This window comes from Manacus vitellinus, unplaced genomic scaffold (assembly GCF_001715985.3).
Source record: "Manacus vitellinus isolate BGI_N305 unplaced genomic scaffold, ASM171598v3 scaffold_43_pilon, whole genome shotgun sequence".
NCBI classification, from domain to species: domain Eukaryota; kingdom Metazoa; phylum Chordata; class Aves; order Passeriformes; family Pipridae; genus Manacus; species Manacus vitellinus.
This window is the reverse complement of record NW_021940560.1, coordinates 262761-333976: the sequence shown is the minus strand read 5'-3', so window position 1 is coordinate 333976 and position 71216 is coordinate 262761. Positions and strand designations below refer to the sequence as shown.

The following is a 71216-nucleotide window of genomic DNA, read 5'->3' as shown; positions in this document are numbered from 1 at the left end:
TTAAGATTATAACTAATCAATTACAAATATTGCAGAAGTCTGTAGTGAAGACACTGAATCAATAGTTTATTAAGGAAGGCTTTTTTCTGTTGAAAGTTTGTAGCTTTGAGCATGCTGTACTTGGCACGGGCACAAGTTTTTCCATCTTTTGCCAAGAGGTTGTCAGTGAGGTTGGATCATCAGTTCTTTGGTATTCAGTGTGAAACCTGCAGTTCATATTGCCATTCCAGTAAATAGTTTCACTTTCATGAAGACTTAATTTGGGTAATGGGGTCTAAAGACTCATCCCACCCCCACATGGTGTTTGTTGGTGACAAGTCCAGCACAGCTTTGTGCCAGAGCTTTGTTCCGTGCCAGCTCTACCACCTTTTCCTTTCTTTGAATATTTTAATTTCTCATTCCTATTGAGGGCAAGGGGTAGTGGTGGTGGTGATCTTGGTTTTGAAAGAGTTTCCAGCTCGCTTCTCCAAGATGGGGCTGGCTCCCTGGCACTGCTCCTGGTCTTGGAGACAGGCCTGACCCCTGCAGCACAGGGATGGTGCTATGGTCCTCCTGCCATCCCTGGTGCTGGGTGTGTGGGCAGGGCACTCCTCCCAGCAGGAAGCCTGGGTTGTCCTGGCATTATCAGCCTGGGGTGGTTGTGCTCGGCCCCTGAGCTGTGTTGGGCTGTGGCTGCCCAGACTCAGTGAGCCCTGCTCGGGTCCCCCAGGGCCTGGGGACAGCAGCTCTGCAGGGCAGCGTGAGCTGGGAGGAAACGACAGCTCAGCTGGGAGGAAATGCTACCTTTTAAGGTGACCATAAATGACAAGTCAAGAGACTTCTGGCTTATTCCTGGGCATATCCTTTCTGTGGCTCAACAAGAGGTTGTTGACAGGCAGCTACAGCACTGGTATTAAAAACATGAAAATGGGACAAGGTAGTGCATGTGTGTGTGCTGTGCTGTAAGTGTGCTGCAGTCTGCATTAATAGCCTCACCAAGGGCTACTTTTAAAACATATGAAAAAAGGTTTTGTCAGTGTTCATCCGAAGGTGTGTTGAGAGTTATTTGGAGTTAATTGGCAGCTTTACTGTAGAGAAACAAGTTACAAACTGTATTTACCATTGAGTTTTTATTGTGCTTTTGTTTGACAAAAGAAGTGGGGTGTTACACACTTCCCGTAACAAGGTACATGTAAGGTAGATTTTTGAGCCTACTTTTACCCCTCCTTGCTGGGCATGTTCACATTTGCTCTGGCATTTGCAGCTTCACCTGTCGGGTCCTATGAGAACTGAAGTAATAGAGAATGTACTGGGTGAGCTTTGAAAGTTAAAAAGAGGTTGAACACTCCGTAGAACTCCCGTGCCTTTGCTGAAAAGCTCCATTTTAAATGGTTTGGATTTGAAGTGGTCTCTCACAAGTAGGCAAAAAATGCAACTGGGTGAATACACATCCTCTTCCTATCTGTAATTTGTCCTGCTGTCTGCGATGTTGAGAAGATAAGTAGCAGCTACCTTGGAGCACCTTGCTGAAATGGTTCATTTTCAGGTAGCATAAATGGTATGTGTGCCAAGTTTTTCAGTTCCTGTGATAGAGTAATTGGGGTGTTTGTGGATTCCTCCCTTTCCACAGGCCGGTTCAGAGCTTTGTCCTGCCCAAGGGCGCTCGGACGTTGCTTGGCTCGGTGTCCCTGCAGTGCTCTGCTGCTTCCTCTGCTGTGCTTTACAGCACTCACAAAGTTCAGTTCAATAGCAGCTATCTGAAATTGTATATATTTTTATGGAGCTTAAGTAAGACATTCTAAAAATGGAAAGATATGCCTCTAACTACAATTACTCGGTGAGCCTTACATGAAAGAGCGATCACAAGCAGTGGAAGTGCATTCTTTTCTGCTGGTGTCATCCAGGAGTGTATTTCCTGAGTTGGTGTATTGACGCTCTCCTGGGCTTGCAGACAGCAAGCAAGAGCAGGCTTTCTGGGTTTGAAAGTGGAAATCCCCTGAAACAGTAATTAATTGTTGTATTTTTTTATGACCTAAAAAATTGCGTAATATTCCAACTCCCTCCTATTACTGCGAGGCTTTGCTTTTGATCACTGTTTTTTAACTCTTGTTCTGAGCTTTGTGTTACAGCACAGTGAAAAGAACTGGTTAAGTTCGTAACTTTACTAGTGGTACAGTTGTTTATTTGCATATATCAATATTAATTGTTAGGTATATCTAAATCCTAACTGTGAGCATGTAATTTTTTTCTATTATCTGTAGTTGTGAAATGATCTGAAGAATAAAGTTAGTTTGAATTTGGAAGGGGAGAGGAACCATCCAGTATCCCATTTAGAGGAGACAGCAACACTTAAATAATTAATGTCATTGATATTGTCTGATACTGGCAAGAAGACAGCAGTAGCTCTTAAATGTTATCCTTGATTATTATTTTGTCTTTTCCTGTAGTGACTTCAATATTTCAGCTGTTATCATTTTTCCCCATAGTCTCTGCTTTATATCCAAACACAGGCAACTTCTGCATAAAATTTGCATTGTTTTGGTCGCTTTCTTCTGACTTTTCAATTGATTCAACTTGAAATTGGTTGCATAAAACTTCAGTGAAACAGACTGGGAAGACTGTGCATTTTCAGTGCAGTGGGAAATGGAAAATAAGCAGGAGGGATAAATGAGGTATCCTTTTTTATTTTTCCTCTCTTCCCTTTTCCCCAGGAAAGCACTTTGATTGCAGGCATCCCAGCATTGTATTTTCCTTAGGGCTGTTGTTTTGCTGGTTTTCTTCTGAACTGGGTTTGTACCTGATTTGGTGAAGGACTTGGTCCATGTGTCTCACAAGCCCACATGGTGTGGGCAAGGCTTCACGTTCAGGATGTGTTTCTCTAGTGCTCTTGTCATACAACAAAATTAGGTAGGATTGATACAGTCTACTTTTGCCAAACCCACACTCTCTCCTAATACTCGAAGTTCTAGTGCCTGTATTGGTTTTGGTGTGCTTAATTTCTCTGCTCAGGAATTAGCATGTCACTAGAATATGGGGCAGGGAATGAAAAAGTAGAAATAAGGATGATGTTGCTGTGACCAGTATTTGAGATTCCTTTGATTTGAGCTTTTAAAATACATTTGAGTCATATTTTCAGTCTTTCAGGAACCAAGGCAGCAAAGCTATCTGAATTGCATTTTGAACTGGTGAACTTTGATACAAAATGTTGCCACCTCATGAAAAAATTGCGTGCCCGTAGCAGATTTTACAGGAAGAGATATTTTCCACTGCAAGAAGAAAATCCCATCTTAGCACCTCATAGTGCTGCATAAAGATACAGCTCTGCTGCATGGCAGGAAGCCTGGAATGGTGCTCTGAGGGTTTCTCCTTGTGTTAACTGAGCATCAGTGAACAACCTGAACTGTTTGCCTTCATTCAGTATTTGTTTTGCTTCTTGACCATTTCCACACTTAATCTTCGTTCCTTCAATGAATAGTCTTCTATCCCTCTGAATTTTTTTGTTGCTGTATGCTGGATTGGATACATTTTGCACTGTGGGCATCTATTTTGGAGTGTGGTTACAATTATTGACATTATTTAATGTACCATTGACCTGAGTTTTTTCCCCTCTGGCACTTCTGCAAAAAGTCTCCCTGCCTAGCCAAACACTTTAACCTGAGCCTGCCTAACCTTATAGCTGTGTCTGTCACCCACCCTGCTATGGGGAGGCACATGGGTTACTTGGATGGGAACAGTTTGTGTGATTTTGTGTTTATCAACATTGGCTCATTCACCTGCTTTGTGGTTTTCCTCAAGTTACTCAGTTTTCTTTGATCTCCTCTAATCATCTTGTCACTTGTAAATTTTGGTGCTTCACAGCTCTTCATCTCTTTATAAAGTATTAGTAGAAATACTGAATTCTCTATACAGTAATGTGTAATCCTACTACTAGTACATTACATTTTTAAGGGTGAACAAAGTCAAATATACCTCAGAAAAATAATACCAATAATACCTCTTCTTTGGGAGATGGGAGAACTAATGGAAGTATTGGTAAATTTTGTCTTAAAAGCCAGATGCTTATTGTCTAATTCATATAGTCTGATCCTTCATGCAAGTTTTTTTAGTGCCTAGGTTGGAGAACAGAAGAGGAGAGAGCTCCATTTGCTTAAATTTAGAAGTTTGCAGGTAGAGTGTTATTGGCAGCAAACAGAGTTTTGCTGTGCAGTTCTGTTTCAGAGCAGAAGGAAGAATAAACTACAGCTTAGTGATTGATAAAACTTCATTTTAGTAAAACCTTTTACCAGCACATAGCCATGCTTATTGGAGAATAGTGGTATTCCTCAATCTATGGAAATCAAGTAATCTTTTCAGTAGGAACATCCATAGGCAGCACTGAAGAACTTGTAAATGTATCCTGAACAAAGGCAGGTGTTTCAGCATCTTCGGTTTCTAAATTTTGCAGGGACATAGTGGGGTTCTTGTCCCTGCCAATCCCAGGTAAGCTGCTCCTGGTTGCTGGCTCACTCCTGATCCAGCTCTGCCTGCAGAGATGGAGCCTGTGCTGTCAGTTCATGGCTGTCCTGAGGGAAACAACTGCTTGGGGCTGGGTTCTTTCTGAAGGCAGGATGCTCCAGACCACCTCAGTGATACCCCTCACACCACATCCCTCAGACACCGGCATTGGCCCAACAGGGACCTGTGGAAATCTGTAACTCTCCAGCTGTCTTTTAAAGTTGGGGTTGTAGCTGATAATTTTTATCATTGAGAAAATGGTTTGGGTTTTTTTTTTTCAAATGTACTATATGACAAAATTGAGAAGCATGCTTTTATAAATGTATATAGAATAGGTTGGGGTTGATAATGCTTCCCGTTGAGGCATGTCTGCCTGCAGTTGGTGTGCATTATCTCTAGCAATAACATACAGAGTCACACTTCAGCAATAATTTTGCAGGGCTAGGAGAAAATACAAGTGGAAATTGAATAGCAGGTGCAACCATTGCTGTGCTTGGTAGTGGTTATATCTGCACTTCCAGCTACTCTCCTCTGAGCTCCCGTTTGCCTGTTTTGGGAGTTCTGAGCTGTGAGGCTGAGCGGGTCCTGGTTTGGGCTGGGTGCAGGGCAGCAGTGCTGTCAGCACACCTGTGCTGCAGGTACTGACTGGCACAGTGTGCCAGTTACTGTGACATTCATTCTGAGTGACTTCATACCCTAAATTAATTGAGTCTGTTCCAGCACCAAACTGACAACTTGTCCTTCTGTGTGTGGTTGAATGAATAATCGATGAATATCCTTGTCACCTGACAGTCTGTTTGGAAAACCTGAAATCCTTCTGTGATGCTGCATGTCCCTCCTCCCCCTCATTCTGCAGTAGGATGAGACTGAACTTTATCCCTTGAGATCAATCTGCTGTCTTTGCTAGTCTGCAGAGCTGGCTTTGAGCGCTGTGCTCTGATGAGGCTGTCCTAGATGGCAGTGGATTTGGATACCTCGACACAACAGAGCAACATGGGCATGGGATGGCCCAGAGGAAAGGTTCAGATTTGAGGTCTTTTGTTTCTTTTAAGTCATGGAACCTTGTTGACTAAAACAACTGCAAACTCTATTTATTGCCATGTAGCTGCTGGTACTGCATCACTTGCGAAGCGTGAATGTGCTCCAGACATCCATCAGATGACAAAGAGGCTTCTTTTCAGGTGAGCTACAGACAGTGCCTTGGGCCTTGAAGGACCTGCCTGTAAATATGCCTTTATTCAAAATGGTTGTCTTGCTGTACCTGCCTGATACCTTCTGGTGAATAGTTGGTTCAAAAGCTATAAAAAATATTAGTCTCATGAGCATGTTACAACTGGATATTTGTGGATGTAGAATCTTGCCTGCTCACTGGAGTGAAGTTAAAGTATGTAGCCATCAGCCAAAAAAAAAAAAAACCAACAAATCAAAACAACAAAACTATCTTTTCCTAGGAGCTGTAGCAAAAATACCTTTATCTAAAAGCCAGGCTAATAACTTTTAGCATTTTTAAAAGGACATAGCACCAAGTGCCTTTTGAACCTGCATGTATTTAAATTTAAAAAAAAAAAAGTGGAAATAAATACATCCTGTAAAGAAAAAGGGATGAGGAAGAGACTAAATTTAGCAGTAAGTCAGTTAAACACATCTCCCACACTTTTCAGGTGGCAGATCAGGCAGGTATAGGTTTCTTTTTTCACAGTGGGAATTGGTCTGCACAATTGTGCAGGTGGGTTTTATCCTGTCATTACAGAGGGCAGTTTCTTCCATGTTTTCATCAGATAATATATTTACTTCCCTGGTTTCATTCTTCAGTTCTCATGCACAAAACCTGTGCACTACTAATGCCCATGAAGAAAAGGAATCTCTGAATACAGTGTTTAGCCTGTAGTGTGATGTTTGGAGTATCTTCACTTAATGCATCTGGAAATGTCAAACACCGTTTTTCACGTAAACCTTGGAGCCATCTTTCACAGAACCCATTTTTAGTTCCTTGCATCATCTTAGCAAGTGGGTAAGTTGTGATCTGCAGCCTCTCCCTCTGAACACTGTGCAGGCTGGCAGACAGAACGCAGAGCGTGTCTCTGTGCAGTCCCTTGGTTGCAGGGAGCTTGAGAACCCCTGCCTGGTTCGTGGGGGAGCAGCACTCCAGCCCTGCAGCAGGATGGAGCCAGTGGGAACTGCTCCTGCCTGCACTGACAGCTCTGGGAGGGAACTGGAAAAATCAGATAAATTTTAATTGTGTCTTCATGTAAAAACTGTAGAGATGTTGTATGTCTTGTTTTGGTTTTGACTTTCACATACCCTGTAAAGGATGAGAAGAGCAGAGTCTTTGACCAAGAGCTGAGATGTGCCTTGTTGCTCTCAGTGTAGATATACAAGAATAACTTGGTTGTGTAGTAAATACCATGTCAGTGTCCCAGCAAGATGATTAAAGCTCATTGGAGCTGTTTCCTTCTGTACTAATGAGTATTGCTCTGATGTCCTTGGTGATTTACTCTTGTTGCTTGAGTTAACGTTGTAGCTAGATAAGTATGAGGATTATCAGAGATGAGACGTTGCCCATTGTTTTTTTCATGTTACCCATATGAAATAGATCCAGTCCATCCTATCCTAACTGGCAGAGTTGGTAAGAATTGTGTTACCTCTTCAGCATGAGTTGAGCTGGGGACTGTTCTTACTTGCTGCAGGTCAGCAGTGGGAGGCTCAGAAACAGGGAGCACAAGTAAGGAGAAAATTTGGGAGAATAACCAAGGTAAGGAAGAGAGGAGGAATACAAAGGGCAGGGAGTAGGAAGTTGTGAAAAAGCACCACTTTTTCTCTCTGGCAGTGATCCTGGAAAGATCTGGCTTCTCTTTGGGCCTGCACGACAAGGAGAGGGATTACTTGGCACTGGCAAAGCTGTCTGGATATGTCTAAGAAAATAACAGGAGGAGCAGTGAAAGGTGGGGAGTAGAGACTAATGAGAATGAAAACTGAAAGGGTGGGTTACCACACTCAGTTTAGTGATTTCTCATATCTCTTCTCTCCTTCTCAGCTGTGTGTTCTTGTTCTTTCCTGCATTAGTGATCACATAGCTGCAAGGTCGGCAGGCTCAGAAAAGTCTGCCCCCACCTCGTCCCCAAAAGCACGGCTGTGTCGGATGAACTCACTGCTGCTGGCTTTGCAGCTGCTTGGCCAGTCGATCAGACACAAAAGAAGTGTTTCCCACTTTCTCTGCCCGCATGCTGGGAGCACCAGTGTGAAGGCTGGGACTGGAGCCAGGCAGTGGCTCTGCCCGTGGCAGTGCCGGTGCCAGGGAGTCTGCGGGCTGTGCCAGAGGAGAACAGCTGGGAGGCTTTAGGAGCCGGTGCTTGTGTGTGCTGGGTGTGGGCAGGGCAGGGACACTGTCACTGGAGGGGCAGCCGGCGGGCTGTTTAGGCAGGGTTTGCTCAAGCAAATCCCTCAGTTGCCCGAGGTGATGGTCCCGGCTGAACCCTCACTGGATGGAAAGCTGAGTCTTTGTGGTGCTTTGGTTTGCACTGCTGTGATTTACTGTGTGGTTTCATGAAACCATTTGAGTGAGCCTCCACGACAGAGAGGATGGAAAAGTCACTCTTTCCAAAATTGGTTTAGTGTTTTTCAGACTAGAGGCTTTAAATTAAACAGCTTTGTCTTCTTTGCACACTTGATGTGGGCAGGCCAGCTTGGAGCTAGGTGGTCGCTACTTTTGGCCTTTACTTCTAAATAGAGAATTTAAAAATTTAGAATAGATGTTAAAAATGTTCTGGGATGTATGCTACAAGATGAAGTATTTAACTATTTTTTCTGGAAAATAATTTAAATTATTGAAAGACATTTTTATCAGAGACTAGAATCCACAGAAAACAGTAACAAATTCTCACTGTCATCCTCGTCTGTTAATGTCCCCCAAAAGTTTCCAAGGCTCTCACATTATACTCTTGAGCTACACTGTAGAACCATTTATACCATTCACAAGTCTGTAGTTCTGCAACATTCACCAAAAGATCATTCCAAAACATTTAAATCTTCCAATTCTCATGTATTCTTTGCTATCAGAGAACCTAAGCCTGTAAACTTTGATGTTCAGTAGTTTTAAGATGTAGTGAGGTGTGATGAAATGCATTACACAGAGCAGTAAAATAAGTTTTCTGAGTTTTCGTTGTGGCTACAGAGATCTCGCATCTTCAGTGTGTGGGAACAGCTTGTGAATTAAAAGAACTGGAATACAGGGAAGCTTTAGGGTGTGTTTCTGATGGTACCTGTGTGTATTGCCTGATCTGTCAGTGCCCAAGGTTTGCAGAGAGCAGCCTGGGGCAGGACCTGGGACACTGCAGCAAAGGACTGTAGGGCATGAGGGTTTGGACAGACTGGGAACAATGTAGGAACAAAGTCTCCCCTTCTGGGTGACATCTGACTGCTTGGCTGTGACAGGAGAGGCAGGCAAAATAACTATGAACCTAATTTTTTGAGGGATGAAGTCTGATTGCTTGTTTTCCAATAATGCATCAGTTATCCATACCCGAAGGAGGGAGTAGCATAAGTCCAGGGGGTATCTTCAATGGGTAAATCCCAGTCTTGTGTAAGGAAGAAAGAGGTTTTCTTATTGACTTCTCTCAGCTTCTTATTCATACCTGATTTTAAGGCTCTCATGAAACCTGTACTTGCTATTTCCTGTTCCCGTAAGGTGAAGAGAACCTGACTTGACTTTGTGAGTAAGCAGTTCCTGGACAGAGGTGTGGTGGTGGGGACTGGGCCCTGAAGAGCATCTCCCCACTCCTGTCACCCGACTCAGGGCCTGACAGGAGGTCAGGGTGAATGAGCAGACTCATTTGTTAGCTCAAGTATGTGCCTAAGTGTTTGTAGGATCAGAGCCAACAGTTGTCTAATCTTGAAATCAAGATTAGAAAATGAGTAACTTTGCCAAGAAATGTGTTAATTGAAGGAACAGCAGTTAAAACAACTGCCTGTGTGGAAGGGTGTAGCTCTCTAATTACATCTCTTAACACTGAGATAGATGCACATTTAACACTGACACCTTCACTAATAATTAATTTGATTGTGTTTTATCTGGGTGTTGTTATTAGATACTCAATACTGGGTATATTTTCTGTTCAGATGAATTAGCACACCTTCTAGCCACTTCAGATGGATGTCTTCTGGACTAGTTTGTTACAGAAATTTCCTACAGGTAGGCTGAAAATTTATTCACAGTGTTGGGGTGAGAAGGAAGTGACAGAGGAAACCATGGAAAAGAAAAACTGAGATTGTCTCACTGCTGTGCTCATTATATAGTATTTTTGTAGGTTTTAGTTGATCCAGTTTTAAGCATTCATGTAGACAACATACTTTGGAAGTGATCACTTCTAAGGAAACAACACTGCATTTTTGTAGTGTATGGTACATTTTTGGGGTTGTGGCACATCACAGAAGCTTGAAAAAGTTAAGTGCTTTCTTTAAAGTAAGTAACAAAAAATTGTGCTATGCTTTCCCTCATGTCTTAATGAAAATGAAGAAGTCTCACTTGTTTGATAAATACTGCACTGATTTCAGTGTTATAAGACATAACTTATCTTTTGTAAACTGTAGTTGGACCTTTGGAAAGAACTGGAAATACAGAAGTATGGCCGTGATGGCATGTTGTACTGGCTTTGGCTTGAGGTGGAGTTTCCTTGCTTTGCTTTGCTTGTGCATGCAGCTTTTACTTTCTCTGTTACACTGTCTTTATCTCAACTTAGGAGTTTTTGCACTTTTACTCTTTAATTCTCTCCCCATCCTGTGGGAATGGGGAAGTGGGGCTGAGCGGCTCACCAGGTTAAACCACAACACTCCTAAATAGTTTTTAAATTGATTTACAGCTGCAAACATGCAGAACTCTGCATAATTGAGAATTCTGTGCTGCTTTATTTATTTTTTAAAAACTTGGCTTTATTGTCCTGTATTTTGTATTTCTCACCTGGAAATCCCAAGCCAAGCAGGCACTCCCCTGTTACGTGCAAGTGGAGACATGTTGGAATGTATGGACCAGCAAGCAGCCCTCTTCTGGGAGAAGCCCATGTGTAACTTGTGAGAGTTTTTGAGATTTGTCCTTTTGATTGCTTAGCAAATGTTTCTAAATGAAGGAAAAGCTTGACTGGGTAGTTTTATCACTTCACGATATGCTAGCAAATTTAACAGTTCATTTACAAACCTGAAACACTGAGTTGTAGTAATAAAAGAACTGTGGAAAGTGATATAAAAGATCAGGTATGACACAGGGAATTGAGACAAGTATTCTGTGCTTCTTTGGGTTATTACTGCTTGATGAAAGAGTTGGTTTTTAGAAGTAAAACCTTAAAGGAACAATTTTCGTTTTCTAAAACCGTGAAGTTGAGTCTTTGACTTTTCAAAATGCTATTATACAGCTATTAGAGTTGGTTTTTTATTCCACTTACTTGATTGCTATTTAATGGGTTCTGTAGAAGCAAGGTCCTTGAAGCTTCAGGGGTGCACCCGCTTGACGGGCAGCATGTGACAGACTCAGTGTGGCAGCCTTTGTATCTGCAAGCCTGAAACCAATAAAAATAGGGTTTCAAAAATAGCCAGATATGTCTGGTTATTCATTTGTGGCACCTTGGGAGCCAAGTAATGTTTAATGTCGCTTTCTTCTCAAGAGTGAGTTCTGTTCCAGTTGCAGGAGCTCCCCACGGCGTCCCTCGGCTGCGCACACCCACGGGCACGTGGAGCTGGGGCTGAGGGCGGCTGGATCAGGAATTCCCTGTGGGAGCCTCTGCGCTGAGGCGGGAGGGCCTTGCTGGGCCGTGGGGTGCCCGGCTGTGCTGGGAGAGGAAGGAACGTGCACCCTGGGCTGCAGGGGGTGGGCATGAGGAGGACAGTGTGCCTGGTCCTTACAGTGTCCCTGGTCCTTACAGTGTGCCTGGTCCTTACATCCCACATGTCTGTGGGATGGTGACGGGAGAGCCGTGTGTGTGGGATGGTGAAGTGAGGGGAGACCTGTGTCTGTGGAAAGGTGAGGTGAGGGGAGACCTGTGTCTGTGGGAAGGTGAAGTGAGGGGAGACCTGTGTGTGTGTGAGGGTAAGGTGAGGGAAGACCTGTGTGTGTGGGAAGGTGAGGTAAGGGGAGATCCATGTCTGTGGGAAGGTGAGGGGAGACCCGTGTGTGTGGGAAGGGGAGGAAAGGAGAGGGGAAGGAAGTGCAGTGGCTCTTGGTGTGGCTGAACCAGCGTGCTCTGGTGTCCCTGTGCAGTCCTGACACTGGAAACCTGGCAGTGCCACATTTGTGCAGTTTCGTTTTCCTTGTTCCAGAAGATAATTGTGATAGCGATGTACAGTGAGAACAGGCTGTTCATACAGACTCATTTCAGGGTATGGGGCAGCCTCCCTGTGCTACACCTGCAAGGTGCTGAGGGGAGAAGTCCTGCCACAGAAGTGGCTGATCCTGAGTTGGGCTCCTGCTCTGATGTGTTTGGGAAGCAGCTTTTCCTTCTCCTTTTGCCATGGCAGAAGCTGGTGGGTGACCAGGCTCCTGGACCACATATTGTCCCCATGAGTGCTCCACTGCCTCTCATCACTCACATCACTTGAGTTCCCCTGAGACTGTTTGAATCCCTCAGTGGCTGACGTGGAACTGCTCATGAACCGTGTCACCAGCATTTTTAGCAGACAGGAACAGCGTGGTTAATAAAGACCCTGTGCTTGGAGAGGCTCATGGGCCTGAGCAGGAGCCATCCATCTCACGGTGCACATGCCACTGTACAGGAAGCAAAATGAAAGTACTTGTCCTTACACCATCCCTCTTCAGTGTCTGCTCCTCCTGTGTGCCTGAGCCTGCCCGTGGCAGCACAGCACTCCTCTGACAACACTGTGCTTTGCCTGTGCGAGGGCAGAAACCTCCCAGGAGGCCAGTGGTCCTGTAGAGTATTTCCAGAAGAGATCCCTCCAGGGTCAGCTCAAGTCCCCTTCCAACCCAGGGAGAAGGAGGCAGCCCTGCAGCAGAGGCGTGCGCTGACCTTGTGGGTTGCCCTGTCTCTTTCTGGCAGTGGGTGCCCTGTGCTCATCCAGGTGGTCGTGGCTAACACAGCTCTGGGCTGAGGGGTCTTATGGGTCCATCCCCAGCCTTGGAGCCCATTTGCAGCATAAGCATCTCCTAACTCTGTGTAAGGAAGGGAAGGGGGAAGGAACTTGTGTTCCTATTTGTCTGCTCTAGGAATATTGAATGAGTTTGTTCTGAAAATCTAAAATGAAATACGGACTACTTGTAACATTAGACCTTACAAGCTTTGTTTTCTGAAGGAAATTATAGTGTGGTATGTGTGCAGAAGCAACATGAATGCCACCTTTAATAGTTTAATGCTATTTTCAAAGCATTAAACACATTTCATAAGTATTTCTGTAATATTAGTTAATAGTGACTTCGATAATTGAACAAATAAATTGCTTTTTCCCATGGACTGGAATTTTTAGTGCACTGCCTCTGCAATAGTGCAGCTTGGGATTCTTGGATGCTAATCCTGTCAGTCTTTTCCAGGCTATCCATAGCCCAGGGCAATTGCTTTAACTTTGGTATTTTAATTTCCTCTTTTGCAAAAAGAGCACTAGAAGCGTTATTTCCATTAAGTTTTTATTACCATAATTAGTCTCTTCCATGGTTTGCTCCTGACAGCAGAGCATTCTGCTGTTATGTGTCATTCTATGCTGAAAACAGCACGTGCTGAAATGGTACTGATCCTGGGCATTCTTAATGGTTAGCACTACTATTTTTCATGCATCTTGAATTTTGCTTTTTTAATAACCAGCACAAAATAGTGTTTTTAATAATAATCATTAAATGTCGTGCTGCTTGCTTTGCTTCTGCCCAACCCTTGTGTTCTGTGGGTGATTCTGGTCTCTGTTTGTGAAGGTAAAGCACAGTCAAAGCAACATACATTGATATCAGTAATGCAAAGTTCTCTGCTAATTTGGTTAAGTTTGGGAAGTTTTTAGAAAAAAGTATGAGATCATTTATACTCCTGAAAACTTGAATTTTAAACGTCACTGACTCAAAATGTAAACTATCTTAAAATCTTGTTATTGCAGGCAAAATGCCAGCCCCTGAGCAGAGCCCGATGGTGGAGGAGGGGCTGCCCCAGACAGCGCAGGAGACATCAACGGGCCCGGGCATGGAACCAGAGGCTACTGCCACGACCATTTTAGCTTCTGTAAAGGAACAGGTATCTGCTTTGTTTGCAGCAATTTGTCAGTTCACAGTGTGTGTGGAGTTAACAGCTGTCTCTTATTGCACTGCTGGAAAAAACACCCCTGTTTTTTTTCTATAGTGTGTTGCCCAGCGTCACTGTCGTATATTTTGTGTATCAGAGTCTGAATATAAGGGGTTCAGTTACCTGCATTGAACAGAAGCATCATTCTGGTGTTCTGTATCCCTTGGAATGTCTGCATTGCGTTGTAAGTCAGACTGGAAATGCAGGTTTAGTGTTGAAAGAAGAAAAGCTGGTGTCGAATGGATGGAACATTGGAACCGGTCCTTGACCATCCTGCAGAGCTGTGTACAGTGCTGCAGAGACCTGCACATACAGACTGGGTATGATTAATTGCATTTTATTCGAGAATGGGACTTAAACTTTGAGTTTGGTTTCAGTTATCAATACCAAGGTACTAAAGTATTTTAAATCTGCACACATTTATGGGTGTGCATCTAAGGGGATAGTCTCTATAGGAAAATCAAATTGTGTTTGCAGTCAAGTTCAGTCTTAATTTGTAAAAGTTATTCAAAGGGGAAAAAATTGCAGTTTTCTGAAGAAACATTCTGACCAAAGTTTTTGTTGGTGCTTTGGTTTTGGGTTGGTCTTTTTTAAAGAACACAAAGAGAGAAGTAACAGCTTGACTTTCATTGTATCAGAATGAGAAATAATGATGATCTTTCTTGGCTTAATATGGAATTTGTAACATCTGAATATCAGAAGAAATCCACTTTGCTGTCTCTGTTTTGCAACTTCCTTTAAGATGAATAGTGCTTGATTCAAGATGGTAACTCTGAATGCAAACACTTGATGTATTAGTTCTCGTGTGGTCCCATAATAGTGTCCGAGCTGTGGTTGCTGGGATCTCCAGGGATCTCAGTGCCCAGAGCAGTGCCAGGACTGTGGTTGCTGGGGTCTCCAGGGATCTCAGTGCCCAGAGCAGTGCCAGTGCCAGGACTGTGGTTGCTGGGATCTCCAGGGAGGATCTCAGTGCCCAGAGCAGTGCCAGTGCCAGGACTGTGGTTGCTGGGGTCTCCAGGGAGGATGTCAGTGCCCAGGGTGTCTCTGCACTGCTGCAGCAGTTGTGCTCACTCTGAGCTTGCAGTTAGGGCAGCACTGCCTGTAACAGCCTCATACACAAGTGTGCAGTGAAAAGCATTTGTTAGTATTCCCTTGCCTACCCAAGCAGTGTTTTTATATTTTATTAGTCTTAGAGAAAAAATGATAATGGAATATTTCTTCATTTTGAAAATGAGGTTAAAACTTCTCCCCCTTTCCATTCATAAAAAGACTATAAAAAGATACGTGGGCTACTACATCATTAAATTCTGATGAAAACTAAAAAGTTAAAATTGTCATTAACGGTGTTACACAAACTTCAGAACTGGAGCCTTACTGTAGAATGTGGACACATAAAATGAGGATGAAGGGAGGAAGATGTAAATTGTACTTCACTCTTGGAAGTGATAACATGAAAGCATTAAGAGCCAAACTGTTGCTTTCTGGTATTTTTTCTGTTGATAATAATTATGGACACTGACATGTTCAACACCCTTCCTGTGTGGCAGAAAGCCCAGAACAGAATATTTTCCAGTGCGGTTCTTTACTTTATTAAGCTTGAACAGAAACTACTACACTGTTTGCTGTGGCCCAGCTTCCTTTGGTACAGGAATTGCTGTGAGGTGCAGCAGGTCAGTGTTTGTAAAACAGAGCTGCCACACCCTGACTTAAGTACTTCAGAAGCACTGCAGTGGAAACACAATCCAGGAAAGTCTTTATTATTACTTGTCAAATTGTCCAGATTTTAACTTAATAGAAACTTTTAAAATTACTATAGCAGTTCCGAAATAGATAAATTTATTGAATAACTTTAAGCTTCCTGCCATAGCAGAGATACAATAGCCATGATTATATAAAAAGTTGCAGTCATTAGTCTATGAACCCTGCAACCCACTTCTAAATAAACTCTCCGTTTGGTTTTTTTTTCTATAACGCCAAATTAGTTTAGCAACTGTTTTACCAAACTGGAGTGTGTCCCCTGAACTCCAAGCAGACCCTCATTGAGTCAGGTGTCAGGTGGCTGGGTAAATCTCCCTTGGTTATATTTTAGGAAAGAAACGTTTCAATTCACTCTTAGTGTATAAAATAATAGAACAAGTGTAACCTGTGAGAAATTTAGATTGCTACACCTTTGTACTTTACTGACAAAGCTCAAGTTCCATTTGAGTGTGAAAACACATCCCTCGTTAATATAAATTCCAGCAGTGCTACCACAAGCCCCACTGGCTTTGGCTAGGGCAGGGGACAGTTCTGTCCCCAGACTGAGTTATTTTGTGGGTACACAGGCAGGTGTGCTCTTGGCTCACAGTCAGGGGAGCACTGACTCGTGCTGGTATAACTGGTATCTCTAGTTAGTGACCTGCCGAGCCACTGAGACACTCCCAGGTCCATGGGGCCAGCTGGGATTCCCCAAGGGCACTGAGGGAGCTGCAGAGGAGCTCACCCAGCCACTCACCATCATTTATCATCAGTCCTGGCTCACCAGAGAGCTCCCCAGTGACTGGAGGTGCCACTGTGCTGCCCATCCACAGGAAGGCTTGGAAGTCTCTTATCCATATTAAAAGTAAATAGAGTATTTTTGTACTAAAATAACAGCTTGTTAAAAATTGTAGGGGCAGCAGCGTAGCAGTAATATTTTTAGGGGATTAGAATGTAGGGCAGCTAGTTGTCAACTGCTCCTGGCATGTTTGTGGAATCACTGCTTCTTTCCATGTGCGAGCTGTACCCTGCTGGATTTGGAATGAGCTGCTGCTGAACTGTGAAGATTAAATTGGATCATTTGGAATTGTGGATTTCCTGCTTAGCATGTTAGTTTTCAGTGATTGGGCTGAGAGAAAAGGTCTCACAGGAAAAACCATTCATCGATGCAATTTTCAAAAGTAAGTGGAGTATGCTGATTTTGATGTCTTTGCTAAGAGAGAAGCACTTGCAGCACTGGCAGGTTTTGTAGTTTGGTTTAGTTGTTATTGACACCTAGAGATGGACAATCTCTCACCTTTTCTATTGTTAACCAGAGACAGGGAAAGAATGATTGGATATGCTTTCAGATGGATAATCATAAATCCTTTGGGTTTCCCTTAGTGTTTTCCTAGAAGTGTTCTAATGTTCAACACTTCAGCAAAATCTTTTCCTTTTGTATAAGTGTATTGAACCATATTGTATAAATAGAGAACTTGCAATTTGCTTTTTTTGCTTCTTTATTGTTTAAGTACAATTTTTTCATGTAGTTATTGAGATTTTTATAGTTTATGGTTTCTGCTGTTTAGAAGCATTTCTAGTTTCAGTGAGTCAAGTCTGAGAAACCAGCTTCCCAAAGGTTGTATTCTAGGACAAAATATATGCCACTCCTGTCTCATTTCCTTAACCAAAATTCTCTGTACTCCTTTTTCCATGTGAAGGTCTAGAAGTTAATTCTCTTGTCTCGCATGTACTGTTCGGCTTCTGAGAAGAAACTCCCCTGGTGGAAGAGCCTGCCCAGAAGTGTGGGTGCCCTTGAAATACACTGGGGCACTGACACCCTTTGTAGCACCCTTAGTGTGGGTAAGCAGGCTGTGTGCTCAGCAGTGGCTGAGCCCCGTGCCCAGCTGGCAGAGCACACTGGGCTCCACACCGATCTCAGCAGCCCCAGTGCTGTCATGAGGCTCACAGAGGATGTGTCAGAGGCAGCCAGGAATGCCTCCAGTGCCATTCTTCCCTTCTGACACTGCCATCAGTAAGCTTTCTATGAACTGCTGAAAGTCTGATCCCTCGTCAGCTAGAGCAGCACTAAAGTGTTGTACCAGACTAGTGAACAATGCGGGCATAAAAGTATTAAGGGCTTTAATGGTCTGCTGCTGTTGAATGCAGAGTAAGTGTGATCAGCCAGTAATTGTAGCTATGTCATTTCACATCCTGTAATCTGTGATTCTCTGCACTGCCCAATTTTTTATCTTTTGTCTTCTATTTTGGAAGATCCTGAGATACTGAAAGCATGCAAATGCAGTTGTGTGCGTGAGTAAACTTAATTTTTACAGACAGTATTGAGGTTGCTCTTATATGGTTAGTTAAAAGTACAGGTTTTTTCTGAAATAGATTCTGGTAGAGAATTTAAATATCAGGTCACTACAGTATGGCATTCATGTTGGAAAATACAATATGTTTTTAAGTAGTCGATGGATCTCTCTCTGAATTACAGCAACTTGAAATGTAGCACTCTGCATAGATCAGTGCAGGAGATTAATGTGAAGGAAGGCATAAGTGAACTTAATTTTGTTTGTCCTCTTCTTTGTTGCATGTTTGTATCATAAAAATATCTGAAATGTTGTTGCCTTTTCTGTACCACTGTGTGAACTTTCATAGGCGATGGGAGTTGTGTGGCTCTGCACTGTGTGTGGCAGTGAATGAGAAATAGTAAATGCGAGGTAAAATATTCCTCTCAGATGTGGGCTGCACTTTCTTAGATCAGCAACTTGAGCTATTGAAAGAGTCTTAACTCAATTGTTCAACAGGCAACATTTTTGTGATTAGGAACACATTTCATAGTTCAGCTGACAATTACCTTGGTCGTGTTTCACAGACAGTGACATTTGGTGGTTGAAGCAACTTAGCATATGCCAGTGTTACTGCAGCTTGGAGTACCAGCCCATCCGTGTCCTGTCTTCTGCCACAGCAGCCCCTGACAACTGGCCAAGAAGCTGCAAGGGATGCATCTGTCTGTTAGAGACACTGTCTCCCTCAGCTATCCCAGCTACCCAGTCTGGGTCTGACTAGCCAGGCATGAACCACCAAAAGGAGTCTGTGACTTCACTGCTTGTGCCATTGCTGCTGATTCTTGCAGACCTGTCACCACAAAATCTTCCATTAGCCACCTGGACCACCCTTTGTTCAAAGTTTCAAGTTATTGGTGTTTTGCCAGGAGTATTCACAACAGGGCAGGAGGAAAGTAATTTTTGATTTTTTAGCATTGTAATCTAGATTCCTCATTCTCATCCATGTTACTGCAGTATGAAAGTTCCTCATTTACAGAAATTAAAAGGGTGAGTCTGCAACATGGTATCATGATGGGATGCAGATAGAAGGCACAGAATTGCCTCTAAACCTTCTTTTATTTATTATCCAAAGCATGCAACAGAACAACAGTCTTCACGGTCAGTCATGCAAACTGCATTCCCATTACTTACCCACTGTCAAATATTTGCTGGCAATAGCCCAGCCCAGCGTGTTGGTGGTTGTTGTCCCTTGCCAGGGAGCCACCAGCCTGTCAGAGGCACTCAGCTTTCACATGGCAAAAGGATTCAGTTGTCAGGGTTGGTGTAACTGGCCTGGTCTGTACCTTGCGGCAGGGATGTGTCATCTCGAGTCAGATCTCGGCATCGCTGCCAAGAAATTACCAGGGCACGTGGAGCTCGCCAGGGAAGAGCTCGTGGTCACCTGGGGTGAACACCACGACGTCAACACCCCATGCAGGCTTTGTCCCTCCTCTGAAAGCTTCAGCCTCCAAAAGGAAATGACACAGCTCTAAAATGTGCTGGGCTCTGGTTCTCACTCCTGGCAGCCTGTGTGCCTGCAGCCGGTACAGCTGCCTCCCAGAGCAAGCTGCTGTGTGCTTCCTGCTCTGAACCTGCAACTGTGGTTAAAGCTGTCATTTTCTCTAGTTTTGTTTTAAGAATTATGGTCTGTGGTTTTGCAGTGGAATTTAGGTTCTGAGCACAAAACCCGTGATTTGATAAGATAATTAAGTAGTTACTGCTAAAGGGGTGAATAAAATTACAGGTTAGTTTTTTTTTCCCTTGGTGTATATTGGATAGACTTGGAAAAAAGTGGTTCTGGCCAAGCCAGAGTAGTGTGTCTGTGTGAGGAGATTTGGTTGCTCCTTGGAATGCAGTATGACAGCGTGTTCTGTGACCTGCACCTGTAATTTCAGTATGTGCTTGCCACATGGATATTCTGCTGCAAATGCTAATAAGCTTATTAAGAGTTGTCTTTGAGTCCTACGATGCCATTTTGTCATCAGGTAGTGCTGTAGTAGGCAGTGGGTTGTGATTTGTGCCCAGGGCAGCAGCTCCTCTCTGCTGGGAGCTCCCTGTTTGAGGAGCATGCTCTCCCACTGCTCCCAGAGAGCTGACCAGGGAGACAAATTGCAGGAGATTCCTGCCAGAACCGGTGTGCTGTCTGATAGATACACACCGTGGGGGGTAGGTCCATTCAAAGTGGTATAAAATGTCTTTATAAGGAAGCATAAACTAGGAAGGTGATCGATTTCAAATTGATTAGGACTTAGTTTTCTATAGTAATACTATGATTTAAGCTAAAAGAAAAAAGGCTTAAAGCATTCCAGCTGTAAACAAGATGGGACCTCTAAAACTATCCCTGTTGTCTATTTATGCAGGTGCTTAATACCTATCACCTCCAGCTGCACATACCAAATTTAAGAAGACACACACAAAAGTCAGCACTTGTTTCAAAAAGTCTGTAAACTGCTGCTTTCCTGGGCTCCCAGGCTGCCCATGCCAGAACGTACTCACACTACAAAATAGAGATGGGTTGGTTTTTTCTGCTGTGCTTGCACTTACAAAAGCACTTTAGATCTCCCTGAGCATCAGAGTGATTTCAAACTGGCAGATGAGTTGCAGGCCTCTTACCCCTCTGCTGCTCAGTGCACTGTGGGGCTTGTGGGCTTTCTGGTCAACACCAAAACAGAGGGATGAAGAACAGTGTAGGCAGCTGATGCTGTTGGTCCAAACTCAGCAGTGCAAGTGCTTCACAAGTGACCGAGCAGGACTTGGTGTTTTTTTCTCTTATTTCTCCTTAACGCAGGTTTTGTGATAGAATTGAGTGACTTTTGCTTTTTGAACATAGTATAAATAAATGAAGTAAAATATATTGCTCTGTTACCCGTTTATTCCATTCACCACTCCCACTCTCAAGAAAAGTTGAATTACAGTTCTTTTGTTATAACTGGCTTTGAAGTTTTGCAGTGTGGGGCAAAAAATAGGGATTTTTACTTAAATAGGCAATTTGTTACTTTGGATGTTATGCAACAAGGGGTCTTCTAGAATAATGTGTTCACTAATGCTTCTGTATGTAATGAAAAGGCAGATTAATAGAGATTGCTTGAATGGAAGCAGGTAATGGCTAGCATATGTTTTACTTTATTAATCTGATTAAAAGATTGGTAAATAACAATAGGTTCACATTCAGAGTTTGCATCTGTGACATTGCTATTTGAATATTGGTTTAAGAGTAAGGAACAGGAAACAGCTTTAAACATAGGCTAAATATTTTCTGTTATTTCTGCAAACAAGCAGCACAGTACTGTGTATTTTGAAGGTTTGTGTTTGTTACATGCTGTACAGTACACCCATCATTTACTCTGGAAGAAGCTTGTCTTGCTGACATTTGCTCCAAAACTCACAGAGCTTCAGCATCTGAATGGATTTTTTTTGAAATCACGGCATTCTCTGCTAGCATGTGAATGACATTCTGGAGAATCAGCTTTTAGATGGATGTATCATCTATATTCTGACTTAGAATTGGAAAATAAATTATCATTTATTAATTTATTTGACTTTTTTTGCTTAAGACAAACTGTCTGAATGAGCTGACTGGAGCCTGTGGACCCTCGTGGTATAACATGAAGCTGTATCAAGCCAAGCACTGGTGTCAGACTGTGACAACTGGGTCTCTGTGTCATACAAACCTTTGGATATTCTCCATGCTTTCTGTTCCAGTCACAGGCCCATGAGGTTTGTGGTGGTCTGTGGGTTATCATATTTGTGAGGCTCTTCATCTCAGGTCTTGGAATTAAAATGATTTAGCTGTAGAATTCTGTTTAAAAGCAGCTTTAAATAAAATCTGAGTTTAGAACATATGTCTGAAATGCTCTTTCAAATCTGAGCATCCACTGTGCCAAGCTTTTCCAATGCTGGGGCTTGCCAGCAATGCCAGCCTCTTGGCAGGGGTGGCCAGGAGGAGGCTGAGGGCCCCGGTTCCCCCCATAACTCCAGTGTATCCTCTGCTCCCCGAGTGGAGCAGCAGCAGAAAAGCACAGTCTGCTCTGTGGGTGCTCCTGGGCGGGGGCAGTGCTGGGAGAGCTCCACGTCCTGAGTGCCAAACCTGGGGTTGTGGCCAACATTCGGGATGTGAGGGTGTGGTTATTTGGTTTGGTTAGGGAGCTCTCGAAGTGTTTGGAAGTGTCCACAATCCCTCGTGTCCTCTGGGAGGGGCAGGAGGCTCTGTGTGGAACAGCCCGTGTGGGGAGCGGGGCTCAGAGTGTCCGGAGCAGCCTTTTTGGTTCTGCCATCTCATCTGGTCCTTCTGGCAGGAGGGCACCTGCTGTTTGCCCTGGCCCTGAGCTGCCTTCCTGAGGAGATAGGTGCCAGTTAGTCTTCTTTTGTGGGGTTCTTGGAGGGGATCTCCTTGTGTTGTCAGTACTACTTCTGCAAGGTAAATCTTGGGGTTAGAGTACCTTTTCCCTTCTGTTACTCTGAGTCTCCTGTGGAAGTCCTCAAGGCAGGACCTGGGAGCAGAGGTCCCTGCAGAGTGCTGGGAGCCGTGGAGCACTGCTGAACCACCCTTCATCTTGCTGAAGAGGGAGTGGAAGGAGAGCCATTCATGAGAGGGGGGTGGTTCAGCCCTGTTCTGTGTGATGTGAGGTGTGAGGGAACAGTTGTCATGAGCTGTGATCCCTGGCACTGTGCGAGGGGGAGAGCTCATGTGCAGTACCATTACATGAGTTACACACAGGGAAAAACCTGGTCAGTAATTTGAGCTGTCAAGTCAAAGGAGTGCTCTGTGCTGTACTTGACCTGTATGTAAGACTTGCTTCATCAGATCATTAAATATTTGTGTTCATCTATTTTTATATAGTGTTGAACAGTTTACCTAAACTTCAGAGGGTTTACAATATCAGTTTGAAAAGTAATGTGATTGCTCGATAGAAGCCTTTTCTGTGGTTCATTAACGCTAAGTGTGGATGAGAACACCCCCAATATCCCTTGATGTGGCACAGTCTCATTTCAGAGTGCTGTAGGAAATGGTTCCAGGTTTCAGTAACACCCACCCTGTGCAGCACTGGTATCCCGTGTCACCCTCACAAGGTTACATTCCACAGGCCCGTTACAAAGGCTCAGGTTTGGTACCTTTGACCAAGAAATGTGACAAAAGCTGAACTCAGGTGAAATAGCTCATCTGTACCCTCAGCCAGTTTGAAATGATAAATGTTAAGGTTTCCAAGTACAGAAGTCAGAATGTGGAATAGTTTAGGATTTGAAGGTTTGTGATTGTAAAGGTTAGGATATGGTATTTTCCAGTTTCCTTGTTTATAGATGCAATTGAAGACTGATTTTACAGGCACTGATTTTGTTAGATTGTGGGAACATAAGGAGACACAAAAATTTTAATTGCAGGAGGAATAAAATCCAAAAATGCTTAAACATGTTTTTCTTTTTGTAACAGGTGATAAATCAATATTTGCATGAATCACTGATTTAAGGAACCATTAAATTTCCACTTTATAGTTTATTCCCCTAAGGAAGAGTCAAAACAAAAAAACATGATTGTGATGAATCAGTGATTGTTTCAGAGTTAATCTACACCCATTTTTTAACATCAAGAATGCTTTTCTTTTTATTTTGAAATTTCAGGAGCTCCAATTTCAAAGACTTACCAGAGAACTGGAAGTGGAAAGGCAAATTGTGGCTAATCAGCTAGAGAGATGTAGGCTTGGAGCAGAGTCACCAAGTGTCGCCAGCACAAGGTACAGGTCCTGATGACTTTACTTTCATTTGTCCCATAAGTTAAAGGCTTTTTAGTGGTACTTATGTCCTCTTCATATATTTTCACTGGTAGCTATTCACCTCCATTAACGTCCAAAGTATTAAAAAAATGCGGATTTGCTGTGAAGAGTTATGGGACAGTTTCAAGAGGTCTTCTAATAATTGATTACATTTTCAATAGAATGTATGGTGTAAAGCTTTAATTTCTCTCTAAATATGTTAAATTTTACTTTTTAGATTCAACCCAGGAGAAATAGAGTAGACTTACACATATTTGTGTCAAAGTAATGATGCTAGTTAAATGCAGTAATCCAATTATTTATTTTTTGTCCTAAATTAACTATCCAGTTTCATTCAGCTTTTCTGAAACTGTCTGTCATTACATGTGTTTTCAGGGAACATCTTGCTATAAGTGTGTTTCTGGCATATGTACATAGTGTGAAACATTCCTCATGTATTTTCTATGGAATGACTGTAGCTATGGCAAAGCATTTGTTAGTGTTTCAGGTGTAAGTATTCTGATTATTTATTTATTTTAATTCCCCAGCAGTCTTTGTAAGTCTAAATGTGTTTGAGGACTCACTGATCTCAAGCATGTGAAATGAATCAGAAAGCCTCGATAACATGTGTCCTTATGAACCATTTGTACCTGCAGTTTGGGTTCCAGCAGAGCTCCTGCTGGCATGGATTTAGAGTGTACTCTAAACATTAGTGTTTCTTGCCTTAAGTACTGTTTGTTTCTGGATTCCTTCAGCAGTAAACCTGGGTATCATCTGAAATGTTTCCCTCTGTGGTCATAATAAATATTTCTGCAAATTAAATGGAAAGTTGTTCCTACAAAAACTTAAGAAACAGGAGGCAATTATTTAAAAATAGATTTTAAAAATCCAATGTACCAGCTAACAGAGGTGTTTTTATACATCAAACTACTTGAGGTGTGAATGTGATGCTGCATTACTTTTGTGCTGAGGGACATGGGCTTAAAGCTTGGTCTGGGCAATATGTCCTGGCACGTGTGTGGTGTTGGTTAATGCTTTGACTTACTCTGTAAGGGGGATATCCCTTTTAAGAGATGTGTGAGAAGCTGGGGAAAACCAGTTAATCTGTACTTGAACAGCTTTCATTTCTTCACAGACAGTTGCTTCCAGTGTAGTTAGAAGAACTGTTGAAAGATTTAAGGGAAAACAATCTCTTAGAACAGTTTCACAGCAAACACAAGTACAACAGCAAAATTTAGAGCCATGAGAAGATACCTGCATTTCCCCAAAGTAGGTGATGTAAATGTTTTGCTAAGGCTGACAAGAAATTAAATAAACATGAAGAGGGCATGGAGAAAACTCTTGGAAATGGAATGCTGTACTGAGAGATGAGTCATGGGCAGCTCACAGCCTGCTCCCAGAAACAGGGACAACTTGGTTTGGGAGCAAGGTGATGTTTCTCCTGACCAGATGAAAGAGTTGCCTGGCAGAGTCTTATATTAAAAACCAAAAACCAAACAACTGCCCCTCCCCATGAAAAAATTACAAACCCTAAAAAAGCCAGCAGAACTAAAACATAAGAGTCATACAACTTTTTATTTTTATCCTTTGTTCAAGTTTTCTGTCCCTGAGGAAATCAACAGTGCTTTGTTTCAAAGCCAGTGCTTTAATCTCCTTTATTGTGGTTAAAATGTTTGGGAGCATTCCGTGTCAGAGTCTAACCGAAGGGTTTGCTGACCTCAGTGGCCAGAGCAGTTCTCTGATTTACCCACTGCTGTCCTGGCCCTGGTGTGGCTCTGCTGCCAGTGATTGGACTGTCACCTCCCAGGGGGCACCTGAGGGACTCCCACCTCACCGCAAGGTTCCTTCTGGTGCTTTTGATTGTGAGAAAGGAGTGTTGCTTTGTACACGTGGACAAAGCAAAGCAAACACAGGTCCTTGTAGGTCAGGCTTGTTGGTCTGTTCCCACCTGTGTTACAAGTGCACAGTAACTGCAGGCAGGGCAGAGGAGCAGCTGATTTGCTGTCCTGAAGGGGGTGTGAAGGATGGGAAGGAGACCTGGTCTGTGGATCCTCAGCAGTTGTGTGATGGGTGGAGTAGGAGGCACTCAATCAGCCGCAGCCCTGGAGTCCAATACAGTTTATTCTTGTGTACTTGTAAGTTACTTGCATGTTAAAATTATTTCTTCTCATAATTAATTTTTATAACTGGGTACTGTGCTCAGTACTCTTAAGATATTTCATGGCATCCCATACATTTCAAACTTCTTAAGAACTTGAAATTGCGCGATTAGTGTCACATGTGAGTATTAAAGGGCTTTCCCAGTGCTGTGCATGACAAGACAGGAGATAACAGAGTGGGGAGTCAGTGTGAGGTTTCAGTTGCCTCCTCTTGCTTTTGTTTTGTGCTGTACCACGCACAGGTTTCTGTCGGAAGCCGCTGGGCTGTTCAGCCTCCCCTACAGAGGCAATATTGCAGCTGCCATTCCCTCTGTGCTGTGGCTGCTCTGCTGGGTTCAGTTCTGGCTGCCAGCTGTGTGGGAGCACACCGTGATGCAGGGGGACAGCCATGGGGCTCAGGCAGATGTGTGGCACAGGCTCTGGGGCCGGGGGACAGCCGTGGTACCAGGGCTCAGCCCACAGTGCTGAACACACTGGCCTGACTCTCACAGCTGGCTGGTTCCTTTCCTCAGTTGCTGTTGTGTGACTCAGGAAGGCTGAGTGGTGTGGGGAACCAAAAGGCTCTTGCTTATCAGTGGGACAGTCCTGCACTGATAACAGCAGTTTGTCACACACACTTCAATGCAAGTGTGTAACTGGCACACCTGACTCTTTGGAATGCAGCCCCTTGGGCAGCACCAGAACTGATAAAGGAAATTTTAGCACTTTTGACAGTCACTTTGATTAATGATGTGCCTGCCTGAGGTCCTCTGGGTTTTGAAAGATCAAATGTATTTTGTAACCACAAGGGTGGTTTATTTTCTCTGCGTTTCCCACTGGACTAGAATGTGCAGTTTCTATAGTAGCAGGCAGTATTGCAGAGCAGTTCAGCACAGTGCTGTGCTCTGTGATGGACACTCAAACTGCCAGTGAGGTGCACATGTGCTGCATTTCATGGGCACATGTTTTTCTCACCCAAACTGTGCCTTCTGTCCCACCTGAGGAGCAGTGCCATGTGGGACACCCCAAACTGTGCCAACCTCCTGCCAGGGCATTTCATAGCAGGCAGGGGCACATTTGTCCTGACCTGACCACTCTCAGTGAGCTCATCTGGGGTAATTCTCCTCACAGAAACTGGTTTCAGTTTGCTCCGATGATGTGTCAAATGCTTCAGCATTTCTAAGGGTATATTTGAAATTGTTTGCATTATATTCATGTTACCAAACTTTCATGGCAAATTATAAACTCAAAAAAACCTACCTTTAGGATCAGAGTTGGAGTGCTTTTGGGGCATGCTATCTTTTATCTTGCTCCACAGAAAGTTAAAAGTGCTGTCTTTATTTATGTCTGCATCAAAAATGAGTGAACCTTGTGAAGTATTTTGTCATAGTTCCCAAATCCATGTTTTTGTTTCATTTACTCAGGCTGTAAGCCTTTCTGAAATTCCACCAAAGCTTTTGAATGCCAAAAGACTTGAAGAATTTGAAGGTTTTAATGCAATTTGCTGATGATCAAATATGAAAAAAAATTGTAGCTTACAGATTAGTTGCTCTGGTACTAAGTTGAAAAGTGATGGTTTAACACTGACCTCCACTGCATATGTCAATACTTATTGCCTCACCCAGGAGTAGCCTGGGCCACAGAACAGGGCTGTTGTTTTTCCTGTGAATGTCCACCTCCCACTCAGCAGGGCGGGAGAGGCAGAGTGACTGTGTTGGCTGAGTTGTGGCTCTCCCGAGGCTGGGCCGAGTGAGCCGTGGGCTGCAGCAGGTGGATGTGCTGGATCAGGGGGCACATGTCACCTGTCCTCCTCAGGAGGGGCACTGACCCCCGGGCACCCCAGCCCCGCACACAGCAGGGGCTCCAGTGCAGAGCCCTGGCACGGCTGAGTGCAGTCCCTCAGGCCTTCCCTTGGCTGCCAGTCCCTCAGGCCTTCCCTTAGCTAAGGGAGGCACCAGTCCCTGCCGTGGGAGGTGACATCCGTCAGGATGAGCGGGTGTAGTATCCCAGACTTGAGTATTGCAGAATTCAGCTTTCTGATTTCAGCCCCAGAGCACAGTGCTTGCCTGGGTCAGCCAGCGAGCCCCAGGCCTGCCTGCTCCTGGTGGCAGCACTGGTTAATTTGTGTGGGGAGCGTGGGATGGCTGTGGTACCTGGTACAGGGGCTGGCAGAATGGGTAGAGGAATGAGGTGTATTGGTGAAATCAAGAGGATAGCTGTTAGGAAAGTTGAAGACTAAAAAATTGCCTCATTTAGTTCAAATGTTTGTGAAAATGTCTGCTTACCGGTATCAATAAGAAAAACAAAAATATGAAATGTCATTGCACTGATTCTCCTGGTTGCCCATTGCTTGTAATGTGTATTACAAGTTTATAGAGTTGAGTAAATGGCATTTGATTTGAGACATGCCCCTATACCAAGAATTCAGTTACACAAAGCTTTGAGCCTTCGTACTGCATGTAGTTGTAAATGTGTAGTTGATGTAGATATTTAAAATGGAAGATAAAGGACAAGTAAGACAATACATTCAGCCTGAACAGGCACTTGAGCACTGGCTGGCAGCTCTGGGGGAGCAGCAAGCCCGGATCCCTGGGAACAGCCCGGATCCCTGGGAACAGCCCAGATCCCTGGGAACAGCCCGGATCCCTGGGAACAGCCCAGATCCCTGGGAACAGCCCGGATCCCTGGGAACAGCCCGGATCCCTGGGAACAGCCCGGATCCCTGGGAACAGCCCGTTCCTGCTGGTGCCTCACAGCACAGATGTATTCCAACGATGGAAGTGTAGCCAAGCAGTGAGCTGAAATGCTACAGAAATATGTGTGAAGTACATACATTTTAAACAGAATTATATTTTTAGCTTTTTACAGCTTTTCACCATTTTATAAATATTTAATAAATAATACTAAATTTTTTTCAGCTGTTGCCTTTTTTTGATGACAACAGCAGTATAGCCAACCAATGAAGGTAGGCAGTGGAAATCACTGCTTTTCTCTCAAGTGGTGCTGTTTAAAAAGAATTACTGTTCACCTGATGGAGTACTTGCAAATATAATAGGCTTAAACTGTTTCATGTTATGTAATACCTATGAAAGATGCACTGGGAATTGAACTGTCCAGGCTAGGAACTGGGGAATCATAGTTGTGTTTACATAATTTTTGAAAAATAGCACAGTGCTAAATAAAATCAGCAATCTGAAATCAGAATTTCCCTAGATGTCAGTTCCTGAAGCCTTCCTGTCCCATGCACAGGTGCTGGCCCGGTCCCGGCCGTGACCTCCACCAGCCACTTCTGCCTTTGCAGGGCGGCACAGCCATGCCACTGAGAGGGATGGAGGCCCCTGCTCCAACCTGGAAATCCAGAGCTGGAAAGAGTTTGTTTGAGAGCTGCCATGTGAAAATGTAAAATAGTGCTGGAGATCCTTAGTGGGTTTTGTCTATAAATGACTTCCTACAAAACCTTTTCTGTTTATCAGATTATTATCTGTTCCACCTTGGTAGCTGGTTCAATTCTGTGTCTAAAACAGCTTTGTACTAAACCTGTGATATGGCAAAGAAAAGGTGTGAAATGAAGAATGGGACAAAACCACCAAAAAACAACCAAATTACAAAAGCACAAATGAAACAAAACCTCAAAACAAGCAAGCAGAAAACAATCCAGATATTTGGGAAATATGAATGAGGAAAAAATTTAAGGGGTCAAAAAAAAAGGCATAGATAGATTTCAGCAGAGTTTATATGCATGCTCCATCTCTAGTTACCAAATATTCATGTTTCTGTCATAATATTTATCTCTGTCTTCTCTAACTGAAAACTGTATATCACACCAAACTGTTCTGAAAAGAAAATATAATTTCTGCACGTCTACTCTACTAACCTAATTCTTTTTCAAGGATAATAGTGGACTAAAATTAAGCATTTTCCGAAGTGCAGTCCCCCACACATGTGGCCTCTCTGTGGATATCTCACACGTTATTGTCAGGAAGGGAGGGCACAGCAGCTCAGCATGGGGAGTGCAGTGTGTGACCACGCTGGCTTTTAGTGGAATGAAGTGCACTGGACTTACTGCTCAAAGCTGGAGGACTTGGTAACTTCAAAACTTTTCACCTGCAAGGTGACAAAAGCAGGTGATGATGTCAGTAGGTGATGTATGCTGGACTTGTTCCAGAATCCTTTAATAGGAGCCAAGTTAAATGTTTGACTAATTGAAGTGTTGATGAGGCAGCTTTCTGCGTGTGACCTGTAGTCAGAGCAGCCTTTATCATTCCTGCCTCCTGTACCTGTGAAGGAAGTGCCAGTAGCCAGGTGTGCTGGGCAGGGCTGAGCTCAGGGCTTACAGTCCTGTGTGTGACAGTGAAGTAGCTGGGTGTGCTCAGCCGGTGTTCCCTTCACAGCACCACGGAGCCATGTGGGCTCAGGGCAAGGAACTGAGTTTCCAGAAAGCCTGAGGAACAGAGCAAGGGTGAAAGAGTGTAAAACTGTGTTCAGGTAGCATGAAAATTCTAGGGCCAGGGGTCACAGGCTGTCAAATGGGCTTTGTGTTTCTTCAATCCAGAGGACCAGAGTATCAATGAGTAAGGTAACAGTAATTAATTGATTAATGACCAGTTGTATGCAAGTCTGCTCAGTGAGGAGTAAGGAATATACTGTAATGTAATGAATTTGTGTAAGTTAACTGACATTCAGAATTCAGCTTTCAATAACAAAATTAATTTCATTTTATACAAATTCTTTTTAATCTAATACCAGTTTGGGTACAAATTTCCTTATGATTTTGTAACAGCAGAAATATTTTTAAAGATTTCATTAAAACAGTTACAAGGTTCAGTTTGCAAGCAAAAAAGCCAGTAAAGTTGCACAGAATTTCCATTAGTGTGTAGCTACAGTCCCCAGATTACACTAGAGAAATATTCTTGAGTTACCGTACTGGTTAGTCAATAGCAGTGTACTAGAAACGAGAAGTAGTTTTAGCTTTTTATTTAAACTGGATGAACTTTAGGCCAAGGCTGTGCAGAAATTGAGGTTCGGTGGCCTTGGAACCGGTGGAGCAGCCAGGTGATGGTAGCACAGCCCCTCTGCTGCAGAGCTCAGGTGTCCGTGGGTGCTCCTGCCTTTCTCAGAGCCATCTGCCTTGTGTGCCACGGTCACCCGGCCTGATCTCCTGCAGGGACAGTTGTAATAGCTTCAGAAAGCTCCATGTGCTCCGTTTATTCCCTCCTGTTAACTGGAGGCTGTGACCTTCTTCCTGAAATGCCTTAGCAGGCTTGGTCATGCAAAATCTGGGCTTGTTTAAATCCCAATTTAAACTGTACCACTAAAGGTAGTTTAAACTAATCCACCTGCCTGTGCTCTCGAGTGGAGTGGCAGAGCTCCCTTGGGCACAGCAGGTGAGTTTGGGGGAAGGGAGCTGCTGGTGGTGAGGGTGAGCTGGTCAGTCCCCCAGGATGACGTGCAGTTGCACTTTTTGCTCCCCCTGATCTGGGACGTAGCTGGGTCCATGTTCCAACTTGGTGCTCTGGCATCAGGGTGTGTCCCAGCACCACAGAGGGATCACATCAGGGACTAAGGCTCCTAAATGATTGGTTTCATTTTAGAGAATAAGGACGAACAGCTGTTCATGCTGCTGTGCTGAAGTTTTTTGTAACTGATGGCTGTGGTAGAAAGAAGTGAAATAAAAATCATTTAGAAAGATATAGTCTTACCCAAAATTGCAGTCTCATGCTGATATTTAGACATAATATAATCTGATGGACTTGCCTGTTTTTCCTTTAAATAGCTTTACTTTGGAAAATAGCAACTTAAAATCATTGCAAAAATGATGTAATAGTCAAAGTTTGGTAGTTTATATTAGAGTGAGGAAATACATTTTCCCATAAAAATATGTAGAGTATCTAATGGCAATAACACATGGATGAATTCTGCATTTGTCTGCAAAGGTGGTTATGCAGCAGTACTACTGTGGGCACACTGTGGGCACAGGAAAGCACGTGGCTGGGTGGAAGGACAAAATGGGGAAGATAGTTTGATATAAAATCATTACTGGAAAAATGCAGGAGAAGTTGAGGTTTATGCTGATATCAAACTTACTTGGTCTGTGCAATAGTTGTTTGTGAAGGTGTCTCGTTAACCTGGACAGTGTGAGGTCTGTCACCTCCTGGCTCTCAGAGGTGTAGCTGTGACTCAGGTGCTTTGCCTTGTCCCATACAAAGGATCAGAAATCTCTGGAAAATTGGAAACTGAAATGACAGTGAAAATAATGAACAGAAACAGACCCCCAATTCTTAAGCTGCTTTCCATGTAGCAGCCAAATGCTGTGGAGTGGTGGTTCCCAAAGCTCCTTGGCTGGCCCTGCCCTGGGCAGGGAGTGCTCCTGTCCGAGGCTGTGCTCGGTGCTGGCAGCACACCCTGGCTGTGCCGGGGCTGGGGGTGATGGCACACGCTGGCTGGGCTGTGTTCTGATGGAACCTGGGACAGGAACTGAGTGTCATAAATCATACTCTCACCTGTCCTGGGGCACACAGGTCATGCTACTTGGTGCTGTGATATCCAGTAAGTTACAGTGAATAACTCCCACTGCCTAACACAAAATTAAATGCAATAACCAGTGCTTCAATTGTCAGGTGTAAAGCACTGCAGAATGTTATTTACCTGGGCTATTGAAACTTTATCTGCTGGGGTTCTTTGTGCAGTTTCCTGTGCTTTGGTTAAAAACAAAATAAAATAAAAATGAAATCCAAACTAGCCACATGGTTCATTTTTGTAATAATTTTTTTTCTTTCTGCAGCTCTACTGAGAAGTCATTTCCTTGGAGATCCTCAGGTATTATCTTTATGTGTACAATTTGCTTTAAGTCTTAAGCCCAAAAAGCTTTATTTTCTTGGCATTCATTGCTTGGCATTCATTTTGACATGAACGGAATGTTTAGCCACAGTGCTACATGTCTTTTCCAAGTATCTTTTCTAAAGTGTGACATTAACATGTTCTTTGTCACACGTGAGACACTTGTGTGTTCCTCTGTTACCTGAAAGGTGCTTGAGCTTAGAGATAGTTGCAGGTACTTTTATTGCAGGTTTTTGTGCCCTTATGTTTCTGTGTGAGCTCTGCCTGTAACACAAGGCTTGCCATGTACTGGGTCTCCTTTGCAACGAACTAAAAATTACTTGTGAGTCTTCTCCCTCCAGGTAGGGATCGTGAAAAATACTACATGTTTTAAGCTTAAAAACAGATGTTTTTATTTAACTGAGAAAGTATCTAATAAGTGAAGGTTTTTCTGTGAGTGCTTTTTCTGGTTTTGTATCTCAGGATAGCATGAACTTTCTTTCCAAAAGAAGCACTTTTCTTGTGGTACTGCTACGTCTGCTCCTGAGTATACTGGGGAAGTGGGTAGGACTGTATCTTCAAAATGCCATTCTCGTGTCTGTTGGAGTAATCCCTGCTGCCCCTGGCAGATCAGAGCATGGTGCTGGTCAGGCTGTGTGCCACAGTGATGACATGGGACCTTGCAGAGTCACTCTGGGAGCACAGTGGGCTCTGCAGTGACGGGGGGCACGTGCAGGACGCACTCGGATGGTGTCCCTCCAACTGGACCGTGTCCTCTTGTCATGCTTCCCCAAAGTGGCCCCATGCAATCCAGCTGGCACTGCAGGGAGCCTGCTGAGAGCTGCACCAACCCTGCCAACCCCTGCAGAGCATTTGTCCCTCTGCACAGGGTGCTGTCCATGCTCGCAGCTGCTGCCCAGGGCCACTGCCTGCCAGTGCTTGTTCAGCCTAGCACGTTCATAATCACCATCATTGGGGTAATTTAGGTAAATATCCCCTTCCTGGGTTTGGTTTTATTTAGAGACTAAGCTCTTAAACTTCTGCATAGTTGTATTTCCATGGTTTCTGTTGCCCCAGCTGAGGTGAGGCATACATTAGCTTTTTTCCTTTCCTTTAAAGCTAATATTTTCAACAGCCTATTTGTCCTGGCATTTAACTTTTGCTAATCATGGTGGTGATTTTCAGGTATTCTTTCAGCAGTGGCTTTAAACAGAAGTCAAATTTGTTTTGTCTAGTAATTGAGAAATTGGTTTTACTTATTCTTTCAATGTGAACATTGTTTTTGTGGATTCTATTTTTTGGGTTTTTTTTAATCACATTGTTTCCCCTGGTTCTGCAGTGTCCCAATGACAGTTCACAACTGGTACAGATTCCTTCTGACAGCTCTCTGGCGTTGTTCTACTGATTTATCTCAGCCAATTGCATTCCATTGCTTTGTTTCCTCCTCTGATTTTCCTGTAACTTATTCTTTGTCTGTTGTTTGTCTCCTTGTCTTTCTATTAGTTTCATTCTTTCTTTCTTTCTTTCTGCTCATGGTTTTATTTTATCCTTTAATTCTCCCCTCGCATTTGTGTGTGTCTTTTCTTTAGAAATCTCCTCTGCACATCCCTGCTAAGCAGTCACTTGACATATGGCAAAACATCCTATTTCTATTTCAATGCTGTATGTGTTAATGCAAACCTAGATGTGTATTTCTCACATCTCTGTACCCAAAGTAGCCTCCTCTGCAGTAATTGCATGTTGGAAAAAACCCTATTTCTTGCTTAGAATTTCTTGCTCCACATTTCATTTCCTGTTAACATTTACGTTGTGATTCTGGCATGATGGTAGGTTTTATTCCCCAGTTCACTGTGGAGCTTTGTTTTGTAGAAGTGTTGTTAGATGCTACCTTACCAACTGCAATCTGAAAATACTGGAGTTAAAGATGGATGAAAACACTGCCTTAAGTCACCTTTTTTCTGACTGTAGATAGTGGTTTATGTCAAAAGCATCAGCAGATGATAAGATGTGACTGTAGCTGTGATTGCTTTCTGCATCAGTAAAATTATACAGAATTTTCACAGAAATGTAAAATGATGTTGTTTTGCAGATGCTTATAAATAGAATATTAGATCAGCAGCCATTTATAAAAAGGCTATTATTTTATTCAGGGCACTCCTCATGATTTCTGGTAGTGGAGAGAAATAGAAAGACAACAATTTATTTTATTGTGCATTCTGGCTTTGTTAGACAGTCTAAACAATCTTTATTTTTTAGCCCTGTGAAAGCATTTGCCTGGTGGCCAATGTGTGATGGAAGCAGGGTTGGGCTCAGAGCTCTGTCTGAGGAACATCTGCACTGCGTGGCACAATTGGACCTTATTCTTCCTGGATATCTCTCCCCAAACTGATTATTTGTCAGTCTGACATTGATTTAGTATCATATGATATCCAGGAACTGAAATAACAGGGCCTTGTATTAGTGAAACAAAAAAGATTGAAGATTAAAGTATTGAAGTTGGATGTAATTCTGATGTAAATGTCCCCCAAGTGTTTTGTTCCGAAGGACACGAAATACCCACTGGTGGCTGTTACCCTCTGGTGTTGAGCTGGTGTAACAGGCTGTGAAGAGAGTTCTGAGGTGTTGGTTCTCTGCATTGTTTCTAGGCATACTGATGATTGAGCTAAGGGAAGTATAGTAACACATCTTATTAAATCTTAATTAAATTTGGTCGTAATACTGTTATTGTAGTAAGAGTATTTTATAAGCTGGTTTTGACCTAAGAATGATACTACTGATAAATAACTGCGCTGACTGCCTAGAATTTCTAAGATTGATTGATTTTTTTTAAATATTTTTTTTTAATTCAAATAGTGTTCAAACATTTCTCATAGTAGCAATTACTGAATAACTTTTTAGAATGTATGGTACGTTATGGCTCCTTGTGCAGATAGCAAGACACCAGCACTTTGTGTCCAGCTACTGTAAAACCCAGAGGATTTCTGTGCAGCAGGAGTTGCTGCCCAGAGCCCACAGCTCCTGGCACCAAGCAGCCCTTGGCACTGGGCTGGTGCTCCTCAGCATGTTTCCTTTGGGTTCACTCTGGGCTCGTTCAGGAATTTCTGCAGCGAGAATTTACATTTCTGGTGTTACCTTTAAACATAACCTCCATTGCCTATTCCACTTCCTCAGGGAGGTTCAGATTGGATATTGGGAAAATTCCCTCCTGGAAAGGGCTGTCCAGTCCTGGCACAGCTGCCCAGGGCAGTGCTGGAGTCCCCATCCCTGGAGGCATTTAACCTGTGTGGATGGAGCCCCTAGGGACATGGGTTAGGGGTGGCCTTGGCAGTGCTGGGGAGGGGTTGGGCTCGATGGGCTCAGAGGGCTTTTCCAACTCCAATGATTCTGTGATTCTGCTGCCTGTGTAACATGATGGCAATTGAATGCTTAATATTTCTGTCAAAATAAATGTTGATTCAGTGTCGTCATCTTTGTCCTTTTTTTCCCCTAGACTCTGTTTGACTTTTTCCTTTCTTCATAAGACCATTGCTGTGTCTCCTTTGTTTTTCCTTATGGCACTGTCCTTTGTCTGTACAGTTCAGCTGACATTCTTAGAACTGAAGTTAGCTCAACTTGCTGAGAAGCAAATATTTAGATAGTAGTATATGAAGTAAAAAGTATATAAAGTCAGCAACAACTGCTGTTGATAGTACACAAACAGGGATAAAAATTGAACTCAGCCTTTTGCATCCGGAGATGTTGATTACAGGCCCTTAAGACAAGGGTAGCTGTCCTCTGGGCACTGCAGCACAGTTGCACAGTGTTTCTACTCAACAGAGTAGACATACTAGGTAATCAATTCATTTATCATTAAAATGGGTTGGAACATATTATTTGAAAAATTAGAATTCTACAACTACATCAAAACTTCAAGGAAACCAAATTCTCAGATATTCATATTAACATTCTTTTTATTGAGTCTGGGAGATGACACCTGTCTGCCAGTAAACTGTTTCTGTTGGGAGTAAGTCCTTTGTTAGTGTGTGTGAGTAAATTATGGTGGTTGAGTTTGCAGGAAACTTGCATGTGAAACATTGGATTTATCTAATTAATTTGTTCTTTCAGATCCTCCGCCCACCGGTGTAAGCAAACCCCAGGTGTCAGAGGGTGTCCACACCAATGCTTATGACATTAGAACAGAAGCAGAGCAAGGCACCCTCTACTCACCAGAGCAGACATCTCTCCATGAAAGTGAGGGTCTGTTGTGTGCATTTTAAATATTGGAATACATTTCTGTAGTGATGGTATAAAAATGTAATAGTTATGAATGCAACAAATAATTAATTTATATAGGACTTTGTGAAGTTATCAATGCTTTTATTCTTATGCTGGCTTCATATCTACAGGGTCTGTAGGTAACTCAAGGAGTTCAACACAAATGAATTCTTATTCTGACAGTGGTTACCAGGAAATAAGCAGTTTCCATAACAGCCAAAACTTGAGCAAGTCAGAGCTCAGACAGCAGCATTCCCTCGTTGGACCCACCAACAACCATGTGGTGAGGAGCTCCCGCGCTGAAGGGCAGACGTCAGTCCAGGTACCCTGACCAGTCACTGCTCCTCTGGCTGTGCACGGGCTCCACTGGGGTCAGAGACAGTAGCTCATAGCTGGGCCTCCCTTTGGGGGGGCTGGAGTTAATGATGTGAAATGACAGTTTTGTTTAACGCTTTCACGGGTTAAAAAGCCAAAATGGCTTGTGGCAGACAGGCTTGTTTGCTGGGATCAGCACATGTGTGATTTGGGTCATTCATCGAGCTGAAATGAGGTAACACTTGCGAGGACTCCTGACTGCAGAGTACACACTGCTGACAGGGTATCAAAAGGTACCTCTCACCCAGAATTCATTGTGAGAGTGCGGAAAACCTCCTGGAATTTGTCTGTACGTACACTTAGTGCTTAAAGGAAGGTGGTGCTTACGTTCCTGTACCTTCTGATGTTTCTGGCTTTTTCCCTCCTTTTTCAGTAAATGGAGTGATAGTAAGACAGTAGTTGTCAGAACTTTATGAGCTTATATCAGAACTCCACATTACTGCTCATGGGTTTCCAAAGTGGTCAAGTTGTGGGGAAGGAAAGCGTAGGTGCACAGTAGCATAAGAAGCCAAATGAGAATGAAGAACAGATAGGTTTTTAATGTTAAATTGCTATTTTATATACTATGAAACACTGGTTAGAAAAAAAGTTACAGGAAACCTTGAAGGGATGTTGTTTAGGGTTAAAGCTACTCTCCCGCTGCCTGTATATACCACTAAATTGTGTGCATTTCTTGCTGACTTGTCTGTTTTACAGGAGAACACAGTGGGATTTTATGAAACTCATCAATGTTCTTGTTTTCAAACAGCCTTCAGTAAATACTGCTACCAACCGAGTCATGAGGCGGGTCAGCTCGGTCCCATCCAGGGCACAGTCTCCCTCCTACGTGGTCAGCACCGGCGTGTCCCCGTCGCGGGGGTCGCTGCGGACGTCCCTGGGGAGCGGGTACGGTTCTCCCGGCGTGGCCGAGCAGAGATCCCTGGCTTCCCACGGGTACTCCTCCACCACCCTGCCCGTGCAGCGGGCAGCGTCCCCGTACGCCGCGCACAGGCCCGCGTCCCCCTCGGCCGTGCGGCGCGTCGGCTCGCTCACGGCCCGCCAGGCAAACCCCAACGGCGGCGCCTCCCAGTACCAGACCGCGGGCAGAGTGGGCTCTCCTCTGGCCCTCGCCGACGTGCAAACCAGAGTGGGTTCTCCGTCCCAAACTCAGCTGGGATCCTCCTCCCCGAAGCGCTCCGGCATGACGGCGGTTCCGCAGCACTTGGGAACGACGCTGCAGAGGACAATCCATGACGTTGAGCAGTACGGACAGCAGTATGAAATCTATGAGAGGATGGTCCCCCCGCGGCCCGACAGCCTCACAGGTGAGTGACAGGTACAGGCACGGGTAAAACTCAGCACAAATCACAGCTGTACAAAACCCGGGTGTGGGGGGGGAAACGTTGTAGCGCTGGGACATAACTGCGGTGGATGTGTCAAATCGGTTGTAAATACTGCTGTCAAACACTGTATCAATCACAAGTTCCCCCTGAATACTGGCTTTCTCTATGATTACTAATTGCTGGCCAGGCATTGAATTAAATCCGATTATTTAAGTTGCTGAGTGAAATTGTCAGTCTTCCAGAGGCATGTCAGCATTTTCAAAGATAAAGTACATTTAAATGTGTGTGCAGGCTGTACATGAAGTAAGAGATACTAACCTAGAACTAGTGTTACGTCTAGTTCTTAAAATATGTAACTTAGTACTGCTGAATATTAGTCTTATTTTCCACTAATATTTCTTGACTATCTCATACTTCAAGTTAAATATAGGATAACCATTTTAATAATAGCTTAAAATAAAGCCCTAAAAGGTAGAATCTATTAATCTGAGAGGCAATCCTTATAGAGATGCAATTACTCTACATTTTAAGTTGTGTGTGTGTGTGTTACCGGTTTGGTTCTGACCCTCATCTGAATGAGCACAGATAAGGTGATTTTCCAGTCATGTGCCCTTTTGAACGAATGGCAATGTCTGTTTTTTCTTTTAAACTGTCACACTGCAGGAAACTCCAAAATGCTCTCATTCCTCAGCAAAAGTTGTATCTTGTCCCTCACCTCTGTTTGCAAGGCATAATAATTGCCAGTTTGATAAGAGGGTGGGAATGAGTTTGATGGGAAAGGCTGTTCAGTAGTGTAAATGTGTGCAGGCTAGGACTGCATCATTTCTGGTGTAACAGCAATCTTGCACTTTCGAAATATTAACAAGGTACTTTACAAATACCACTACTTGGGAATATCACCTTGTCTGAACAGGTGAACTGATAGATCTTTAGAAAAATAGTTATCGGGATAATGAATCAGTAATTCAGAAACAGACACTTTAAATGTGATGTTTTCAGAATGAAGGAAGTAATTAGCAACATGGTAGTCAAGCTGAGAGAGCATCTTCTTCTATAGCCATCTGAACTGTAATCTTTGCAGAAAACTTGAAATACCCTAACTTCCCTGTGCTTTGTGTTACAAACTGAGTAAGAATCCCTTAGTATTATTAAAAAACTCCTACATTGTCTAGAATAAATTAGTTTTCATGTTCCTTTAGAGGGAGCAGTTCAATATAACACCCGAAATCTGAAACTCAAATTTGTAGATGATCAGTTTTCTGAGAGGAAGTTTGGAAGTGGGAAAGGTTAGTGCTGTGGCAGCCTTCAGTATAACCCAGAGCTCTTCCCTGCTATGTAAGCAGGAGGAGAGGATGGATATGTGATCAGCTCCTCTCTTCCTTCTGTGCTTGCAGTCTCCATTTCCATGGGGTGCATGTTCTGGGAGAACGGTTAGAGGTGAGTGTCTTCCCAGGAGGTGGCACTGTCACCTGGAGCTGTGGGCCCAGCTGTCCCCTTTGCCTGTTCTCATCACCTGTAGATGTGTTTTCTTAGTGATGGCCCAAAGGTTCCCTTGCAGACACTGTGGCAGAGCAGGTGTGTGATTTGGGGGGAAGCACTCCAATGCAGGATACATTTGGTTATCCATCACTGCTCCATTGTACTTTTGAAGTTGTTCTGTAATCTCCGTCATTTTGTCACCCTTGCAAAGTTCACTTTGCATGTTCTGTTACTTTGATAGCTGCCAGAGCTTTAGTGCCTGCAGTGGTAATGCCAACACAGACAAAGCTGTATACATTTGTATGTATACATTGCATGAAATACTAATATATAGCAAGGTGAAAACAAAAATCTAACCCAGCTGCAGCATAGCTATGTGTATATACTCACATCACAGGCCATTTAAACCTTTATAAAGACTTTTCTCCATGTGCTTACATCTCTGCCGCCACTACTGAGCAGATGTTTGCTCTTACTGCTTTGGACTGTTCACTTTCAGGATTACAACCCCCTCGAGGCTGTGCCCTGTGCCCTCTGTCACAATGGGATTTCTGTCAGGTCCACACTTACCCTGTCATTGCTGAACCTGCGCACTGCACGTGCTGACTCAGCTTTTATTCCAAATCATGTAAAATGGTTTAGACTTTCAACTGTATATGCTACCAAAAAAATGAGTTGGAAAACTTCAAGTTGTCAGTGTCTTTTTGTCAAAGAAATGCTGCTTTGTCAGTGAGTCTTTCAGTATGGGCCATTTAATAATGGCAAAAAAGTAATGAATAAATCTTTGTGACTGTAGATATAACCAACACCTTTTCTTGGTGAAGGAAGAAAGATTCAGTCCTGCCAGCTGGATTCTTTTGGGTTGGAGAGGGGCCATGCCGATGTTTCCCTGTGCTTGGTTGCAGGCCTGAGGAGCTCGTACGCGAGCCAGCACAGCCAGCTGGGGCAGGAGCTGCGCCCGGCGGTGTCCCCGGACATGCACATCACCCCCATCTACGAGGGCAGGACGTTCTACAGCCCCGTGTTCCGCAGCCCCAACCACGGCACCGTCGAGCTGCACCACGGCTCCCAGGCCGCCCTGTTCCGCACCGGCTCCGGTGGGTGACGGCCACGGGCTCTGCCCGAGCCCCGCGTCCCGGCACACGGGGATAGAGGAGAGCAGGGCTCAGATAGGTAATGCCAGTGCAAAGGAAGAACTAGAGGGGATCAATTAATGGAGATAAAGCCAGGTTTGAAGGACTTAAAATAACCAGCGGGAATTAAAAGGCTTTGGCGATGTTTGCGGGGAATGCCTGGGGCCATCTATCAGTGCCAGCCCGGGGTCAGAGCGTGTTCTGTTTGATATCGCACGCTCAGGTACATCTGAGATAAGCGTATTTCATGACACACAGGATTTATTGCTTCCTCTTGCATTCCCTGTGCATCACTCTCTTATGAATTGAGTTGGTGCATCAGTTTTTTATTCATCAATACAGTGAAATGAGAGCTTGCCACTAAAATTACCTACCGCATCTTTCACAGTAAAAATACTGTTCTACCCAACTTCTCAGCAAAGGATAATGGTAAATGCTGCAGCTGAGGATTGTCTGTGGAAACTGAGATATTCCTCTAGTACCTCACAGAATTGCTGCTCTTGTATTATGAAGAGCACAGGCATTAGTTTAGTACTAGGATTTATTTTCTGCAGGGAGAAATGTAATGTATGTTGCAGTGCAGTTTGTTCTTTAAGGTTCTTTAATAATTTATATAGTGATTTCAAAAAACTCTCAAAATATTAGAGTGAATTAATTAAGTAACTCCAGAAAAAACTACAGAGAACTGGCCAATTCATGTCATGTTTTCACACACTTGAAAATGGCTTTTTAATGCTTGCTAATACCAAGAGAATGAAGTGCTGAATGAGGCACCAGTTTTTGCAGTTCTCCTGCTTTCTACAACCTATAGTAAATGGAGTTTGTCAGAATGTGCCAATGAGGAAATATAACTAGAAATCGGAATTCTTTTTTTCCTTGTCTACTTAATACCACTTACCTTGGAAGAACAAAAGCCACAACAACAGCTCTGTTCAGTCAGGGAGATGCGTTTTCCTGTTCCTGAACTGCCTGGCTTCATCTTCATCCTCTTGTTACCTTTTGTTAGGGAAAACGTATGTGTAGTTGGGAAAAGCAAAGTATCTATTATATTATTATATAGCATAAACAATAAACAATGTAAATTTTTGTTTACTTTTCCTTTTTGGTGTAGTTGGTGAATTGATGTTATAAACTTTGAAAACACTTTTCACCCCGATTTCTGCTTGTTGGCACTTTAAATACTTGTTGAGGCAAGCTGAGGCACAAGCCTGATCCCACCAAACTTCTCATTTTGTAATTAACCTCTCCACCTTCCCTGGGACGCTGAGGAATTGCTCCCTGAAATCTGACGGCAGCTTCCCATGTGGAACTGTGCACGTTTTCAAGGCCGATGTTTTATTGCTTGCACTGGTAACTAGGTGTGGCCCCTTCTGTTCAGCAGAGCTTTGTTACCTGGTTGGTTTTGACACTGTTCTGTCCTAGGCGTGGGCAACCTGCAGCGCTCCTCCAGCCAGCGTAGCACCCTCACATACCAAAGAAACAACTACGGGCTGCCCGCGGCGTTCGCGGAGCCGCTGCGGGCGGTGCCGTTCCGGCTGCCCGAGCCCGGCTACGGCCGCGCCCTGCCCGCGCCCGACGCGGCACCACGCGCTCCCCCTCCATCGACAGCATCCACAAGGACCCCAGGCAAGTCTCGCTGCACGCCTGGCACCCCTCGCTGCAGTTCTCCGTGGCTCAGTCCATCACGACTCGTTTAGCGACTCAGATCTGTGCCTACATAGCCAAAATAACAAACGCGGGCTGCCCCTTGCAGTCAGAAAGAGCAGCTGTTACGCATTTTGTTATTACATTTTTCTTCCATGCTTATTTTCATGGAGAAGTTATTACAGGAAATAGTAACAAATTTTTTACAGGAAATAGTAACAAATTACTCCACTATATTTTTAGTAAGTCTACAGAGTAACCTGTAATACTGTGGTGAGTTTTCTCATTATATGAATGAGAATTGGGGCTTGAAAATTCAAAAGTACAGACCTAATTTATTTGAATGAATTTTTCATGAGCAGCCTGCTTAAATTTCAAAACAAAGTAAGTTTAGAAATCATTTATAAATGTGGCATTTTGAAAGTGAACACGTGTATTTTTTAAATGATTACTGCTTTGTTGTTGGAAATGTCTGTGCACAGTGTGGGCCACTGACAAGGGTAATGTTGTCATTGCCATTTACTATAGACACTGTGCACTGAAACCTTGTATTTGAACCTGGGGGTATCAAAGCCCAGGCCATGCACAGCTTGGAGGGATTTATGGCATTGTGTATGTTCAGTGTGGGTTTGGGATTGGTAGGAATTCTGGTCCCTCCTCAGATTGCTGGTCACTGAGGCAGCTTCCAGGCAATCCTTGGCTGTGGAAGCACATTGCACATCCTGCTGGCTCAGAGGGAGCAGGAAGTGGGGCAGCTGCTCCTGCAGGAGCTGGGCTCAGCTATGCCTTGGGGGCTGTCCTAGGGGCACTCTGGGTACCAGGGAAACCTGGAGCAGAGATGGTGAGAGGGAGCCTCACACTGAATCCCTGGTCCTGCCTGCAGCACTTTGTAGCACTGGGCACTTCCTCCAGCCTTGGCCTGTCCTGCCATCTTGACAATAAAAGCACTGCTTTAATGGATTTTGTTATTCTATTTATTGGTGGAAATTAATATATTTAATTATTTTAATAGATATTGAGAGACTGGATTAATTTCATTCAACTGAGTGGTACATTCATCCAAATGATGTCAATAGGATAATCCTAGCTCTAAGTAAAAACTTGCTGGCTGACTGCTCTGGCATGTGGCAGGAAGAGTTACTTATAACAGGGGTGCTTCACATTCATAGCAAGGAACTTTAAAGAAATTCTGACTCAGTTGTCACTGCTGATGCACCTTCTTAGCTTGTAATCTCCCAGTGGAATAGCTTCCATTTAATCTGTTCCAGTTTCCTATGTGCATATGGTGCTGTGCCAGGGGCCAGAGGAGTGGGTTACACAGCCCCAGAGTGGGCTGTTGGGAAGCACCGCTCTGGAATGAGAGGGAAAGCTTTTTACTAGTTTTACTAGAAAGGCAGCTTTCCCTAAGGTTTTCCTATCATTAGTATGGAGAAATAAACCTCGGAGTTGTTGAGCACTTCAAAGTGGGCACAGAACTGAGCTTCCTCTTTGGGTGAGTCTTGGGAAGACTTCACTTGCCAGGCCAACATTAGCCTTGGAACAACTCCCCAGATACTGTTCTTGGAACATATTTGGCTCTTTTTTTTCTTATTTACTTGGATTTTTGAGCATGGGAAAACTTGAGATACTACTTCATCACCCCCCAGTCCTCCTTTACAGAAGGCAGATTGCCCAGCAACTGTTAATGACAATATTTCTATATCTGTGAATTGGACATGGGTGTGTTTCATGACTTTTCTAGGATTGGTCTGCACAAAATCATGGTGGTTAAATGAAGGGTATTTTATTTTAATAATTTTAAATTTACAGTCCCTGAATAACTCAGATCAAACAAACTTCTTGCACCTGATCCTGCCGATGACATTTCAGGGTGTGCAGGTTTTAATTGGCTTCAGCTTAGGAAGAGCATTGAGCACCGACAGAAAAATGTTGTGGAAGAGATGCATTATATAATTAATTTTTGGGATATTTATGTAGGTTGAAGCATTTGAGTTGGTGTAACTTTAGTGTATACTGTATCTGTGTGGTCCACAAGCCAAGTGAAGCTCCACGGATATAGTGTCCCTGTCCAGTTAGAAGACTAAAAGGTGATGTGACTCATTATCCCAATGTGCCTGGTTTTCCTCCTCGCCCTGGTACTCCAGAACAAAACTGGAATTGTTGACAAGATGTTCTTGCATTTAGTAAACACCCTGTGTTTGGGAGTAATGCCTTCTCTGCACTGTGCTCTCCGTGCAGGGAGTTTGCGTGGCGGGATCCGGAGCTGCCCGAGGTGATCCACATGCTGCAGCACCAGTTCCCGTCGGTGCAGGCCAACGCCGCCGCCTACCTGCAGCACCTGTGCTTCGGGGACAACAGGGTCAAAACAGAGGTATGTGCTGTGCTCCTGCAGCACCTGTGCTTTGGGGACAACAGGGTCAAAACAGAGGTATGTGCTGTGCTCCTGCAGCACCTGTACTTTGGGACAACAGGGTCAAAACAGAGGTATGTGCTGTGCTCCTGCAGCACCTGTGCTTTGGGACAGCAGGGGCCAAACAGAGGTATGTGCTGTGCTCCTGCAGCACCTGTGCTTTGGGACAGCAGGGGCCAAACAGAGGTATGTGCTGTGCTCCTGCAGCACCTGTGCTTTGGGACAGCAGGGGCCAAACAGAGGTATGTGCTGTGCTCCTGCAGCACCTGTGCTTTGGGACAGCAGGGGCCAAACAGAGGTAGGTGCTGTGCTCCTGCAGCACCTGTGCTTTGGGACAGCAGGGGCCAAACAGAGGTAGGTGCTGCCTGTGCCCCTGGCACGGGGGAAGCACACCAGGCCTTGCCTCTGCTCGTGGGTTTCAGCACAACACGGTGTTTGTGACCTCGTGTTTCTGGCTGTGCCACAAGGATGCTAATATTGCAGTACCTGCAGATGTGTCGTTACACACATACACAAACACAAATTTTTCCCATCATAAGAGCTGCATGGGAATTCTATAGAAATCTTTTACCTCAAGGTCGTGTAATCCAGCAGAACTGTAAAGTTTGTTTGCCAGAACCTGGCTTTGTGTAACCAGGTGATGACCGGAGACTAGAACAACCAGGAGCTCTAGAAGGCTTTCACTGTTTTTGATCAGTGTTTTAAGGGAACGAGTGATCTGTCAGGCAAAGGAAAGGAATCTAATCGTAGAAATACATAGAGGACAGTGTTTATGTCACTATGATGTGGGGGAGGGATACATCTGGGTGAATATTAAGAGTATTGTTGAAATTTCTAGAAACTTTGCACTTGAAGAGCTGCTCTTTTTGCAGAGCAGCTGTGAGCTGTTAGTCTGAAGGAATTTGCTTTTTCATTCACATTCTATGTGTGTATGTATCTGTTCTTTTCAGTATAAATTTTGTTTATATTAATAAAATACTGGTGCAACTTTTATAAGAAGATAGCCCAACATAATTCACTATTGCTGGGAGGCAGATGAAGAGGTAGTGGTGGTTTTGATGTTCTGGTGACGATCACTGTGATAATCAGCACTTATTTCTCATATTCCCTAAAAAAATTTTCAGAGATATAGGAAATTACTTTAAAAACTGCATTGCTGGGAAACAAAGCAGTAACAACTCTCTGAACAGAGCAAGTGACTAAAAATGCCCCTCAGTCTTTGCAATGGTGGGGGGCTTCCCAGGAATTTCAGTCCCATGTAACAGTCAAGTCAGGAAGGTTTAGCAGCTGTTTCTTCTGGAAGTGGAATGGGATTTATGGTTCCCATAAAAACAAAAGGCTTTTACATCTGTGGAGTGAGATGGGTGAGATAGTGGGTGCTGATGGTCCCGACATTCTACTTTCCAGGTCTGTAGGCTGGGAGGAATCAAGCACCTGGTAGATCTCCTGGATCACAGAGTGCTGGAGGTTCAGAAGAATGCCTGTGGTGCACTGAGGAACCTGGTTTATGGGAAGTCTACTGATGAGAACAAAATAGCCATGAAGAACGTGGGAGGGATCCCGGCCCTCCTGCGGCTGCTGCGGAAGTCGGTGGATGCCGAGGTCAAGGAGCTGGTAACAGGTGAGCTGGTTGATCCCTCCTGGACCATGTCCTTCCTCTGAGGCTCCTCCCTCCCCCAGGCAGTGACAAGCACTCACAGTGTGTGTGATTTTCCTGATGTGGCTGTCAGGCAGACACGGGGCAGCTGGAGCCAGCACTTGGATTGACACACACTCGAGTATCACCTAAGCAGGGAGCAGAAACTCCTCTCCTTCCACATGCAGAGGTGCTTGGGCCAGCAGGGATCTGCTGGGGTGGGTAAATGGCCTCAGCAGTCCTTGGTCCAGAGCTGTTTGTGTGGGGGTTGTTCACTCTTACACGGTGATGGAAGTCACAGTTAATGGCTGTTGAAAAATAGCTTCTGGGAAATCCCCTCTACCTGCGGTCTCAGGCTGTCTCTTTGGACTTGGGCAGATGATTCCATAACAGCTAAATACTTGTTTCTAAGTGTACCTCCACAACCATGAGGAACAAAGAGGCATCCCAAACTACCCTGTAATCTGTTACCTTAATACAGCATTCCACCAGCTCCTAATACCACTTTCCTTGTCTTTGAATGGAAACCTCCCGGATTATAACTGCCTTTACCTTCCAGGTTTATTTGTAATAAGCACTAAATTTGGTCCTAATTATCTTAAAATAAGAACCTAGAAATAATCAGGTTGTGTCCTCATTTTAAGGTGAAGGCTGAAGGGCTGTGTAACACAGCTCTGCTTCGGGGTGAACAGCTGAAGGCTTCTCCCCAATTAAGAGACGGAGGGTCCTGGGGGAGCTTTTGCCTTCGCATACTGAACTCAGTAAATAAATCATTAATCACTCAACTGATCTGCCTCTGTGTGAGTCCAGCCTCTGGGCAGGTTTGGCCTTGGGTACTCAGTGGGACTCCCTGATTTGCTCCCAGGCTAATCCCCATGGAGAAGATAATATTTGCACAAGTGTAATGGGCTTCTTGGAGGAACTTTTGTGATAAAATCCAGCACAACAACTTCAGAGGGTATTTTTCTTTAAATTATATTTCAATTTCCCAGTTGATAATCAATTCTCTTTTGTTACTGAAGTCTTGCTGTACAGGAGCTGCAACTAAGAATCATAAATAATACTTTTAACATGGCTCTAAAATGGGTCCGTGGTGGTATTAAAAGTATGAAGAATCCCCGAGCACTTTAAAATGTGCAGCATTCATTGTTGGTAGGTCTTTTTTCTTTAGGGAGTAGTTTTGTACATAGTTTAATCATATCCAGAAAATTGTCTTACAGGACTAATTTTGCAGGACTAATTTCTGTGGAAGTGCCTTTTACATCCACTCTTTAGCCAGCTCTGTAGCAAGGCTGCACTACCCTTGTGTGTGAGCTGAACCCCGAGAGCAGGAGCTCTAGGAACCCCTGTGGGACACAGGAGGAACTTCAGCTGCCTGTAACCAGAAATCAAGACAAAATCAATCAGTAAATCTCCTCATGTCTGTATTCTCCCATGGAGCCCTTTAATTAGAGGGGCTTCTCTTAGCCCCCCTCAAGAGAAGACAACGAGGTGTCTCATGCAAAGATTTGTCATTCTTATTTTTGTGTGGCTGTATTAAAAACTTTTGCTGTCTTATAAACTTTCATTTTTGTGAACTCCTGTAGCATTTGCTGTCTGCTCCCCTCATAATTTATTTTTGAAGAAATGGATGTTCAAGATCTAGTCAAAGGGGAACCCAAGTGGTTTGGGCAGCTGTTGAGGGGCTGTTGAGGAGCTGCTGCTGGCCGGGTTTGCTGAGTGTGTGTGGCTGTGCAACCTCACAATCAGGAAAATACTGTGTGTGAGGGAAGTATTTTGAGTAAGATCAGCACCTGGTGAGACTTTGGATGAACTTTATGCTGTGTTTTATGATGAAAAAGAGGATTCAATGCTGTGTTTAGCATATTGTTTGCATATACAGTTCTGCTGGTGACTTATGTCAGGTCTCATACCTCCGTATCTGGATGTAACATACAGAGATTGTGCAGGGCAGGGAACTAGGGATTTGTGCCCAAGGATAAAAGATGGATGGCAGTTCCATATGGCTGGTAGGTCAATGGAACATGCTCTGGACTTGTTGCTGTTGTTTCCAGGAAGAAAATTTTTTACATCCACTCTGCTCTTCAGTACCTGATTTCCTGGCGTACAGTGCGAGGGAGCAGGAATGTCAGGGCAGGCCATTCTTATCATTGGAAAAAACCCAATACCCTCCTCTGCTGTTCCACATTGCTTTCCTCCTTTTTGGATGCTGGCTCTCCAAGTTCTGCCTGCTCTAAAATCATACCACATATTTAAAGTGATGTCTTTTAAGTTTGAATGTTGCTTCATGTTTGTTTGCCAAGTGTCTACTGACTTTACTGCAATGGAAATCTTTTCTAAGGGGTTCTCTGGAACTTGTCTTCGTGTGATGCTGTGAAGATGACAATCATTAGAGACGCTCTGTCCACGCTGACAAACACTGTGATAGTGCCCCACTCGGGATGGAACAGCTCCTCCTTTGACGATGATCATAAAATTAAATTCCAGACTTCCCTCGTTCTGCGCAATACAACAGGATGCCTGAGGTATCTGCTCTTCTAGAAGACTCCCTTTTAAAGACTAGTCACGTTGTCCAGGTCCTTTTCATACTGTAGTTTTAAAAACAGACAAGTTGTTTTATTCTATAAATTACAGGATTCCATCATTTAGGGAGCTTTTCCAATTGTTCTTTTTTTTTTCTGTTAAAAAATAAGAAAATTACCAAGTTAGTCACTAAGAGTTACTGACCGATGAATTACCAATCAGCTACATCAACACCTTCTGCAAACTGTCTAATAAATGGTTGTCTGTCCTTGCCTACACCATGTTCCTTGGTTACCCCAACCTTCAGGAACCTGAGCTCCGCCGGGGAGGAGGCGCGGAAGCAGATGAGGTCCTGCGAGGGGCTGGTCGATTCGCTGCTCTACGTGATCCACACCTGTGTGAACACCTCAGACTACGACAGCAAGGTGGGTGCACGGCTCACCTACAGATGTGATGGTGCTGAACTGTCTGCTGGGATCTCTGGGCTTTGTGTGGCTCAGCTGAGCACGGTGGTGTTCGTAGCTCAACTGGCATCGCTACCGAGCCCTGGTTGGGAGGCACAGCCAAACTCAGCTGCACAGCACAGCATCACTTCTCGTTTGCAGCCGTGCTGCAGAAGTCATGCCTCAATAAAATAATAAGCTCTTGTGCTTTTCATTTTCAGAATACTAAAGAATAAGCCACTATAGCAGAGCCCACTGTTATAACTACTGTCAGATTTAAGAGAGATTGCAGTTTTCCCAGAGAAACAGCCCAAGAACTGCCCAGAGCCCAGCATTAGAATTTAGAGCTTGTGCTCCCAGCACCTTTTCACCTCTGCTGGACTGGTTTGGTTTATCTCTGTGTGAGAAAGAGCTGGTGACAAGGCATCTCTCTGATTTGGTTCAGACAGTGGAGAACTGTGTGTGCACCCTGAGGAACCTTTCCTACCGCCTGGAGCTGGAGGTGCCCCAGGCGCGGCTGCTGGGGATCAATGAGCTGGATGACTTGCTGGGAAAGGAGTCACCCAGCAAAGACTCGGAGCCAAGCTGCTGGGGGAAAAAAAAAAAGAAGAAAAAAAAAACTTCCCAGGAGGATCAGGTTTGCGTTTTCCTTGTACTGCCAATGCCTCAGATGGGGTTTGGCTCATGGTGGGGGAGGACGTATCTTGATGAAAATGATCCTATGCTGAATAAAAATGGAGGTTTTGTGTTGTTACACATCTGCGTTCCTTTCTCAGTGGGACGGAGTTGGCCCTATCCCAGGATTTTCCAAGTCTCCTAAAGGGGTGGAGATGCTCTGGCACCCATCGGTGGTGAAGCCGTACCTGACACTTCTGGCAGAGAGCTCCAACCCGGCCACTCTGGAGGGCTCTGCAGGATCTCTCCAGAACCTCTCTGCAGGCAACTGGAAGGTATGGGAATTCTTCCTCCTCTTCTTCTCCTTGTACTCTGGTTGCTTTTTCTAATAAGATCTTGGAGTGTGTTTGGGGGGAATATGCAATTTTCTCACATGCACCTGAGCATTCCCCTCTTGTCTGTGCATTAGTGCTCATGTGCTGCAGTCATGTTTCCACAGTGAAAAGCTGTGGAAAGGGGAGGGAGCAGGAAGAGCCATATGGAAACTGGCCTTGAAATTGGTACCATTTGTTTTAAATAAACAGAAAAGGCTTCCTTCCATCACATAGTGAGTCAAAATAATCTTCTGGTGTCTTCTAGCTCTGAGTTCTGGTGGGAAGGTGCTGTTGAAATAAGACCAGCACAAAAAAATTTGCCTTTTCCCCTATTTCATTATTTATTTCCATACATTCTGGCCATTGCATACAATATACTACAAAAGCAGCACATGAGAACACTTTATTGATGTCACGTTTTTGTCATGGAGAGAGTAAAAAACACAGCAAACATAAGCTGCTTCCTTTGCTTGCAGCAAGCCAACTAAGCCTTTTTATGTTTGACCAATATAAAACTGGTCTTAAAAAAACCCCAAAACCTACCAAACAAAACCCAGACCACTCTGTTCCCTTTTCAGTGTTGGTCATCTATTCAGGTATTTTATCTCTTTTTTATTTCCTTTGTAAGAGGAATGAGTGAAAAATGGCAGAGAGACAGCTCTTTATAATCCCAGAAGAGGCACACACTGAACATGTCATCTTTTGTTGCCATGTCCCCCGGCACGCCCGAGAAGGGCGGTGCAGCCCGAGGTGGTGTGGGGCTCTGGGGGCTCTGGGGTGACGGGGCTCTCTGTCAGTTCGCAGCCTACATCCGCGCCGCCGTCAGGAAGGAGAAGGGGCTGCCCATCCTCGTGGAGCTGCTGAGGATGGACAATGACAGAGTGGTGTCCTCTGTGGCAACTGCCCTAAGGAACATGGCGTTGGATGTGCGGAACAAGGAGCTCATCGGTACGTACAGACCGCCCTGGGGGAGAGCACCAGCACCACCATGGCCCTGGGGGAAAGCCAGGGATGAGATTGCACTGATGGGAACAGCGCAGTGCATGTTACTGTGTCACAGAGATGAATCCTTGTGAAAGCAGCAGCTTTTCTGAGCAGTGTTGCCATATTAGTTTGCCACTGGCCACCTTTGATGGATGGGAGTCACCTCAGCTCAGCCCAACTGGACAGGAAACCCTCAGTGCCAAATGGGACGGAAACGTAGCTGAGCTTCCTTGGAGCTCAGCACCCACCTTTTTGGGGGGTTTGGGTCCCTCACATGCTCTCAGCGGTGGGACAGCTCTGGTGCCAGTACAGCAGTGCTTTGTTTAACAGTATTGCACAGAGAGAGAGGGAAGAAATCCTCTTCTGGTAAAGTATGTCCAGAAAACCCGGATATAGTGCAGTATGTGTGCCTTTGCTGAACTAAGTCATCAACAGGGCTGCTTGCTAGAAGAACTTTCTGTTTCTCAGTTGTCAGTTCTAATATTTAACACTTTAAGCATTCATCTGTGCCTTTCTCATCTAGCATTGAAAACACCTCAAACAACATCTTTCCTGCCTTGATGAGGAACCTCAGTCTGTTACTGTTGAATGTGCTTCAGCCTCAGACTGCTGTGGCTTCAGTGAACCCTGCTAATACATGGCATGATGTAAAAAAGTCTCTTTTTTGTTTCAGAAGCATTTACTGTGTGTAGACTTGTGGGACAGGGATATAACAACTGTTTATAAAGATAGGAGGATCATTATTCTTAAAAAGAGAAATGCAGGTGGACAGAACTTTATTATCTGTTTCTGAAGCTTCTCCATCTGGGACGTTCAGAGCATGTTTTCCTGCAGTGCAGGCATTGCACACACAGGGAATTACTAAAGAGAGACTCCTGTTCTGTAGCACCAGCCCTGTGTGGGTCAAACTCAGGTGATACTCTCTTGTCAGGATGTTTCTTCCATTCCTGGCAGAACTTTTCAGTTCAGGAATGTTCCTCCACCTATTCCCTCTCCCAGTCAAAGCTGTAACTGAAAGAATTTCTGGCTTCCAGATACACTCTGAATCTGATCTCTGTATAAAACACGTCACCTGTGCTAGAAATCCTCTTTAGGAGTCTCTCTGCCTGTGTGGGGCAGGAGCAATGGGCTCCTGTGGTCACACTGAAGGAAGTGAGACATGAGGACTCCAGCAAATAACAATATATGTTGGAATATGCAGCATGTGGGTGAGCTTGTTAAAGGAATGGCACTGGTAGGGTGCTGCTGCAGACAGCATTGTGGGGATGGTTTTCCAGGGGGTTTCCTTTTGCCTGCAGATTTCCTTTGTGGAAATTTTTTTCGCCTCGTGCACATTACACAAACACATAGTGAATGGCTTTCTGCAAAGCTTCTTCATCATTCACTGTTCTGTACAAATACACATCTTCAATAAAATCAATCAATCATTCAATTAACAGCCAAACAGGGAAAAACCAAACCTTATCTTTAGTTCTGTCCCTTGTCTGCTGCTTATCCCTAGCATCAGTCAGCAGCTGGAGACTGACAGAGCTGAGCTCTGACAGATAACAAATAAGGCAAAAAGAACATCCAAAAGAAAGAATTCCCAGTTAATGTAAAGATTCCTTTAACCCTCCCTCAGATGAAGCTGAGGAATGTGCACCGCTCTGTCAAGTAGCCAAACGTTTTTCCTTGAACAATTCTGCTTTCTCCAAATAATCCTTTTTTACAAATACTTCCATTTTAATGCAAAATTCAGCTTCTCACACTTCTAAGCTAAAAGGAAAAAAAAATTCAAAAATTGATCTTCGGTCTCTCTTGACCCTGTGTAAAATGTGGATTCTTGGCAGGGTTTGATCCTGCACTGCTTCTCCCTGCCCTCAGCTGCCGTTCTGTGCCATTGCCAGCCCGCAGTCCCAGCCCGTGGCTTGACCGGTTTCTCTGGGGGTTTGCAGGTAAATACGCCATGCGGGACCTGGTGAACCGGCTGCCGGGCGGGAACGGGCCGAGCGTGCTGTCGGACGAGACGGTGGCCGCCATCTGCTGCGCCCTGCACGAGGTCACCAGCAAGAACATGGAGAACGCCAAGGCCCTCGCCGACACCGGCGGCATCGAGAAGCTGGTCAACATCACCAAGGGGAGAGGGGACAGGCGAGTGGCTGCAACGCTCATCCCTGAACTGGCTCTGTTTCCCTTTTAAATGCTTAAGAATGCGGGAAATTTTTTTTGAGTGAGAAAAGATCTGCTTTTGCAGTCTGGGTCTGAGGAGCTGAGAGTTGGAATGACACTGGGAGGGAGGGGGCAGCCGGTGCTGCTGTGCTCTGCAGGGTGTTCTCCATCCAAGGCTTCTGGAGGCTTCTACAGCTGCCCAGAGTAAGCGTGGTCGTGGGGCCTCTTCAGGGTAAATGAGTTAAACTGCCCCCTCTTAAACACCTACAAGATTAATAGAATACTTGGAGCTTTTCCAAGTCACACTGTGTGGGCACCTTTGTCAGGATGTTTCCAGCAGCTGTTCATTGTATCTGGTGCAGCCCTTTGGTCCGTGGAAAGAGAACGTGGCCGGGGGGATCCCCTGGAATAGCATTGCCAGGCCAGTGCTGGCTGAGGGGGGCTGGCTCTGCCCAGTGTGCCAGCCCTGGGCTCCAGGGGCTGTGAGCCGAGGTCTGTGCTGGCATCATGGTGGTGTAGAGGGAATGAAGCCTGTGAGAGCAGGACAGCCAAGGAACAGGAGCCTGTGGTGGGGCAGCAGGAGGCCCCAGGGACCCCATAGCTGTGGGGTGGGGCAGCAGGAGGCCCCAGGGATCCCATAGCTGTGTCACTGTGCTCCATCTCAGCAGGGCTCCTGCACAGACCAGGCTGTTACCTGTCCTCCCATGCGTAGTGGAACACTGGTGGTACAGTCAGCCCTGCGTGCTGTTCCCAGATCGGATCAGATGGTAAAGGAGAGGAAGGGATCTCTTCTCAGAGATGTGGGTCAGTGTGAATTAACCACACCAGGTTTTTAGCACGGTCTGTCTCACCAGGAGCTAGGCTGTTTTGAGGATTCCCAGTTTATATCACTTTCCATGTCCAAGGGAAAAGGCTCATTCCAGCTGCAGGTGTGGGTGCAATGATCCGTTCTATGACCTCACTGCTCTGTGGGGGCAATGTGTGAAGTTGCATCTGCACTTACATTTATGAGGCAATGAAGTTTAAACTAAGCAAATTTAAGATCTTGTGAACATACTCAGTATCTACTCGGTGATTAACTCTATCAACTGCATCTTTTCAGTGTTTTCTTCCAAAAACTGTATTTGGATGAATCCAGTGACAGACAGAGACATATGTTTACCACAGACATCCATGCTGTGGCATTTAATGTCTGGTCACTACTGCAGTACCATTCCCAGCTTACTCCATTTCTCTATGAAAAGATACCCTGGGTTTATTTTTAATAACAGCTGCAGCAACTTTCCTTGTCTGGCTCTTGAGAGTGAAAAAAGTGTTTTCCCAACCAAAGTTTCCAGCAGTGCAGCACGGAACCGAGAACACAAACTCACTGTGAGGATGCCTGGAGACTTTTAATAGCAGCTCTCTTTTATTTTTTATTCTTTTTCTGCTATTAGGAGTTTTGTACAGTGATTTAAAGTCTGAAGTCTCCATTTTTATGGAATACACTTCACAGAATGTTTCTTTAATGATTTTTATTCTTGCAGACACTGACAGTAGCTATTTCAACCCCTCTCTCTGCGTTTCTCATGTGGGTGACCTGAAGGGAACATTCCAGGCTGGAGAGGGTTGATCTCCAGGCTGGGCCATGCTCACACTGGTGGTGCAGGGCCGGCCTGGCCCCACAGCAGCAGGGTGGGGCTGTTATGGAGCTCAGAACACTGTTCTGCTGCAGTGGAATTCCGTGGCTTTCTCACACTGCAACACTCTTCCCTTGCCCAGGTCCTCACTGAAGGTTGTCAAGGCAGCGGCCCAGGTCCTGAACACGCTGTGGCAGTACCGAGACCTCCGGAGCATTTACAAAAAGGTAAAGTACAGAATCAGCCTACACGGGAAAATGGTGCCACAAAAACTCCTCGTTTATTTATAACTCACCATTTATTTTGATTTTTTCTCTTTTTGCCACTCCACAGGATGGGTGGAATCAAAGTCACTTTATTACACCAGTATCAACACTGGAGAGAGAGAGATTCAAATCCCACCCTTCTCTATCCACAGGCAATCAGCAGATGTCACCTGTCATGCAGTCAGGTCAGTCAGGGAGGGTGAAGGGGACCTGCTTTCCATGTTTTTAACTCAAAGAGCCTCTCTGGTTGCTGCTAATTCCATCTAAAACATGGAGGTCAGGCTGTCTCCCCTTGGTGCTTGAGCCAAGTACTTCAGGTGCTCTGGGTGTTCCTGGGCTGTTCCTGGGCTGTTCCCGCACAGTGAGATCCTCAGCGTGCACAGCTGGACGTTGGTGCCAACCACTGCCCTCTCCAGAGCTGCTCCCCCTGCGCTGTGTGGGCACCGTGGACGTGGGTACCTGACAGCAGAAACAGCGACAGAGCCACAGCGAGGAGCCCGTTGTCATTCCCAACTATGTCATGTCCCATTAGGATGAGCAACCAAATACAAAAATGTTACTTTTCTGACTCCTCCTCGTTTATTTCTCGCCTTTGTTCCTTTAGCGCCTTCAGTGCTATTTACATCTTCCCGAGGGCCGGTACAAAACCTACCTGAAGCCTTCTATTTTGTCTTCCTTTCACATTTTATTTTATCCAATTTACTCTTCTCAAGACTCTCTAGAGCAGATCTCTGTAAATACAGAGCAATACCCACCTACCATGGCTGCTAAAATCAGTGGCTAGTTCCTACAGTACTCTTGTTCAATTACTTCTTTACGTAAAAGTAACAGCCCTCACACATTCCTTCATGCCATGGTTGACTTGAAAAACAAGGGCTCCATGAGGGATTTATTTTCCTCCAAGAAGTAAACTATAGTGTCTTTTATGCCAGAGTTCCTCTCAACCACCAAGGAAGCAAGTACGGCGTAGGCTCAGGGAACTGACTGGATTCTACCCAAGTGTAAAAGGAGATTCCGATACCGACTGTCACATTCCTATCTGGGCACTTTCTCTCCCCGGATACACCAGCAGAACAACTGTGTTACTCCAGTTCTTTTAATGGCAAGTAGGAAGTAGATGAGCAGCTCTAACATGATATTGAGAGGCTGTTGTACTTCAAAGACAACTTAGTAAAAACTCCTCATAGGAAGTGTTGCTTTCCTGCTTGACAAGGCCAAGGGGAGGCAGTGGAAGTTGTCACCAGGGTGGTTCACCCAGGAACAGCTGTGACTGTTCTGTCCTTTCCCACCTCCCAAGGTGTGAACCCTCATGGCAGGAAGGGGTGAGGAAGGTTGGGTGTGTGAAAGGCGTCTGTTTCTCCTGAGAACCTCTCTTTTCCCACCAGTTGGCAGCACGTCCTCGTCCCCGGCTCTGCTGGGGATCAGGGAGCCCCGGCCGGAGTACGACAGGACGCACCCCTCTCTGCAGTATTACAGTAGCCAGGGCGATGTCATGGCACATAAGGACATCTACACTGGTAAGGGACCAGCTGAGAGCTGGGAACTGCACTGGGGAAAGGCTCCCTGGGGGAGGAGTTCAGTCACAGGCACTTCCAGTAGTGGGCTGGTTGTATCAACTGTTGCTTCCCATTTCCACTGGTTGTATTTGGTGCTGTGGCACAGGGCAGGGTGTCACCTGGCTCTGCTGATCTGTGTAAAACTGCACTGGGACCAGAGTAGATCCCTTTGCATACTGGGAGGTGAGAGGTGGTTGGAATTCTTATTTTTATTTCAAGTACTATTACAGAAAATTGTTTTATTCACATTATACGATGATGTTATAAATTATAACATGCAGTTGTATATTATAACATTATATTACTAAATTATACCAAAAGATCAGAATCTTTTCTCTGATATCTCTTTTTCTTCTCACTATGTGACACAAGTTGCACACTAGTAGATGATTGTCTCTAAGGAGAAGGAAATGCCTTGTTTTAAACATTATGAATCTGTAAAACAAAAACCAGCAACAAAAAAAAGCCTCTTGGCTTCACTGTAACTGCTGCTGAGGGACAACATTTGCCTTTATTCTGTTATTACATTTTATATATATCTACATTAGTAGATGCTAAAATCTGCAGATTTAATTGTTTGAGTGCTACATAATAGGCAAAATAGAAGCCAATAGACTTAAGAGGTGGAAGAATAAAGACTGAAGTTTATCCTTAAACTGTTTTCTGCCAGGTTCCAGCAAAGCTTCCCCAATTTACATCAGTTCCTATTCCTCACCAGCGAGAGAACAGAACCGACGGCTGCAGGTGAGCCCAGAGCTGCCCAGGCTCAGCAGGGGGCTGTGGCTCTGGGCACTGCCCTGTCCCAGCCCCGGGGCTGCTGTACCTGCTCTCTTACGAGTTCTCACGGTGGGGTCCGAGACCTCTGCTCTGATTTGATTTGGGCTTGGGGGGGTTCGTAGGTATGGTCAGGTTCTGTACCTCCTACACCTGCGCTCTGAAGTTGTGCTCCCTTCCCAGGGGTGTGGGAGGAGACATGCAGCAGGCTCAGGGAAATGTACCACTTCCTTGGGTACATTTCATGGAGGTTTGAGACCTGTGTTACTGTCAGTGATAGAGCTGCACTTGGGAAAGGTTCTTTACAATGTGTGTGAGTTTGAGAAACAAGTATTTTCTCTGTTGATTATACCTTGAAAGCTTATTTTTCTATCATTTTGCCAGCAGCATCAGCAGTTATACTACAGCCAAGAAGATACCACCAGGAAAAACTACGATGCCTACCGGTTGTACCTGCAGTCCCCACACAGCTACGAGGACCCCTACTTCGACGACCGAGTTCACTTTCCTGCTGCTTCAGATTACACAACACAGTATGGACTGAAATCAACCACCAATTATGTAGACTTTTATTCCACCAGACGATCTTCTTACCGAGCAGAACAGTACCCGGGCTCCCCTGACTCCTGGGTGTAGCACCAGAGAGAACAACCCAGCGTGGTTCTCATCTGGCTCGAGAAGGACTGGAACGGCCCCGAGTGGCTTTGGTTACGAAATGAGAAAGTGAAAGACAAGAAGGAACAAGGAAGATTTGTTTTGGGGTTTTTTTGAGAGAGGAATTGTCAGGAGGAAAACTGGCAGGGACGGTTTTGCTCTGTTTAGGTGTTAGGTATCATTACTTGTAGCTCCTGTAGTCTGGTGAGGGTGTGGGCGATGTGATGAAAGGTTTGAGAATTGAGTACAATGAATTTGGAAAGTGTGTAGGTCAGAGCAAATTAAAGCTGATTTTTTTTTATGTGAATAAAAGTCCTGGTCTGATAGTTTGTACAGAAAAAATCCGCCGGCTGCCCCTGTTTCCTCGCTATTACTAAATGTCAGGATTGTATGCTACTGCGTCGTGTACATTCTGCCTGCGTGTAAATATGGAAACGCCACCTCGGTCTCAAGTGCCATCCATTTGTAATGCAGTGTGTCATTGGAAAAGGAATCTGAAACATAGTGCACAAAAAGAAATCCAAGAGAAAAAAAGCCCAAACTTTAAAAAATGAATAGTGTAATTTTGAAGCACAAAGTCCGGTCCAGTACATCCACACCTCTCCCATTCCCTGCCTATTTCATAAGGAACTTCACTGCCATTTTCTATGCACATGGAATAACAATAAATATGGAAGTCTCATCCATGGAAAGCTGTTCCCTGTTCATTTTTTTCTTATTATTTTCTGTGTGTGATGTTCAGAAACAAATACCATGAACATGAATTCTAATTGTATGTTTTTCAGCAGGTTAAATATATCAAAGCATTTAGGCCATTTCCCCAGCTCTCTCCAGTGGAAATGTGTCAGGCTGGCAGCCCAAAGTGCTAAATCCTGCACCTTCCTACTGGGATTTGTGTATTTTTGATATGGGCAATCCAAGGTACTTCAGAACTGAAGCCTGTTTTCTTTCCATCACTCAACTCCTCCCTTTCTTCTCCCCAAGGAAATGAAGGTCCTCTTGCTGTCATAGAAATTACAGTCTCCATTTTGACTACATTCTGCTTGGGTTTCTTTCCAATAAAAATGTTTGATTATTTAAGTACCTAAATCACAAGCTCTCCTGGTTCTGAACAGTCTGTTGCCTCTATACTTTCTGTAACCACCATTATTGCTCCCCATCACTGCACTTCCCTTGGTTTCCCAGTGTTTCCAGTATCCTGATGGCACCAGTGACACGAGAGCAGGTAAGCAGAACAGCTCCAGGTTTGGGTGACATGGCAGATTCACTATTTCTATTGAAATAGGTCCTGCTAAGGACTAAGCATTTGCTCTTCCACTGTGAACTCTGACACTGCAAATATTTCAAAATAGACTCTTTCCCTATAGCAAAAGGATGTAGTAATTCAAAGAATGATGGTGTTGTGTGCTAAAGGACATTGCCAATGAGCATGCTCTGACTCTGCACACTAAATCTTCAGTGACATGGCTCATGCAAACAATGAAGACAACAGTTTCTCATCTGTTTGGAAAAAAATGCAGAGAGTGAAATTGAAAAAGAAAATTGAGGAATTAATCACATCTCAGCTCTACAGGGGGATGCGAGGACAAGCGTGGGAACATGAATACTTTATGGAGTTTTCAAAGCAGAATGCAACAGTTTCTTCAGAGATACCATCCTATGTACCTGCCCATTCTGTTGTTGAACACCGGCATTCATCCATCAGACTAAGGGTCGGGTTCTCCTTCTACGTTCAAAGCATTTCTTTCTGCTCAAACCACACGAAGAGTTGATTCAACTCCTACACTATACCTAAAGATATGGGGACTGCCCCCACAGCATGAAGGTGGGCAAGTTACCTTGTCAGCTGAAACGTGAGGTGCTGCTCACAGCCCTTCCAAACACATTTTCCAGCTCACTGACATCCCTCCAAGGATTATCCTGCCATCACACCTGTTTCAGGAAGCTGCTATTCCAATGGCACTTACTCCAGTAAGTGCCAACTTATAACCCCCCCCACACCAAGAAAAAGGTACATTTCTTGTTCACAAACAGGTCCACTATGACGTTTTGACTGTCATGTGCCTCTAGTGGCTCATCACTCTGACATAAAAAGTTGCTTTTCTGTGCTTGTGTAGAAAAAATCAACAGATTTTCTACAGTGATTGGAGCTGGCCAGCTCTGAGGGGTTCAACAGCACACGACACATACAAACTGCAAGATACTAAAAGATATTTTTCTTTCCTTTGCTTCCCACCATTTGACTCTTTTCTGAAGGTGAAGGTTTAAAGCCATGATAAACAGGAACAAAATGCAGGGGATTCTTGTGTTTAACCTTGAGGAAACAAATGCTGCTGTTATGATATGACAAAAATCATTAAATCTGTGCAATGTTTCCATGCAGCTCAGGGTGCTGCAATTGAATTCTTTAGAATTGATTCGCTTATTCCATTACCCAGTGATACTTTTTTAAACAAGGACACTTAGCTGGATAAAATACATGATGACAAAGATATATCTTTTTAGTCCTGTGAAAAAAAATTGACTCTATAACTAAAATTATCCAGTAAGGTTCTTCTCCTTAATGATATTACCCTTTACCTTTCAGCACCATCATACAGTGCCTGGACAATTCTTTGTCTCTTGTACTCTGCAAAACAACTGGCATCCAGATCAGAACCAGGTCTTGAACTTGTCAGGTCTCCTACAAGAAACAGGTAAGTTTTACAGATGTAAATCCTACAGATTTTGTCAGACACATAATATAAGCACTAGTGAACAATTATATCCATACAAACCCACTGACAATATGACTGCCTTCACTAATTGGTCTTGTCCATGCTTTAGACACTCAACAATAATGTTCTCTCTAACAGTATAAATTTTGTGCTGAACTACTATGAGCAGAAAATAAAACCCAGGGAGGGAGAATTAAAGCATGCTTTAATAAAAAACAATCCATATGCCTGCACCAGAATATAAAAATATGCCATATACCTGCACCAGAATTTTTGTTGTCTCCATCAGGCTCCTGCAGCATCTAAATCCAGCTCTGTTGATTCAATTGAAAAAGGTATTGCCTGTCTGTCACTGAACTTAAGAAAACAGCATTCAATTACCAGATGTAAAATTACTGTCAGTTTATACCAGTAGCCACAATCTAGTAATTCTGACGTTTGAAAACAAGCAATACTGGAGATAAGATGGATAAGGGAAAATACTGCAGAGTCAGGAGCAATAGATTTTTAATGACAGAGAGAGCTGAATTCAAACATGACACATGAGGAAGGTATTCCATATGTCTTTGTGCTGAGTGCTTGGTTTAGATGTGGACTATGCCTGGTGTATAATTATGCTAATAGCTGTTAGCCAGGTTAGATCAGACAGTCTGCTTGGGAGCATGTTGATTCTTGATCCTGCCAAGTGACTTCTCAGACTTTGCAATCAGGTAATAACCTGCCTGTAGAATGTAGATTCTAAAGGAGGAATTGTCAGGAAAGATGAGGAGTTCCAGAGCACTGAGAGCACCACTCAGGAAAACTTCCTTTGACTTTTGTCTCTTTATTACAGTTAAAATCCTGTATCTGCCCCCAGGCTTTCCTACATCTGCCTAGGTGGAAGGAAACACATTCTGAAAGTACGTAGAACCATTATAATAGAAATTCCATTCTTAATTCAGCCATTCACAGACTACTACCATTAAAAGAAATCTATCCCCAGCATCAGGTGAACACCTCTGAAGTCTGATATTTATGTGATCAGGAAATGGGACTGAGGGTGGCAGGAACAGCAAAAGATTTCAGCTGCACTATCCCATGGTCACAGAAGGATGGTTCTCTCACTCATTCTTCTCACCCAGACAAACCAGTCTAATAATTTCTAATACATGAAAGCATTACATAAAATCAGGCTTACAAATCTCATTTGGTGCTGTGGTATTGTTGAGGCAGTGCCAACGGCTGCCTGTCAAGAATGAGGTGCTCCAACAAGTACTGTGTAGATATTGTTTCCATTCACAACAGCTTCTGGTTTAAAGATAGTAACCAGTGACAGAGGTATTGAAGTCAAGAGGGCAGAAGAAAAATAAAAAAGAAATTGGAAACTGTATTTAATATTGTAAGAAATCCACAACATGAACTTATGATTTCTCATTTAAACCAAGTTCCCATGCTTTTCCCAGGAATTCCTGGAACAGATGTACAATGGCACTAAACCTTGTCATTACTAATGCTTTGGGCAGCATACCAAAGCTGTGTTACATGACTGCCTTGTGTGGTAAGTAATGAAACTTCACCTCTCCAATCCAAACAGCTCAGGTAAATAAACTGGAAAATCAGTATTTTTCTGCTGAGGCAGAGTGACATGAATATGAAAATCCCTTACTACTGACCAAGTCCTTCAGGATAGGCTTCTTTTGTTATCTCTCCTGCAGATCACTTTATCTGAAAGAATTTATTTCCCCAATCAAAATTGCCATCATGCACTTCAGGCTAAATGCTTATGGGCAGAGACATGCAGCTCTATTGACTTTAATATTTGCAAAGTAAGTTGCTTTTCTAGGGAGGAAATTGCTGCATTGCAAAGCTATTTCCTGCCTCATACACACAGAATTAAATATCAGATAGATCTGGTTTAGACTGGATGTCCTTTCACTTTTCCTGCTCCAAAAATCCAAGCCAACAGAAGTTACCCATGAAGGTGGTTGACGTGCTGTAAATCCCTACCAGTTTCTTACTCACTCTTCTCTTTCACGTTTTTTACTTCATACAAGGGAAATGTTGTACAATCACACATGAATAATCTGCTTGAGCCACCAATGCTGGGAAATTTCTACCTGAAACCTACTACAACTAATGATAGGTATTTTCTATATTAAGCAACAAAGAAAAATAATGGAAGTCTCTCAGTTCACAGCAGTTTTGGATGCCATTCTCATTGGGTATCAAATTTTATCGTTGATGATAAAAATATATGTTGCAAATATATGTTTAACACAAATGTCATTTTATGGACATTCTGTATTAATAAAGGGTGAAATTATGGTGCTGCTGAAGACAACGAGACTTCATTGTGGCCAAAGAGTTAATTTCATATCACAGCTTTTCAAAGAACAGATGAAATTCAGGTTACATTTTCTGAATGACAAAATTGGAGCTTTTGGCTGAAGTGATTAAATACATCATAATTAAAACGTTATGACAGGTGGCTTTTTTTTTAATAAATTCTGTGAAACATTTATACAGGTTAAGTAGTATAACTCCTAAGTTTGATGGGTTTGCTAAAGGCTACATTGTTGTAGTTTTGGAGTGTGACAGTAAGTTTTTACAGGCCTGGAAACAAAGGGGGGGTTGAAATTTCTTTTTTGCTATGTAACTCCTCACGGCAGAGAGAAATCTCTGTGTCTAACAGTGCCCTGGGCTGGATTTCAGAGTAAAGCCTCTCACTGGTAGGTTGCATGTGTTTTTTGCAGCACTGAGAGTGTTTTGAAACTGTCTCTCATTCTAAGGGGTTCTTTCTCCTACGTTAACAAGAGCTTGTGAGTATCATCGTACAGTTTTGTGTTATTGCCTAGAGATTAAGCTGCTTCTTTAAGCACCCAGGGCAATAATCAGTACTTAAGTCAGTTTTGTACACTGAAATGCAAGGAGACTCGCTTAAATTACTAAAGAATTTTATAATAAATTAATTGGATCTTTCATATGTCTTGTTCAAACTAACAAAGTTCAGCCTTTGTACTCCAAAGGATTTGGAAAACCTACTGACCACGCTTTATAACGTTGATGTGGCTTTGCCCAGCAGCTTTGTTGCTGTCCTTTCTTGGCACTTAAATCCTTCCTGCTCATGCTGTTTCTCTCCTGTATTTATGACATGATAGGTGATCGATATGTAAGCTATTGTATCTTAGCCAAAAATACATTTTCAGTAAGGTATAGGCAGCAGGATCACCAAGATAAAGATCTTTGAATGTGGATTATATGAGTAATGCATTAGTAATAAAAGATGGTAAAATCATAAGATAATATAGAAATAGGATGGTGAAATCAAAAACTAATGTAGAAATAGGAAGTATTGTGAGGTATTTTTAATGTTTACAAGTTTTGAGCAGATTCTTAAGAAAAAAGGGAAGGAGAATCATTTTGATAGCTGATGTAGAAAAAAAAAGGTCTTTGTTAGTATGTAATGATCAGAAGACTCAAACTGCTTATGATGACATCTTAGGGCCTTAAAACAGATAGAAAAAAATAATTTTTATTGCCTTTGTTGTGTAAAACATCAATCTTCGTTACTTTTTTTTTTAACGAGGGCATGTGAATGCCGTGTTTTGCTTCTGTCTCAAGTAGACACTAACGATTGAAGAGGGGAAGATTTACCTCACTGAATCAAGACCTTTGAATCCACAGCAATAATTTTAAAAGTCACCACCCCTCACTCTTCTCACCGCCCCTCACCGCCCTCAGCCCCCACCGCTCCTCACTCATCGCCCCTCACCACCCTCACGGCCGCTCACTGCCCCTCATGGCTGCTCACTGCCCCTCCCTCACCGCCCTCACGGCCGCTCACTGCCCCTCATGGCTGCTCACTGCCCCTCACTCATCGCCCCTCACCGCCCTCACTGCCCCTCATGGCTGCTCACTGCTCCTCACTCAGCGCCCCTCACCGCCCTCACGGCCACTCACTGCCCCTCACTCATCGCGCCTCACCACCCTCACGGCCCCTCATGGCTGCTCACTGCCCCTCACTCAGCGCCCTCACCGCCTTCACGGCCGCTCGCTGCCCCTCCCTCAGCGCCCTCACGGCCATTCATGCCCCTCAGCCACGGCTCACCGCCTTCGCGCCCCTCACCGCCTTCCCGCCCGCTCACCGCCCTCAGCGCGCTCCCGCCCCGTCCTGCGATGACGGCGCCACGGCGCGGTCCGCCCGGAGCGGGTGCGGTTCCGGCCGGGGTTCGGCGGCTCCCGGCCCGGCGGCCCGTTGACCGTCCCACCATGGCGCAGGAGGAGGCGCGTCCCTCCCGCAGTAGGCCGGGTCGTCCGGGGGCAGTGTGAGGGGCTCTCCCACCGCTCCGTCCTTGACAGACGCCTCCTCCGCGGGGAGCAGCGGCCGTGCGGGATACGGGGTGGCGGAGCGGTCCGTGGTGGCGCGCCCGCTCGCCCCGGCAGGCCCGCGTCGCCCCGCAGGTCCCCGCACCGCCGTGCTCTGGCGGCACTCGGGGTGCAGGGAGCTCGAGCTTGCGCCCCTTCAGGGGATCGGTGCAGCGAACGGTGGACAGAGCGGGCGTCCTGCTATAGTGAAATACCTGTTAGAGTGTGCCAGGCCCTAGTCCTCGCCTCCTGTCGTAACGTGAAAAACTTCCTCTCCCCCCTCTGGCGGCACTCTGAGGGAGCCGTCGAGCACGGCCGCCTGCTCCCGCCGCCGCGCTGCCGGTGCGAGGATTGTGTGGAGTAGTAGCGGGTTGTAAGGGGGCTGTAGCGAGTGTTTAAGCGCACGGCAGGGTTTTTGAGGAGCCTGTAGATGCGTACAGCGTGTGAGCAGCCCCTGGGCCAGGCCGGCAGCCGTGTGGAGCACACGAGTGAGTGCGCTGTGTCCCGCCTGCCCTGGGCACGGCGGAGCTGCTGCGGGCTCACCTGTGGGGCTGAGGGACAGGTACTGCAGGGACAGCCCTTAGAGCTGCTGCAGGCTCACCTGTGGGGCTGAGGGACAGCCCTTAGAGCTGCTGCAGGCTCACCTGTGGGGCTGAGGGACAGGTACTGCAGGGACAGCCCTTAGAGCTGCTGCAGGCTCACCTGTGGGGCTGAGGGACAGGCGCTGCAGGACAGCCCTTAGAGCTGAGGGACACTCACCACACGCACTGAGCCAGCTGGGTTCCCCCGGTGTATTAGGAGCGCTTAACTGTCTGAAGAGCACGGGCCTGGCTTGTGCGTCTCACTGTACCCCTAAGATGTGTTTTGTTTTCTTGAAAGTACTTTTTGTTCACTTTGGGGGGTTTAAGCATATTTTTACATGAATTTATGATATAAGTAGTTTTCTCAGCCTCCCTTTCCTGGATTTCTGTGTGTGGCAGGGGCGGTTGGGCCGTACCTGAAGGGGCCTTTACGCCACTGCAGTCAGTGACCTGGGGCAGGCACGGCCTTCCTGGGTTTCCATCACAGTAAACTGCAGCTTGTAGTCTTGCGAGTCTGCAAGTAAGTCTTTGTGAGGCGTATCTGTGACTGCAGTGGGGACAGCTCTGGCAGAGGGGTGGGGTGGCAGGAGTCAGTGATTTGAACCATGCATGTAGTGAGCAAGGCGGTTCAAGTGGGCACCTTTGTTCTGACAGGGATTCAGCTGAGCTCAGTGCCTTAGTTTTCAGTGGGCTTTATTTAGTCTGGGTGTGTTGGGTTTGGTTTTGTGTTGTGGGGTTTTTGTTTTTTGATTTGGGGTTTGGGGTTTTTTTTTGGTAGGGGGCATAAAGGGGGATGTTCCTTCTTAACTTTCTTTTTTTACTTTAAAAATACGTGTTGTTCTAAATATGGAAATTAGTAAAGATTTGGCACTTAACTGTTAGATTACACGGCTAACAGGGCACTTATGAATATCGAAAAGTTGAACTCCGTATTAAAACTTTGACATAGCTTTCCCTTGCTTTGAAAGACAAATTACAAAACAGCTAGGTAGTACATCCCAGAACTTAAAATATCCTCCTGAAGAGGGAGAAAGGGTTTCTTTCAAGAGAATATTTTAGATAACTTTGTTCAGAATTGAATTTTCACACATGCCTCAGAACTTAAACTGTTATTGTTAGGTTGCCTGTGGCTTAATTAGTGCTAATTGATTTTGTGATTGGCAGATATCTTAATAAAATATAATTAAACATGTTGGAACACAAGTAGTATGCAGCTGGTTCTTATCTACATTACTTATTCTAGAATACCTTGAACTAATCATGAAATCTTTATTGCTGTTAGTGATATTGTTCAAAAACCTGAAAGTGTTTAGATATTGGTTTGGTTTTCCTTTTTATATTTAAAATACAAATCTCAGATGTAATAGTTTCTGGGGAAGAATGCATGTAACATAGTGAGGTGTTAAGATTTAGTATAGTTAGCAGTGACTGAAACCCCTCTGATTTCTTGATTATGGTATCTGGAAGTTGATTCAAGTCTGCCATGACACAGAACTCTGGAGCCTTTGCTGGATCTCTGTGGCTCCTCCTGTGTGTGCATGTGTACAAGTGAAGCATGGAGTTATTGGTTAACAGTTGTCTGGGATAAAAGTATTCTTTTGTTCTCTATGTAATTTTGTAGATATCTTTGCTTAAATTGTACTTTCTTCTTGCAGTTAAGGCTGGAGGTATGAGAGTGTCTAAAAAGCAAGAAAACGGACCTGTTGAAAAAAACACTAAACCTGCAGGAAAAGAAAAGTCAAGGTACTGCAGTGCAGAGCCTGCTCCCCTCTGCCCCAGAGTTAAAGCTCGTAGGTAATGGCCTTTGAACAGACAGAAAACTCTTAGTTTCGGGGAGTTTAATTCTTAAATTAACTTGTGCAAAATATAGATAAAAGGCAACTTTGAATTAAGTATCAACTTAAAAAAAAAAAAAAAGGCAAACCAAAACAACAAAACAAGTTCAAAACCCAAGGACAGTGCCTTGCAATGAAAGGCAAAGGCTGAGTCTCATCTTTATTGTCATGTGTTATGGAAGAGAAATTAAAACAAAGTGTTGCCTACCTATGCCTAATAAAGAAATGATCAAACAGTTTCCAGTGAAATCAGAATGAATTTTAGGCTATCCACATTGTGAAGGAAATTAAACCTACATTGCCCACCCCTAACAAAGAGTCTGTTATGTCCTGTATAGGCTGTAGCCCATATTTCAATCTGAAATGTAATTTGGCTTTCTCTGTTTGCTACTTCATAAGGGTAATCAAGCTGTTTTGCCCCAAAAATGAAGGCATGGTTCTGCTTTTGAATAAAGTAGCAGTGATGGGTTGATGTCATCATTAAAACAAGTATTTTTCTTACACCTTTTTCGAACACAGACTGAACATTTTTCTAAAATATATGCACTTTTCTTAAATGTCACTTAACAAAAAGTTAAGTTGACTAATATAGGGATATGAGGGTATAATTTGAATGACTTGTGGTGTTCCTGAAGTTTTGACTGATTGTGGGTTTTTTTTGGAATTAGCAGCTTTTTATTTTCACTTACTGCCAGTTGCCTGGGTGTAATTTTGCTGCTGTCTTTTTTGTAGTTGTAGTTACCTGATGGCATAAGCAGATCTTGAATAACTTGTATTTGTCAATGTAGTAAACTGTTGATTGCTGAATTGCAATGTCAGTAGGGAATGTCTTGCCTGATCCACAGAGCCATTAACTTAACTAAAGCAGTCTCTGCTTTTTCAAGAGTCACATTTACAGTATCTGTTTTTCATAATGATTTTTCTCTACTCCATTTTAAGCTACAGAGGTGTTAGTGGATATAATGATATCATCAGAAGAATGTGCAATCCAAAGTGCTTTCTGCTGTTCAGCTAAATTATTTCATATCCACAGATTGTTTATTTGTGGAATACTGGTAACATGGTGGTCTTCATTAGAATATGGAAAAATTAATGGGATAATCTTGTGAAAAAAGTTCTTGCTTGACAAATAGCTGCTGTGAAAGTAAACACTCCCTAAAAGCAGCAGGTGAATTTTTTTCATGGGTCTGGGTTGGAATCAAGAAAATTACAAACTTGGATTTTGTAGTTCAGGATATTAGTGCTCAGCTTCTGTGAAGCTACTCCACAGTGTACAAAAAAAAAATCCTTTTTGAGATATTTGATGATATTTCATGTACAGATTTTTGAGTAAAACAGCCTGTAACACAGATTTTGTGGTGTTCAATTCTGAAAAGTATGCCTTTTTGATATTATATAATTTTTAATGTGATTAAAGGTTTTAGCTCCAAGACCTAAATTTCTATTGCAAAATATTTTGTATTAGGTCTGAAAATCGAAGTGACAAAGTGTTTCTGTGAGATGGACATGCTAAATACTTTTTTCTTCTGTTTTACAGTGCTATTGTCAGTTTTTCAAAACCTCAGAACATGGGTGTCTTGGTAACAGAAGCACTGAGCAAAGTAAGTAAGTCTGGAAGAACAAGTCAGGGGTTCTCTATAAAGCTAGACATTACAAAAAGTGAATTATCCTTAAGCTGCTGTCATCTGGCAGTTGCAGGTTTGTCACCTGCCACTAAATGTTGTTGAAATAATCTCTTTCTGTAGTGGTTGTGTGGCTGGGGGGCTCCATGTGTGAAAAGGACCTGCCCTCTTTCTGCTGGTGGTGCAGACCTACACCTGCGCTTTGCCAGAGCCCAGTTCACAGGCAGCTCTCGGATTCCTGTGGCAATCTGAAGAGCTGGCAGTCACCATCCCCTTGTTACACACTTGCAGTCTTCAGATTCTGAAGTATCCAAGAGTTTCTCATCCCTTGAGCTCAGTAAAACATGAGTTGCATCATTTCAACACGAGCCTTTCATCAACAGATGTGTTTATAGCTTTAGTCTGTAGATCTTGATTTTTGGCTCGGACTTATTTAAGAAGAACAGATTCAGCTGATCTGTTTCTTTCCCCCTTGTCCCCACCTCCTCTGTTCTGGCCTACCATTTCCTTCTCCTGCTGGTTTCCAGAATCTCATACCTCAGTAGTTTAGAAAGTGATAATTAGATACTGCAATGATGATGATTTTGAATCTGGGAAAATGAGAATTTGAATCAATTCACTGTTAACTCTGAAATATCGATTATTTGCTGTGCTTTCCTTATCTCGGCAGCTGATTTTATGAACTTCTAAGAAAGGGAAAAAAATAAAAGTTTACTGAAGATAGTCAGATTAATATCACTTTAAAAACATAAATATAACTAAATGTACTGAATCACCATGGGTTTTATGTATTGATCGCTTGAAATTTTGTGGATTTAAGTTTTACTGCTGTTTTTAAACTACATGATGAAGTTTAGGAAGAGAATAATTGAAAAACTGTTCTATCACAACCTTTTTCTCCCTCGTTTAATGTTACAGATGAGCCACAAAATTCATGCAGCAGCATTACAAGTGGCTCACCAAAAGCCACAGCCTACCTTGGAGAAGTTCATACTGCCTAAAAGAATTTACATTATTCAACAGCCACGGAAGTGTTAAGATACTCGTTAAAATATTCGTTTACTTAAAAGTGAGTTCCTATTTTATATAGCACTTAGTACACTGTGGTGAAATGCTCAAAAGCTGTATGCCTTGTATCTTGCTATGTTTCTGTTACTGACAATAAAACATTAGAAGAGTTACTAAATGTACTCAGGATTTATTGCAATATCATGGCTTCTTTCTAACCTGGTGTTTCTAGTGTGTAGTAATTGCTCAATGCCAAAAAGTCCTTAACAGCTTCACTTACTGAGTTTTGACTGAAGGAATGGAAACTTATCAGCCCTGTTGTTTTTTGTTTGGGTTTTTTTTTTAATTTAATGATAGCAAAGCTGAAGTGAACATGATACTACTAAAGCAGGTCATGACTGAAAGGCACAGGGTGTGCTGAATGCA

General features: G+C 44.0%; 2 protein-coding genes across 2 annotated transcripts; both read left to right on the top strand.

The window, feature by feature from the left end:
• The first annotated feature begins 13550 nt into the window (after positions 1-13550).
• Positions 13551-59375, top strand: PKP4 (plakophilin 4). Its single transcript, XM_029962175.1, is given in 22 exon segments — positions 13551-13679; positions 23390-23502; positions 32440-32474; positions 36579-36704; positions 36860-37050; positions 37852-38407; positions 40810-41001; positions 42460-42614; positions 42617-42667; positions 44924-45052; positions 46499-46712; positions 49069-49252; positions 49558-49675; positions 50139-50330; positions 50470-50643; positions 51480-51630; positions 53601-53796; positions 55576-55660; positions 55767-55884; positions 57085-57216; positions 57926-57999; positions 58417-59375. Coding segments are annotated over 22 exon segments (3564 nt in total). The 3' UTR covers positions 58666-59375.
• Positions 59376-61276: 1901 nt separating this feature from the next.
• On the top strand, positions 61277-70954 carry DAPL1 (death associated protein like 1). The gene is made up of 5 exons (XM_018078904.2): positions 61277-61379; positions 62843-62937; positions 67981-68068; positions 69698-69761; positions 70701-70954. The coding sequence occupies exons 2-5, from the start codon at positions 62865-62867 to the stop codon at positions 70818-70820; spliced, it is 345 nt and encodes a 114-aa protein (XP_017934393.2). The 5' UTR covers positions 61277-61379; positions 62843-62864; the 3' UTR covers positions 70821-70954.
• Positions 70955-71216: the final 262 nt, after the last annotated feature.

Coding starts and splice junctions, on each gene's coding strand:
- DAPL1 (XM_018078904.2), top strand. CDS start 62,865: ATGGCACTAAACCTTGTCATTACTAATGCTTTGGGCAGCATACCAAAG. Junction 62,938..67,980: donor TTACATGACTGCCTTGTGTG/GTAAGTAATGAA, acceptor TTCTTCTTGCAG/TTAAGGCTGGAGGTATGAGA. Junction 69,762..70,700: donor TAACAGAAGCACTGAGCAAA/GTAAGTAAGTCT, acceptor TTAATGTTACAG/ATGAGCCACAAAATTCATGC.